The following is a 71,540-nucleotide window of genomic DNA, read 5'->3' as shown; positions in this document are numbered from 1 at the left end:
AAAATGGGTAGTAAATAAATAAATAAAAAACACTACGGATTACACACACACCATTGTTAATTATATTTAGTTTACTTTATTTAATAAATATACTTTGTTGTTCCTTGGCTCCACATTGTCTCCATTTTGTTACGAACTTCGAGCTGGTTCGTGACAAACTCGAGAAGAATATGAAATGTCTTGTCTTATGATTCTGCTAGCAGCCAGTCAACCTCTAGACCAGTATCTACCTGCCCGAGGGCAGGCCTAATTGCACAGATTATGTCTCAGGGTGTGGTCTTTGGTGACACAGGAATGCCTTGTTCCCCCTAATGAGAGCAATTATTCTGTGAGGGCTAGGACAAGACAGCTGCTGGCTGGCTCCAAATGTTGCTCACTCTGCTGTTGCTCCGCTCCCACCAATGTTCCTTCTGTTATCGAGGTGTCTAACACGGGGCCCCCTGGGATGTGGATACAGCTTAAGAGAGAACTTGGGCAGACCCCTGCCCAAAGATATTCCCTGGTTGTAGATGCAAACAGCCTATCTGCTGGAGATTAGGTGAACGTGTTATTTTGCAATAAGTGCATTGGAAGGACTGAAAGAATGTCCTCCAGTTTATGGGAGGCTTAATTTTACTCAACATTAGAGTAGATATTTTCACGGGAGATATTTCATACAAGAGGTTGACGAGACTGACCCATGTTTCTGTTATTGGTTGATATTCTGTATGTATGGTTTGGCACTGCCATTCTTACACACTTCATATCATGCCATACAGATGTAGGATCTTAATTTGATCACTTTTGTTGCTGAGAATTTTCCTGTACAGCAGGAATTGCAAACTTGTGGTGTATTCAAGGTTTAAAAGTTTTCTAAAGTTTGTAATTCCCACTTTAAAATGTCAGACTTGATTTGCCCTAATTGAAAATGTATCAACCCCTACAATAAATACAATTAATTGTAAACCACATAATTCACATTTCCTTTTGCTGCAGGATTATTTTCCTGCTGTAGCAAACTAGCTAAAATTAAGATCCTACATCTGTACGTATATTGAATAGGGCAATGATGACCCAAGAGGGACCTCTGTGAACAAAGCAAAATAAATCCACAAGTTCAAGGTGTTTGGTCTTTAGTTTAGACACAGGTGCCAAAGGGTATTAGCTTACTGCCATCTTGTGTAGCATGTGAAGATCATGATTTTTCTTAGCAATGAAGCAGTGAAGCAAACCAGGGTCACTGGCGTGGAAGGCAAACACCCTACACATTGTGCCAATAGGGTAAACACACTTGATGGGAATTGTAACTTAGCTCATATAACATGGATTGCTACACTGCCTCCTTTCGAACAGGAAGGCACGACCCGGTGCTTCGACTTTCTTTCAATCCCCTTCATACGTCTGCCCGTGCGTTCCGATAGCCTAATGACGCCATCCCACTTCTGACACCAGTGTAGTGAATGGCAGGGAAGCAAACCTGGGTCACTGGCGTGAAAGGAAAACATTTTACACATCACGCAAATAGGTTTAACCAACTAGGTGGGAATTGTAACGTGGCTCATATAGCAAGTATTGCTACAATATATTTATAGGATGAAATGCATGATATAAGTGGAAGTATTTAGTGTTTTCTTGAAAATTACATTATGTTTTTTGAATTCCTATTCAGGTTACTACATTATCAGGTGCTATTAGTTCAAACTCAGAGCAATGTTTGCATGGTGTGGTCTACATTGGTGATGAGATGACAGTAATGCATGACATCTCTGTGTATGTTATCAGGCAGGCCTGATAAAAACTCTGCTACACTCCTGTCAGTGCCCCCCTTAACCAGCATGTCAATGTTGCACATGTAGCCTCCCTCTGCTTCCTTATCACTGGATGCAGAGAAACATACTACACTGAACAAAAATATAAACACATGTAAAGTGTTGTTTCCATAGGCTGTCATTGTAAAAAAAATTGTTCTTAACTGACTTGCCTATTTAAATAAAGGTTAAATAAAAAATATATATATATTTTTAATGAGCTGAAATAAAAGATCCCATAAATTTTCCATAAGCACAAAAATGTTGGGCACAAATTTGTTTTACATCCCTGTTAGTGAGTATTTCTCCTTTGCCAAGATAATCCATGTGCAGTTTTGTCATACAACACAATGCCACAGATGTTTCAAGTTTTGAGGGAGAATGCAATTAGCATGCTGACTACAGGAACGCCCACCAGAGCTGTTGCTAGAGAATTTATTGTTCATTTATCTAACATAAGCATCCAATGTCGTTTTAGAGAATTTGGCAATACGTCCAATCGGCCTCACAACCGCAGACCACATGTAACCACGCCAGCCCAGGACCTCCACATCCGGCTTCTTCACCTGCAGGATCGTCTGAGATCAGCCACCCGGACAGCTGATGAAACTGTGAGTTTGCACAGAATGTCTGCACAAATTGTCAGAAACCGTCTCAGGGAAGTTCATATGCGTGCTTGTCGTCCTTACCATTGTCGTGCCATTCGTCCGCAGCAATCGCCTCATGTTTCAGCATAATAGTGGACAGCCCAATTTCACAAGGATCTGTACAAAATTCCTGGAAACTGAAAATGTCCCAGTTCTTCCATGGCCTGTATACTCACCAGACATGTCACTCATTGAGCCTGTTTGGGTTGCTCTGGATCAATGTATATGACAGCTGGTTCCAGTTTCCGCCAATATCCAGCAACTTTGCACAGCCATTGAAGAGGAGTGGGACAACATTCCACAGGCCACAATCAACAGCCTGATTAAGTGTATGCAAAGGATTTCTGATCAACACCCCTATTTTTGTACATTTTTTATGTATTTTTTTACCAACAGATGCATGCTGTATGTATTCCCAGTCATGAGAAATCCATGGATTAGGGACTAATGAATGTATTTCCATTTACTGATTTCCTTATATGAACTGAAACTCAGTCAAATCTTAGAAATGGTTTCATGTTGTGTTTATACTTTTGTTCAGTGTACATAGACATCACTTCAGTGGGTGAGGTTGGAAGTGTAACCTACTCAAAAACAACACTACTGACAGTATGCAGGATGGAATTGCATTGATCATTAGCCAAATGCAATGACATTTCAAAGGAGCAATAAAACTGATTTGATATGTGAGTAATGTAAAATACTTGATTTATCTCTTCCATGAACATGCTAATTGACGAGGTCTCATGATCATCTAAAGGTCACCTGTGATTGGTTACAATTCTACAATGTTGCCTTTCATTGGTTACTTGTCTAAAAGCCCATACATGTTCATTGGAAGGTGACACCGGAATGAAATCATTGGTTCTTTCCGCACGTCTGCTGATGTAACGATATGCCGGTTGCAAAGGGGAAACTCGGGCTTATGCATTGCTAAGGCAGTCCACATTGGCTACACGAACCTTCATGCTGTCTTAAACTCTACAGCATACGATTCAACGTTGGATAATCAAAGTGTAACTGAGGGACTTAGCTAGCTAGGCAAATAGTGTTAAAATAGATCATGGGCGAGGAAATGAACGAGAACACGATCAACACAAATGGTGCTGCTAACAGCATGGGGGATGTGAATCACACCGCAGAAAAGACAACAGATAGCGATGTGATATACTACACATTGGAAGAAATAAAAGCTCATAATATGAGCAAGGACACATGGCTTATCATCCACGATAAAGTGTATAACATCACCAGTTTCCTGGCGGAGGTATGATCAAAATAGCACCCGTGCTAACGTTAGCTGAATAGCATTAGCTACGACACTGACGTTACTAGTTAACGTCAGCTGGAATATTGGTCTCCGTTGCCTGGTTTCAAATTAATTTAGGTTCTCTACGTAACATACGTAACAAATGCACATATTTGAAGGTCTGGGTCTTTCTAGCTAGCTACCATATCCGAACGTTATTTATCTAACGCTCAGTCAACACATGCTGATGGAGGCGGCTTGCCAGCATTTGCTATTTTGGCTAGTGTGTGTTTTGCCAGTTTAACTAGCTAGTTAATGTGGCTAATTTAACTGTGTATGATATCTGTGTCTACCTGCATATTCCCAATAATATTAACAGAGACGGTGTAATGTTGCACCTGGCCTGGATATGCATTATTATGGAACATACCTAGTGTAGCGTTAGCTAGCTCACGTAACGAGTTTGCTAGCTTAATTGGCCCAAAATAATTTTGTAACATTTTGTCACGTCCACTCATTGTTCGATAGGTAGTTCACACTTGCCTGGTCCTCTTACTGTAGCTATAACTACCACAGTGGGACTTTAGTCCACTTGGCAAAGGTTACAAAAGTAGCTAGGGCGAGGACAGTCGCCTAAAGTTGCGCAACCAACCATCTATTAAAGGTATAATGAGAAAATAAGTCGAAATACAATGCCAATGGCACAGCATGACCACAATGAAAGTAGCATGGGGTACCAGTCTGTTTAGCTATCGTTCCACTCCATGTCATGCTAAACCATTTTTGCTAATAGTACAGGTTCTGGATTTCAGGTTAAGATTAAAGGGGTTAGTTACAAGTATCTTTGGCATGACCTCTTTCATGTGTTATTATCAGGGCTGTATTTGTGAAGAAACACCACACTCTTAAGATATGTTCACCTTCAAAGAGTGAGCCTGCCAACAAAAAAAGTTGACATTGGAGCTTTAACCATTTTTAATGAAGAAATCTATCCCTATAATATGCCAATACATAATCATTTCAGGATATCAGATAATTAAGAGGCCAGAGCTTTATTTAACACATTTATCATATTGACATTTAGGTTGACATAAGCCAGCCATCCATGTCATGTAGGACATTATACTGTAATTGTGTAGTCTGTGATTACATTCAAATCAAATTTTATTTGTCACATACACATGGTTAGCAGATGTGTAGCGAAATACTTCTAGTTCCGACCATGCAGTAACTGTCGGTAGTGACAGATCATGATGAAATTAAGTCTACCACTTGTTTCTGTGTTTCCAGCATCCAGGAGGAGAGGAGGTTCTGGTGGAGCAGGCAGGTGCAGATGCCACAGAGAGCTTCGAGGATGTTGGTCACTCTACAGATGCCAGAGAGTTGCTTATCCAGTACTACATTGGGGAGCTCCATATGGTACAGAGATTGCTTTCTCTCAACTGTTGAACTCTCAATCATTGAAACATAGTTTTCCATTAATGATGGAACAAAATAATAATATGTGCCATGATTTATTCTGATCGTAAAAGTGTGTAAATGATTATTTCACCCTGTCTTTTAGGATGACCGGAAGAAGGGCGGCACAAAGGTAAAGTATTCAAGTAAATGTTCTGTAAAAATGTTTTATAATAATCTAACACCTATTTTACTAATGCTAACTCTTGAACTTTGTTTTATCAACAACAACAAAAATTCTCCCACAGGAAGAATTCATTACAACAGGAGATGGCTCGAGGTCAGTCATAAGCGATAAGAATTTGATTATTCCATTTGCATTGACGGAGTATTCTGTCTCCTAATCATTCTTCACTGAGCTGTGTTTGTTTCCTGGCTGAATGTTTAAGTGCTCTCTGTCTTTCTCCAGCTCGTGGACAACATGGTTGATACCTGCCATAGCTGCAGTTGTTGTGGGTATCATGTATCGATACTACATGCTGGAGCGCAAGTCTTCCTGAGCCCTGACGCTGTCGTCGCTTCTCATTCTTTCTGTCTGGAGGCCTTGACATGTTTGACCAAACCCCCCCCTTGCATTGAACGTACACAACTTTTCAGAGGTGCGTCCCACTCAACTCACACAGTGCCCTCACCTTGAAGGAAAGGGAGGGAAAGGATCAAACAATCCCCTTGCCCCTCGGCTTTCTTTTCTAGACCTCACCCAACAGGCTGTGGGGTGAGATGCATCTGGAAACTTTCTGCCCTCAGTCTCGCTAAATTGTTTTCTAATCTATTCATATTGTTTACCCACTCTGCCTTTTGATACTTATTGTGTGGTGTCTTAAGTTAGTTATTCATATGCAAGTGATCTCAACTGTAATGTATATCTGCAAACTCTTGTCGCTATCTGCTTTGTGGGACTTTTACAGTGAGCACCAAAAGTATTGGGACAGTGATTTTTGTTGTTTTGGCTCTACTCCAGCACTTTAAGATTTTAGATGATACAATGAGTATGTGGTTAAGGTGCAGACTGTCAGGGTATTTTCATCCATATCGGGTGAACTGTTTAGAAATTAAAACACTTTTTGTACATAGTCCCCCCATTTTAGGAGACCAAATGGGACAAATTCACTTGTGTATTAAAGTTGCAAAAAGTGAAGTATTTGGTCCCATATTCATAGCACGCAATGACTACATTAAGCTTGTGATTCTACAAATTTGTTGGATGCATTTGTTTGTTTTGGTTGTGTATCAGATTATTTTGTACCCAATAGGGATGAATGGTATATAGTGTATTATTGTGCAATTTCAGAGTCACTTTTATTGTAAATAAGAAATTAATATGTTTCTAAACACTTCTACATTAATCTGAATGCTACCATGATTACGGATAATTCTCATTGAATCGTGAATGAGTGAGAAATACACATTTTATCCCCAAGACATGCTAACCTCTCACCATTAGAATAACAGGAGGTTAGCATTTTGGGGGGCGATATATTTGTGCATCTAACTTTCTCATCATTATTCACAATTCATTCAGGATTATCCATAGTCATGATAGCATCCACATTAATGGATGCTACCATGGGCAAAAAATAATCTGAAACACAACCAAAACAAACAGCAAATGCATCCAACACATTTGTCCCCTAAAATGGGGGGGGGGAGACTATGTATAACAAAAGTCTACACTTTAACCTCATAGTCCTTAGCATTTCAAAAGAACAGAAAAATTGGGACTCTGCTGTCCCAAAACTTTTAGAGCTCTCTGTATTTCTCTCTGTTTGTTCAGACATGTTTAGTGGCTAACCCCACCATCTCTATGCTCTAGGTCTAGGAAGTATACATATATTTGTGTGTAGTAGAGCATGGCAACCTATGGGGTTATGGGGTCATATCTATAAGAATGAATGCTGTTTTCTTACACTGAGAAATCTGATTAGCATGTTTTTTTAGTTTAGGTTAAGTTGCATACTCCTCGTGAGTCTTCAGACTGCTGCCTAGTATTTCATATCTGGTGACTGAATAACATAGGAAAAGCTATCTGTTTGCTTGAGAATAGATTGTCATGCAATTTGTCATTTCAAACTTTAAAATGATAATTGATTTGAACCAATGACTTGATTGAACAGTATGCCTCAGTTAAAGTACATCATTTATGTTCAGCCATTAATTGCATTGCATGCATGCATCGACTGAGTAGGCCTCGTTCTCGGAATATCTATATTTTGTCTTAAGGCTCCACGCCATGTATATTCTCTTGATGTGGTATTGATAAGTTAAATTGATATTATTTAAAAGTGAAATGTTCTTATCCCCAACTCCCCCTTTTCTAGTTACCTTTAAGCATTTATTTAAGCATTTATTTTGGTGATACTATGCTTTAAAAAACATTAAGTATGAGATCATTGGTGTGTGTTATATATATTATAACCTGGATTAATTCTATTGCATTACACACATTGTGCAGGATATATTTTTGTCTTTTCCTATGCACATCCATTAGCAATTAAAAAATACTGCCCTATGTTGTGAGTGTTGTTGAATTCTAATGATTGGACTCAAATTGTACTCTTGAAGGCATAAAATACTTTTATATTCGTATTGTGTTAGCTGTCTGTTTATTAGTGTTGATGCCACTGTGACATTTTTAAGTGTAAATCTGTATCTGGGAATTGTGGATAAACAGCCGTACTTGAAAGCATATGGTATATGTCAACCATATATTTAATATTTCAGTCATATGTTTCCTTTAAATGTTGCTATTCACAACTTGTGGAGCACCTGAAAACAACCTGCCCAAGACATAATACTGATTTGTACATATGATAACCAACAAATTCCATTCAGACACTTTCAAATTCATTATACTTCAAAGACCAGTCTCGGTTGAAATAAAAATTCCCGTTGAGTCCAACATAAACTTTTGTTATTGACCAAATACTTATTTTCCACAATTTGCAAATACATTTATTAAAAATCCTACAATGTGATTTTCTGGATTTTTTTCTCATTTTGTCTGTCATAGTTGAAGTGTACCTATGATGAAAATTACAGGCCACTCTCATCTTTTTAAGTGGGAGAACTTGCACAATTGGTGGCTGACTAAATACTTTTTTAGTCCCACAGTACATCTCCAAATTACAGACCAAGTAGTCTTACTTATAGGTCTTCATGCTTTCTTGAGAACTTTGATGATCTCAAAATGGAGTCAGTAAGCAGAGGTGAGCTCCGATGTTGTGTCAGTCCAGCACAGGAGGTTGGTGGCACCTTAACTGGGGGGAACAGGCTCGTGGTAATGGCTGGAGCAGAATAAGTGCTATGGTTTCCATGTGTTTGATGCCATTCCATTTGCCCATCCGGCCAATATTTGGAGCAGCCTTCTGTGCAGTCCGGGATGTAGTGGGCCTACCTGCTGCGACTGGTGTGGTAGAGTCTTCCAACGTTCACCTTGAGAATTCTACCAGAGATGATTTTGGACCGCTAGGAGTGAGATTTTTGGAAAGTGGATTCCTCCCAGAGGAAGCGGGCGCTTCGAGTCATGCGGTTTGGGCTCAACCTGTGTGTGCTTTGCTCTCCGGTGCAGAGTGCAGTTAAAAGGGGTGATCAATGGGGTAGCATTGAGTGTAGAGGTCAATAAAATTGAAAGGAATATTCCTTGTGTTTGTGACGCCTGCCGTTTGGTGAGAGGTAGACCCAGATGGCAATGGCGAGACTGAGAATACCCTGTCTGTTGTTGAGCTATGACACAGAGCTTCTACCTGATAAGGTCAGGTTAGGTGATATTTGCATTCTGTGAAGGCCTATCTTTCAAACCTGCTTCGGTGCTTTAGGTGCCAAGGATTCAGACATGTTGCAGCAGTGTGTAGAAGGGAGATCCCAAGATGTGAGAAATGTGCAGAAGGGTATAGTCAGAGGGAGTGTACAGTTGTAATAAAGAAAGCACTATGTGTCAACTGTGGGGGTGTCCATTCAGCTGGAGATCCTACATGCCCTGTGAGAGACCGGTTGAGATTGCCAGAGTTTGAGTGGGGTAGAACGATTCTTATGCTGAGGCAGTGAAGAGAGTAGAGGATAGCCCAAGGGTCAGTGAGTTGACTGGGAGGCCCCCAGTGAGGTAGCCCGAAGAAAGAGAACTAGAAAGGAATAGTTTTTTAGTATGGTTGAATTTCTTGCGTTTATAGCCAACTGCACTGCAATGATGGAGTAGAAATCTCAGAAGATAGATAGTTGCAGTGGAATATTTGGGTGTGAGAGATTTTAGTGCAGAAGAGTTACAAGAAGTTTTGAGAAAAGGGGTTCCATCCTTCCAGGCCGACGGCCTGGTGTAGGATCATTTAGGGCCAAAGTAGTAGGATTGGGTGGGGGATAAAATAAAATTGTATTTGTCACATGCGCCGAATACTACAGTGAAATGCTTACTTACAAGCCCTTAACCAACAGGGCGTTAAGAAGGTTTAAGAAAAATAACTGTTAAATAGAAAATAAAAGTAACAAATAATTAAACAGCAGCAGTAAAATAACACTAGCAGGGGTTAAGGGAGAGTGTTTTCAATACTGATGTTAACCTTTCTGGTTATAACCTTTTTCGGGCAAGACAGATCTTCCAAAGGTGGAGGAGTGCGGACCTGGCATCCTTTCACTCCCTCCTCTCTACATTTTCCTCCTCTGTCTCTGCTGCTAAAGCCACTTTCTACCACTCTAAATTCCAAGCATCTGCCTCTAACCCTAAGAAGCTCTTTGCCACCTTCTCCTCCCTCCTGAATCCTCCCCCCCCCCCTCCTCCCTCTCTGCAGATGACTTCGTCAACCATTTTGAAAAGAAGGTCCACGACATCCAATCCTCGTTTGCTAAGTCAAACGACACCGCTGGTTCTGCTCACACTGCCCTACCCTGTGCTCTGACCTCTTTCTCCCCTCTCTCTCCAGATGAAATCTTGCGTCTTGTGACGGCCGGCCGCCCAACAACCTGCCCGCTCGACCCTATCCCCTCCTCTCTTCTCCAGACCATTTCCGGAGACCTTCTCCCTTACCTCACCTCGCTCATCAACTTATCCCTGACCGCTGGCTACGTCCCTTCCGTCTTCAAGAGAGCGAGAGTTGCACCCCTTCTGAAAAAACCTACACTCGATCCCTCCGATGTCAACAACTACAGACCAGTATCCCTTCTTTCTTTTCTCTCCAAAACTCTTGAACGTGCCGTCCTTGGTCAGCTCTCCCGCTATCTCTCTCAGAATGACCTTCTTGATCCAAATCAGTCAGGTTTCAAGACTAGTCATTCAACTGAGACTGCTCTTCTCTGTATCACGGAGGCGCTCCGCACCTCTAAAGCTAACTCTCTCTCCTCTGCTCTCATCCTTCTAGACCTATCGGCTGCCTTCGATACTGTGAACCATCAGATCCTCCTCTCCACCCTCTCCGAGTTGGGCATCTCCGGCGTGGCCCACGCTTGGATTGCGTCCTACCTGACAGGTCGCTCCTACCAGGTGGCGTGGCGAGAATCTGTCTCCTCACCACGCGCTCTCACCACTGGTGTCCCCCAGGGCTCTGTTCTAGGCCCTCTCCTATTCTCGCTATACACCAAGTCACTTGGCTCTGTCATAACCTCACATGGTCTCTCCTATCATTGCTATGCAGACGACACACAATTAATCTTCTCCTTTCCCCCTTCTGATGACCAGGTGGCGAATCGCATCTCTGCATGTCTGGCAGACATATCAGTGTGGATGACGGATCACCACCTCAAGCTGAACTTCGGCAAGACGGAGCTGCTCTTCCTCCCGGGAAGGACTGCCCGTTCCATGATCTCGCCATCACGGTTGACAACTCCATTGTGTCCTCCTCCCAGAGCGCTAAGAATCTTGGCGTGATCCTGGACAACACCCTGTCGTTCTCAACTAACATCAAGGCGGTGGCCCGTTCCTGTAGGTTCATGCTCTACAACATCCGCAGAGTACGACCCTGCCTCACACAGGAAGCGGCGCAGGTCCTAATCCAGGCACTTGTCATCTCCCGTCTGGATTACTGCAACTCGCTGTTGGCTGGGCTCCCTGCCTGTGCCATTAAACCCCTACAACTCATCCAGAACGCCGCAGCCCGTCTAGTGTTCAACCTTCCCAAGTTCTCTCACGTCACCCCGCTCCTCCGCTCTCTCCACTGGCTTCCAGTTGAAGCTCGCATCCGCTACAAGACCATGGTGCTTGCCTACGGAGCTGTGAGGGGAACGGCACCTCAGTACCTCCAGGCTCTGATCAGGCCCTACACCCAAATAAGGGCACTGCGTTCATCCACCTCTGGCCTGCTCGCCTCCCTACCACTGAGGAAGTACAGTTCCCGCTCAGCCCAGTCAAAACTGTTCGCTGCTCTGGCTCCCCAATGGTGGAACAAACTCCCTCACGACGCCAGGACAGTGGAGTCAATCACCACCTTCCGGAGACACCTGAAACCCCACCTCTTTAAGGAATACCTAGGATAGGATAAAGTAATCCTTCTCACCCACCCCCCCCTTAAAATATTTAGATGCACTATTGTAAAATGGCTGTTCCACTGGATGTCATAAGGTGAATGCACCAATTTGTAAGTCGCTCTGGATAAGAGCGTCTGCTAAATGACTTAAATGTAAATGTTAAATGAGGAGTGGCAATCTTTACCAAGGATCAACTTCAGTGCTCGGTTGTTTCCACCAAGTCTGTTCCCAAACAATTTGATTTGCTGGTTTTAAGCATTACACTTTTCAATGGCTCTTTGTTGACTGTTGCTGGGTGCTATCGTCCTCCATCAGCACCGGCCTGTACCCTACCTGCCCTAAGATCTCTCCTGGCTCCTTACACTAAGTCTGAATTTGAGTGCAGTATATAAAGTCAGAAAATCTGCTGTCTCAGCCACTGCCTGTCACCAAGGGAGTAAGGCTCAATCGTAGGCCCCATGCTCTTTTCAATGTACATCAACAACATAGCTCATAGCTTGTCCATCTGTCAAGACATATCAAAGCTGCAGGCTAAAGCTAGATTTAGGCTTGGTTTCCTCTATTGTAATCGCTCCTCTTTCACCACAGCTGCCAAACTAACCCTGATTCAGATGACCATCCTACCCATGCTAGATTACGGAGACATAATTTATAGATCGGAAGGCACGGGTGCCCTCAAGCGGCTAGATGTTCTTTACCATTCGGCCATCAGATTTGCCACCAATGCTCCTTATGGGACACATCACTGCACTCTATACTCCTCTGTAAACTGGTATTCTGTATACCCGTCGCAAGACCCACTAGTTAGTGCTTATTTATAAAACCTTCTCAGGCTTCACTCCGCCCTATCGGAGATATCTACTACAGCCCTCATCCTCCACATACAACACCCATTCTGCCAGTCACTTTCTTGTAAATGTCCCCAAAGCACACACAACCCTGGGTCGCTCCTCTTTTCAGTTCACTGCAGCTGCAACTGAAACAAACTGCAACAAACACTCAAACTGGACAGTACATTTTTTTATTTCACCTTTATTTAACCAGGTAGGCTAGTTGAGAACACGTTCTCATTTACAACTGCGACCTGGCCAAGATAAAGCAAAGCAGTGTGACACAGACAACAACACAGAGTTACACATGGAGTAAACAATAAACAAGCCAATAACACAATAAACAAGTCAATGACACAGTAGAAAAAAGAAAGTCTATATAAATTGTGTGCAAAAGGCATGAGGAGGTAGGCAATAAATAGGCCATAGGAGCGAATAATTACAATTTAGCAGATTAACACTGGAGTGATAATTGAGCAAATGATGATGTGCAAGTAGCGATACTGGTGTGAAAAAGAGCAGAAAAGTAAATAAAATATAAATAGTATGGGGATGAGGAAGGTAGATTGGGTGGGCTATTTACAGATGGACTATGTACAGCTGCAGCGATCAGTTAGCTGCTGATAGTTGATGTTTAAAGTTGGTGACGGAAATAAAAGTCTCCAACGTCAGCTATTTTTGCAATTCGTTCCAGTCACTGGCAGCAGAGAACTGGAAGGAAAGGCGGCCAAATGAGGTGTTGGCTTTGGAGATGATCAGTGAGATATACCTGCTGGAACGCGTGCTACGGGTGGGTGTTGTTATCGTGACCAGTGAACTGAGATAAGGTCGGAGCTTTACCTATCATAGATTTATAGATGACCTTTTATCTCAATCTCTTCATTCAAAGACTCGTTCATGGACACTCTGACAGTTGTGGCTGCTTTGCGTGATGTATTGTTGTCTCTACTTTCTTGCCCTTTGTGTTGTTGTCTGTGCCCAATAATGTTTGTACCATGTTTTGCGCTGCTACCCTGTTGTATTGTCACGTGTTGCTGCCTTGATATGTTGTTGTCTTAGGTCTGTCTTTTTGTAGTGTTGTGTCTTGTCGTGATGTGTGTTTTGTCTGTCCCCGCAGGAGGCATGTTTGCCTTTTGGTCAACCGTCATTGTAAATAAGAATTTGTTCTTAACTGACTTGCATAGTTAAATAAAGGTTAAATACATCAAATAAAGCCTTCGTGTTCTTGGGCACAGGGACTATGGTGGTCTGCTTGAAACATGTTGGTATTACAGACTCAGTCTGTAATAGGGACAGGTTGAAAATGTCAGTGAAGACACTTGCCATTTGATCAGCTCATGCTCGGAGTACACGTCCTGGTAATACAGAGTTACACAAGGCCCTGCGGCCTTGTGAATGTTGACCTGTTTAAAGGTCTTACTCACATCGACTACGGAGAGAGTGATCACACAGCCGTCCGGATCAGCTGATGCTCTCATGCATGTTTCAGTGTTACTTGCCTCGAAGCGTATGGTAGGCTCGTGTCACTGGGCAGCTCGCGGCTGTGCTTCCCTTTATAGTCTGTAATAGTTTGCATACCTTGCCACATCCAACAAGCGTCAAAGCCAGTGTAGTACGATTTAAGTGTATAGGTGCAGGGTTAGATGGAGATCCTAATCTCCTTTTCCCTTTTTTTTTTGGTGACCAAAATGTGCAATTCGCACTCCAACCTGCGAAACGCAGCAATATGCAACTAGTCTGCCGGAAAAAGCCACACAAAGAAGAAACTCGATTGTCCAGTGTTCTGGTACATAATTTTAATAAAGTTTTTTTAGGAATATCCCGTGGAATTGTGGGATAGCAATGGCGGCTTCTGTCTTTGTAAACAAAAAACGCACAATTTACAAAAGATAATAGCTAATGGTTTGAATCATTTCAAGTGGGTGGCACAGTTTTCGTACTTACATGAATGTTATTTTCCCAATAACTCGGGTTGTTAATGTTATTTAAGATCGTTTTTTGATTTACAATAAATACATGTGGCAGGTTTAGCTAGCTCGCTAAAAAAAGACTAGCTATTGTAAGCGTCTTGATAGACTCACCACCTATTGTTAAAGGTAAGCAAGCCCGTGTTTTATTAAATGGGATTTTACAATTGTACTGTAATATCGGGTGTATAGTCGTACCTATTAGTTTCATTTCCTTTTTGTAACGTAATAGCTAGCTCGCTATTTAATTCATTGGCTGAGCGATATCCAGTTATCTAGCTATGTAACGTTATCTACTTTAACGTGTTTTATTTGAAGTCACGTCTGTCACTAAATTATAATCGGTCGTTCATTGGCGTTAATGTAGTAGTAACATAATATAAGTAGCTAGTGTAGCTACAGTACTGACTAAATAGCTACGTAGCTAGCTACTGTAACAATATATAATACATTCCGTGAATTATTCAAGCGATTTTATACTTTTGATCGATTAGTTTAATGTATTAATCTCAAGTCGGTCAAATTTCCGTATGCAAAGTGCTTTTGGTTAAGTGTTTCGGTCTAAATTATCTGACACATCCTTAACGTTACGTAATTAGTAGTTGGCTAATCTCCCCAAAAATGTGGTATCCAATCCAGACAGTTGTTTGAGACCATGGATGATGATGCGTCACTGCATCGACTGGAGGGCAGTGACCCCACTGCGCAGGTTGGCGGGCTGATTGTGAAGAAGAAGAGTGCAGCAGTAGAGCCTCATGTCTTTCGTGCACCCACTCCACGCACCTCTCTCCTGGGCCTGGATCTGCTGGCAGCTCAAAAGAGAAAAGAGCGTGAGGGCAAGGAGCAGGCTGAGGCTGACAGTGATGACAGGAATAACAAGAAATCCAAGGTATCCTCCTACAAGGATTGGGAGGAAGGGAAGAGTGATTCTGGGTCTGATGAAGAAGACAAAGACGAGGAGGATCAAGGTGGTAAAAAAGAGAGGTATGTTATGTGATTTGTGATTTGGTTTGAGTTACTGTAGCCTCTTTTCGTACTGGCACAGAATACAAACTCTACCTATCAAGAGATCTAAACTGATGCATGCAGTGTTGTCTTATTGACACTTTATTCTATGTTTCATAAAGTAGCAGGAAGTACCGTGTGACTGGCTCAGAGACACCCTCTAACCCCGGAGGGGTCAGTGAAGAGTTCCGTCGCAAACACCAGCAGAGGGAGAAAGACCGGCGTGAGCATGGAATGTACGCCTCCTCCAAAGAGGACAAGAACAGAGAGAGGGAGAAGGACAGAGAGAGGATCAGAGATACGGACAGAGATCGAAGGGGTGAAAGAGGTGAGCAAAAAATGTATACATCTGCATGCACATTGTTAATATTCTGGCAATAGCGATCTTTTCTATCTATTGTGTATTTCTGACTGAAGTAATTACTAACTGTTTTGATGGCAGATGAGCGGGAACGCAGTCACAGCCGCGGTGGCGGCAGCTGTCGGTCGGAGCGTGGAGACCGCAGTGAGCGCTCACAAAGAGAAGGCTGGTCCTCCGAGCGCATCAGCCGGGGGAGCAAGAGAGAGGAGCCTTCAACGCCCCAGGCACGCCCCAAAGGTCAGTAACCCTGCCACACCCCCGGACAGGCAGTTCTTTAAGGTCCTTAGGTCACGCTTACAATACACAAACCACTCTCTCTCCCTTCATTCCTCATACCCTTTGAATCAGATGGCACTCCCTCGCGCACCAGCTGGGATGAGGATGACAGCGGCTATGCCAGCTCACGCCGTTCCCACTGGGAATCTCCCTCTCCTGCCCCTTCACACAAGGATTCTGACAAGTCTGAACGGTCGGAGCGCAGCCCCCGCTCTGGAAGGGAGAGTGAGAGGAAGGACAAGTAAGCAACTGCAGCTCAACACTTGTATGTTAATTTAACTGGGTTTAATAGTATTATTAAAAGACTCCTTTTCAGTGGTTATTAGAAATGTTATTTTCAGCTTTTAAATGAACTTTTGTTGTTTCTGTTCCCAGGTCAGTCAGAGGCCGGTATCCTGATGACACGCCCCTTCCCACCCCATCATACAAGTACAACGAATGGGCCAATGACAGGAAGCACTTGGGCTCCACTCCTCGTCTGTCCCGTGGGAAAGGTAAGCCCCTCTTTTCCCTCTCCCTCTTCCCCCAGTCACATTTGAGCTCTTATTAATGCTCTGATAAGGCTTGCTGATGTTTGTGGATTGTGTCTCTGTGCCCCAGGTAAGAATGAAGGAGAGGATGGCATCGCCTTTGATAATGATGATGAGAAGCAGCAGTGGGAGGAGGACCAGAAGGTCAGTGGACATGTGGAGTCTTGGCAGTAACACAAATGAATAGCTTTCCCAACTTTCATAAATGCACATTTCTATGTATTGACTATTGCCCTGTGGTGTTGCAGCAAGCGGACAGAGACTGGTACATGATGGACGAAGGCTATGATGAGTTCCACAACCCACTGACCTCCACCTCTGAGGATTATGTGAAGAAAAGAGAGCAGATCCTGCAGAAGCAGACACAGAAACGCATCTCTGCCCAGAGACGACAGATCAATGAGGTATGGCACTGTGTTGCTACTCTATAACCACCTCCAGCCCTGGGTGTATGTAGCCCGTTTAGTTATCGTTAATACCACCCATGGATTTTAATTTTGTGTGTGTGTGTGTGTGTTGACTGTGTTTAACGATGCGTGTTGTGTTCCTCCTGCCAGGATAATGAGCGCTGGGAGACTAACCGTATGCTGACCAGTGGAGTGGTCCAGAGGCTGGAGGTGGATGATGACTTTGAGGAGGACAACGCTGCCAAGGTCCACCTGCTGGTTCACAACCTGGTCCCACCCTTCCTGGACGGGAGGATAGTCTTCACCAAGCAGGTAATAAATCATTACAGCACATTATGGGCCAATTAAATTACCAACACTCCGCCGCTACCTGTTTATTTGGACAAGGAAGCTAAAACTTTTAATTTGTCTCTCTTCTCCAGAATTTTGGATTTGAGATCAAATGTTTTGTGAGGCGACACTTGGGTTCTGACCATACCAGGGTCGCAATATTATTTTCCATGGCAAAAATGAAAACGCAAAGCAGACCACTCTCTTTGGTCCTTTAAAAACCTGCTGTATGTAAAATATTCTGTACTATAGTTTGGAATTTTTTGGGGACTCTAGGTGACAGCATAACGATGTTTGTTTCCAACATTAGGGCAGTTTTCCTAAAGAAGTTAAATGTGCTTCGGGTTTTGTTTCCATTACCAATAACAGGGGAGGGTAGCATTTTTGGGGGGTATGATATTTATGCCTCTAACTTTCTCACTCATAATTATTCATGATTATCTGTAATCATGCTAGCATCCACATTAAAGTAGAAGTGTTCAGAAACATATTCTATTCTTATTTCCAATGAAAGTCCAAAATGACACAATTTACCATTCATTTCTATTGGGCACAACAACATCTGAAACACAACCAAAACAAACTGCACATGCATCCAATACATTTCTAGGCTCAAAAGCTTAATGTAGTCATTGCTTGCTAGGAATATGGGACCCAATACTAAACTTTCACAGAATTGAATACATTATTAGTGAATTTGTCCAAATACAGTGTCTTCAGAAAGTATTCACACCCCTTTACTTTTCCACATTTTGTTGTTGCACCTTGAATTAAATCTAATCTGAGATTTTAGGTCACTGGCCTATACACAATAATACCCCTTAATGTAAAAGTGGAATTATCCTTTTAGAAAGGTTTACAAATGAATTAAAAATAGATATCTGAAATGTCTTGAGTCTATAAGTATTCAACCCCTTTGTTATGGCAAGCCTAAATAAGTTCAGGAGTAAACATGTGCTTAATAAGTTGCATGGACTCACTCACTGTGTGCAATAGTAGTGTTCTACAGGATCTTTTTATGAATACCTCTGTACCTCACACACACACACAATTATTTCGGTAAGGTCCCTCAGTCGAGCAGTGAAATTCAAACACAGATTCAACTACAAAGACCAGGGAGGTATTCCAATGCCTTGTAAAGTAGGGCACCTATTGGTAGACTGGTAATTGTTTTTCAAAGGAAGACATTGAATATCCCTTTGAGCAAGGTAAAGCTATTAATTACACTTTGGATGGCATGTCAATACACCCAGGCAATACCAAGGTACAGGCGTCCTAACTCAGTTGCCAGTGAGGAAGGAAACCACTCAGGGATTTCACGATGAGGCCAATGGTAACTTTAAAACAGTTACAGAGTTCAATGGCTATGATGGGAGAATACTGAGGATGGATCAATATTGTCAATTAAGTTAGTATTGTGGAGTAACTACAGAGTGAAAAGCAGGAAGTCTGTGCACAATAAAACATATTCCAAAACATGCATCCTGTTTGCAGTAAGGCACTAAAGTAAAACTGCAAAAAATGTGGCAAAGAAATATTTGGGGAAAATTCAACACAACACATCATTTTCAAGCATGGTGGTGGCTGCATCATGTTATGGGTCATGGTGAGGAATAGGATGTTTTTTTTAGGATAAAAAGAAAAGGAATTGAGTTAAGAGCAGACAAAATCCTAGAATGAAACCTGGTTGTCTGCTTTCCACCAGACACTGGGAGATAAATTCACCTTTCAGCAGCACAACAAGGCCAAATATACAGTGCATTCAGAAAGTATTCAGACCCCTTGACTTTTTCCACATTTTGTTATGTTACAGCCTTGTTCTAAAATTGATTCGATCGCCCCCCCCCACAATCTACACACAATACCCCATAATGACAAAGCAAAAACAGGTTTTTAGAAATGTTTGCAAATTTATTCCAAATAACAAATGAAATCACATTTACATAACTATTTAGACTCTTTTGAAGCATCTTTGGCAACGATTACAGCCTCGAGTCTTCTTGGGTATGACGCTACAAGCTTGGCACACTTGTATTTGGGGAGTTTCTCCCATTCTTCTCTGCAGATCCTCTCAAGCTCTGTCAGGTTGGATGGGGAGCGTCACTGTACAACTTTTTTCAGGTCTCCCCAGAGATATTCGATTGGGTTCAACTCCGGGATCTGGCTGGGCCACTCAAGGACATTCGGAAACTTGTCCCGAAGCCACTCCTGCGTTGTCCCTTGGCTGTGTGCTTACGTGTCTTGGCTGTGTCCTCACCTTCCAACAGGTCGTTGTCCTGTTGGAAGGTGAACCTTAGCCCCAGTCTCAGGTCCTGAGCGCTCTGGAACAGGTTTTCATCAAATATCTCTCTGTACTTTGCTCTGATCATCTTTCCCTTGATCCTGACTATTCTCCCAGTCCCTGCCGCTGAAAAACATCCCCAAAGCATGATGCTGCCACCACCATGCTTCAGCGTAGGGATGGTGCCAGGTTTCCTCCATACGTGACGCTTGGCAGTCAGGCCAAAGAGATCAATCTGGTTTCATCAGACCAAAGAATCTTGTTTCTCATGGTCTGTGAGTCCTGTCATGTGCCTTTTACTGAGGAGTGGCTTCCGTCTGGCCACTCTACAATGGCCTGATTTGGTGGAGTGCTTCAGAGATGGTTGTCCTTCTGGATGGTTATCCCATCTCCACAGAGGAACCCTGGAGCTTTGTCAGAGTAACCATCGGGTTCTTAGTCACCTCCCTGACGAAGGCCCTTCTCCCCCGATTGTTCAGTTTGGCCGGGTAGCCAGCTCTTGGAAGAGTCTTGGTGGTTCCAATCTTCTTCCATTTAAGAATAATGGAGGCCACTGTGTTCTTGGGGACCTTCAATGCTGCAGACATTTTGTGGACCCTTCTCCAAATCGTTTTGCTCTGATGTGCGCTGTTAACTGTGGGAAGTCGGAAGTTTACATACACCTTAGCCAAATACATGTAAACTCAGTTTTTCACAATTTCTGACATTTAATCATAGTAAAACTGTCCTGTCAGGTCAGTTAGGATCACCACTTTATTTTAATAATGTGAAATGTCAGAATAATAGTAGAGAATGATTTATTTCAGCTTTTATTTATTTTTTACATTCCCAGTGGGTCAGACGTTTACATACACAGAATTAGTATTTGGTAGCATTGCCGTTAAATTGTTTAACATGGGTCAAACGTTTTGGGTAGCCTTTCACAAGCTTCCCACAATACGTTGGGTGAATTTTGGCCCATTCTTCCTGACAGAGCTGGTGTAACTGAGTCAGGTATGTAAGGCCTCCTTGCTCGCATACACTTTTTCAGTTCTTCCCAAATTTTCTATGGAATTCAGGTCAGGGCTTTGTGATGGCCACTCCAATGCCTTGATTTTGTTGTCCTTAAGCCATTTTGCCACAACTTTGGAAGTATGCTTGGGGTCATTGTCCATTTGGAAGACTCATTTGCAACCAAGCTTTAACTTCCTGACTTATGTCTTGAGATGTTGCTTCAATATATCCACATAATTTTCCTTCCACATGATGCCACTATTTTGTGAAGTTCACCAGTCCCTCCTGCAGCAAAGCACCCCCACAACATGATGCTGCCATCCCTGTGCTTCACAGTTGGGATGGTGTTCTTGGGCTTGCAAGCCACCCCCCTTTTCCCTCCAAACATAACGATGGTCATTATGGCCAAACAGTTCTATTTTTGTTTCATCAGACCAGAGGACATTTCTCCAAAAAGTACGATCTTTGTCCCCATGTGCAGTTGCAAACTGTAGGCTGGCTTTTTTTATAGTGGTTTTGGGGCAGTGGCTTCTTCCTTGCTGAGCGGCCTTTCAGGTTATGCTGATATAGGACTCGTTTTTACTGTGGATATAGATACTTCTGTACCTGTTTCCTCCAGCATCTTCAAGGTCCTTTGCTGTTGTTCTGGGATTGATTTGCACTTTCCACACCAAAGTACGTTCAGAGACAGAACGTGTCTCCTTCCTGAGCGGTATGATGGCTGCGTGGTCCCATGGTGTTTATACTTGCGTACTATTGTTTGTACAGACCTGGTACCTTCAGGCGTTTGGAAATTGCTCCCAAGGATGAACCAGACTTGTGGAGGTCTAAAATTTTTGAGGTATTGGCTGATTTCTTTTGATTTTCCCATGATGTCAAGCAAAGAGGCACTGGGTTATATCCACAGGTACAACTCCAATTGACTCAAATGATGTCAATTAGCCTATCAGAAGCTTCTAAAGCCATGAAATCCTTTTCTGGAATTTTCCAAGATGTTTCAAGGCACAGTCAACTTAGTGTATGTAAACTTCTGACCAACTGGAATACAGTGAATTATAAGTGAAATAATCCGTCTGTAAACATTTGTTGGAAAAATGACTTGTGTCATGCACAAAGTAGATATCCTAACCTACTTGCCAAAACTATAGTTTGTTAACAAGAAATTTGTGGAGGGGTTGAGGTGGACACCAAGTTGTATCTCAAGGATGATCAATGGAAACAGGATGCACCTGAGTTCAATTTTGAGGCGTCGGAATACTTATGAAAATAAGGTGACATTCTGTTCTGTCGCCTCGTATAAAACATTTGATCTCAAATTCAAAATGCTGGAGTATAGAGACAAATATGATTTTTTTCTTCACTTTCCAAATATTTTGGGGAGTGTATATACTTTTAAGGTCTGAGCCATTGGTGGAGAGCTGTTGCAGGCTTGTTGAGGGATTGTGACAGTCTGCTGATAAGTATTTGGAACTGACTGAGTAATAACTAGTGGACTTACTATCAGAGTTGCTGTGTACTGAATGCGTACGGTTGCTGATGGTTCTCTGTGCTCTAGCCGGAGCCTGTCATCCCTGTGAAAGATGCCACCTCTGACATGGCCATCATCTCCCGCAAGGGCAGCCAGCTGGTCCGCAAGCACCGCGAGCAGAAGGAACGCAAGAAGGTAGGCGATGTTTAATTAAAACAGCTATACAGTACTTGATGGTATGGTTACTGGCTGAATATCTGACCGTCATTTTGATTGTTTCTCCAGGCTCAACAGAAACACTGGGAGCTGGCAGGCACCAAGCTGGGTGACATTATGGGCATCAAGAAGACCGAGGACGGGGATAGCTCTGGGGGCAAGCCAGTGGGCGAGGATGGCAGGGTGGACTACAGGTAACAAGCCTTTTACTAAAGGCTTATTTCTTTTTCCCATTCTGAATGTTTATTAAACATCTGCTGTGACAAGAATGTGCGACAAGAACAACCTCATTAATTGCCTCCCTCTCCTCTCCTTCCTCCCTCCAGAACGGATCAGAAGTTTGCAGACCACATGAAAGATAAGAGTGAGGCCAGCAGTGAGTTTGCTAAGAAGAAGACCCTGCTGGAGCAGAGGCAGTATCTGCCCATCTTCGCTGTGAGGCAGCAGCTGCTCAACATCATCAGGTAGCTACTCTACTGGACCCGGCCTGGTTATCCTGGGACCACGTATCACCCCCGGTCTTACCCCAGATGCAGGCTTTCATTCAGGATGTATGATAAAGACATGTATGGCAATGAAGGGGGGAGTTGGGGGCTGTGAAGTCAGAATGTTCATATGTGATTTACCTTTGGTTAGAGAATGACCACATCAAAGGTGACTTAGGTAATGTTAAACAGCGTTTGTAAATCATTGACAAATACACTTCCAGATCTGTTTTTGTAAGCCGTTATTCAAGTTTCCACAGTTTCGTAAGGTTGAAAGTCCCATCAGGATTGTAATGTTATTGGTTGTGATGTGATTCTGTCCAGGGACAACAGCATTGTGATCGTGGTGGGGGAGACGGGCAGTGGGAAGACCACCCAGCTGACCCAGTACCTTCACGAGGACGGCTACACCAGTTACGGCATGGTGGGCTGCACCCAGCCCCGCAGAGTGGCAGCCATGAGCGTGGCCAAGAGAGTCAGCGAGGAGCTGGGCAGCAACCTGGGAGAGGAGGTGAGCATTCAGCTGGCTTATGGAGGAGCCACTAGACAAACATTAACTAGATCTTAGAAACAGTGATCTATGGATCAGTCAAAGCAGTAGATAACTAGTCTTATCAGTTAACCCAGTGTAACAGACCTGGCAAGAGTTTAGGAACTGCAATGAACTTGTTTATAGAGAAACGGAACTACCCCAGAACAGAATAAGTGTGTGTGTGTCCCACCAGATATCAATGTTCACTGTGTGTAGAGGTCATCTGTTAATTGATGTTGAGTCATGGTGCTGTCTTGGTTTTCCTTATGGATTTGACGCTTTTATTCATATGTTGTGCAACACTGCCATCTAGTGGTGATTCAGAGATTGTACACCACTTCCATTCTACAACTTGTCATGGAACTCTCCTCGCCAGCTCGTTTCTTTGGTTGACCCGTAGCACTGTCGTTTGAAGGCCGTAATTCATACGTGGAATGTAAATGTACGTAGTTCACTACTAAACCATTCATTTACATTTTTGTTGCTTTGCAGGTGGGTTATGCGATCCGTTTTGAGGACTGTACGTCGGAGAAGACTGTGATAAAGTACATGACAGACGGTATCCTGCTGAGAGAGTCTCTCAGAGAGTCCGATCTGGACCACTACAGTGCTGTCATCATGGACGAGGCCCACGAACGCTCCCTCAACACAGACGTGCTGTTCGGCCTGCTACGAGAGGTGAGGGAGACACCTTTTCTTTCTTTTTCTCCAGGTCGTTTGTATGTTTAGTGGATAGAGTGGTATAGAGGTGCAGGTGGGATCGAGAGTGCTGAAAGAGCAGTGGGCCGGCTTAGACTGCCAGTCCAGGGAGACACTTTTACAACTCCCTGGATGTTATTCAATTGTGAATCTTTTGCATATGTTTTATTCTGAGGCTTTGTTTGTTTTGTAAGCAGTAGTAGAACTCTCTGTCCTTTTCTTCCAGGTTGTATCGAGGCGTTCTGACCTCAAGCTGATAGTCACCTCAGCCACCATGGACTCTGACAAATTTGCTGCATTTTTCGGCAACGTTCCCATATTCCACATTCCAGGAAGAACATTCCCTGTAGACATCTTATTCAGCAAGGTATTGTGTCCAACTCTCCATTCAACATCTCTTCCTTATTACAGATATGTTTTTACAGGGAGTCAACACAGCCATTTAATTTGCATAATGACTTATACCCTGACTAGACCGGCCACATTTTGTGCGCGAGGGTTGCAAAATAAATGTACACATGCATGTTTTTCAATCATTTCATCCACACTACTTGGTTGTATTTCAGATGCTCGATGCAATGCAAGTCCCGCCTCTTCCATCTCCTTATTGGTTTTCACGAAGATACAAACCCATGTGGGTGCTTTTAAAGACTAACAAGGAGAGATGAATCAAAGATAACTAAGAACTAACTTGGTTTCACTTTTGTCTGTGGGTTAATCATCATAGTAGAGAAATGCACACATTTGTCAAATTGACAAAGAACCAGCTAAAAAGAGGACCATTTACATGTCTGGTAAAATAACATCCCTGGAGAAACTGCGAGCAACAGCTATCTAGCTGAATGTCCATGAACGTTTCATGTGTTTCCACCTTTCCTGAAATGAATAGAATTGATTCACAGTTGGGTTTGGTATTTTAACCTGCGTGTAATGGTCGCGCCAGGTGGGGATAGAGAAAATGATCACGCGCACAATGGACTCAGCCACGGGGACCGGTTAAGTCATGGAGTAAGACTACTGTTATTTGTACCAAGGTAGTGTGTGGTTGCTGTGTATTCTAACAGTGTTGTGTGTTTGGGCAGACTCCCCAGGAAGACTATGTGGAGGCAGCAGTGAAGCAGGCCCTACAGATCCACCTTAGTGGTATGGGGGGAGACATCCTCATCTTCATGCCTGGCCAGGAGGACATCGAGGTGACGTCAGACCAGATTGTGGAGCGTCTGGAGGATCTGGAGAGCGCCCCTCCTCTGACTGTACTGCCCATCTACTCCCAGCTGCCCTCTGACCTCCAGGCCAAGATCTTCCAGAAGGTAACCAATAACACCCAGTTACTGTTACACTAACATGTACAGTTGGAACTCTTAACATACTGCAGTATCCTTTGTACACAAGCATACTTGCTGTTAGGTAGTCGGAATGCATATACAGTGCATTCGGAAAGTATTCAGATCCCTTGACTTTTTCCACATTTTGTTAGGTTACAGCTTTATTCTAAGATGAAATAAAACATTTCGTCATCAATCTACACATAATACCCCATAATGACAAAGCAAAACCAGTAAAAAAAAATATTTAAACAATTATTTGGTCTGATGAAACCAAGATTGAACTCTTTGGCCGGAATGCCAAGCGTCACGTCTGGAGGAAACCTGGCACCATCCCTACGTTGAAGCATGGTGGTGGCAGCATCATGCTGTGGGGATGTTTTTCAGCGGCAGGGACTGGGAGACTAGTCAGGATCGAGGGAAAGATGAACGGAGCAAAGTACAGAGAGATCCTTGATGAAAACCTCCTCCAGAGCACTCAGGACCTGACTGGGGTGAAGGTTCACCGTCAAACAGGAAAACGATCCTAAGCACACAGCCAAGACAATGCAGTAGTGGCTTCGGGAGAAGTTTACAAATGTCCTTGAGTGGCCCAGACAAAGCCTGGACTTGAAACCGATCTCTAACATATCTGGAGAGGCCTGAAAATAGCTATACAGTGACCATCCCCATCCAACTTGACAGTTTGAGAGGATCTGCAGAGAAGAATGGGAGAAAATCCCCAAATACAGGTGTGCCAAGCTTGTATCTTCATACCCAAGAAGACTAGAGGCTGTAATCGCTTCAACAAAGTACTGAGCTCGTGGTGCTTCAACAAAGTACTGAGTAAAGGGTCTGAATACTTATGTAAAACATTATTTATTTTTGTCATTATGGGGTATTGTGTGTAGATTGATGAGGGGGAAACAGCCATTTATTCCATTTTAGAATTAGGCTGTAACGTGAAAGTCAAGGGGTTTGAATACTTTCCGAAGGCACTGTATATTACACAAAAAGGAACACGTCCTTCTTACTGGTAAAGTGACGTGTAGCTAATGTCTTTGTTATGTTCTCTAACCGCCAGGCTCCAGATGGTGTGAGGAAGTGCATCGTTGCCACCAACATTGCCGAGACCTCCCTGACTGTGGATGGTATCATGTTTGTTGTGGATGCTGGATACTGCAAACTCAAGGTACCCTGTCACCCTCACTATCTTCCCCAGACTATCAAATGATATAGACAAGCCATGTTAGGATAGTATTTCTCTGTGTTTTGATGCTGATGTGTTCTCTTTGACAGGTGTTCAACCCTCGCATTGGTATGGATGCCCTGCAGGTGTACCCCATCAGCCAGGCTAACGCCAATCAGCGTGCGGGCAGAGCAGGACGTACAGGGCCGGGCCAGTGTTACAGGTAAGTCACTGTCTACACACACTTACTCACACTCACGTAGTCTCACACTCCAATGTGCAGTCCTCCCACCTTCCTCAGTTTCCAGAGGGCTGCCCTTGTCCTCCAGTTGTGGTAGAGAAGTATGTGATGTTTGAGAGTTCCAGTCAGGGCTAGCAGGAAGGGAGTATTCACATGTCAAGACTGTCCTGGCTTCTAGAAAGATACTTCAATACTCCTCTACATCTGACTGAAGCAGTCTGGAACTAAAATATTAGATCAGCCATATCTTCCCCTTTTCATGTCTATCTGGGCCTAGATACAGGAATAAACAGGCTGAATTACACAATTCTCCTCACTCTGCCTGCTATCTCATTCCAACCGCTCCTATCCACCAAAAAGGTAGAACACCAGCTAACAACATTAGCATCCATTTGTATGGTGAGCCGTGCTGAAACGGGTGTCTATCTGAAGCGCGATTGTGTGTGTGTTGTTGTTGTGTGTAATGCCGCCGCCGGTGTTTCATCCTCTGGCTGATGCACATCAGAGCTCCCCTCAGATGGGCTGTCCAGGCCTCGGATCTGCAAGGCGGACGGGCTGCTTTCAAAGCCATCAGAGGCTGGGAGGGAGAGAAGGAGGGAGAATCCTAATCTCCACAGGATTTCATGCAGTTTAACTCTGTTTACAGCAGGGAGAATGTGACACAAAAGCCTGTTCTCTCTGAGATTTCGCATGACCTTTCACCTATCTGTCATACTACACCAAGTTGAGGGAGATGGTGACACGCACACTAGACAAAAGATTGTTTTGCCTTGTAAATGAGCTTGGAATTTTATAAAAGCCCCCCCCAAGATTACACCCTGTGAATAATCAATTTGGGAGTTGAGCTTTAGAGTGGGTGGGGCCTAGGCGTTTGGAGGGGCGGGAGGTGACGTGTGTGTGCCATGCTGGGTGACTCGACTTGTGTGGCGAATCTGCTACTCAAAGCACCTCTTAGCTGTGACTGCACCCAACACACACACACAGTACATCTCCAGCCCTGAGGACATTCACATAACCCGGCATAAAAAACCACAGATCATTCCCTCATAATGCACACACTTCAGAGGGATTAGCCACTATCTGAAATGGTTGAGAGATGCTTTGTTAGGCCAGACCTATCAGTCTGAAGCAGCGATGGGAGCTGCTCTAAATAGTTTGGTTAGTAAATACCTCATAAGTAGCTTGGTTAAATGTTTATAATGTGCAGTAGGCCTGTCTCTTTGCCCTTCTCTAAATGTCAGTTGGGGAGCGTTCAGCTTTCATGGAAACGGAGGCTTCTCAATCACAGTGCCATTGTTACAGGGTTAGAGCACTGTGCCGTTGTTACAGGGTTAGAGCACGGTGCCGTTGTTACAGGGTTAGAGCACGGTGCCGTTGTTACAGGGTTAGAGCACGGTGCCGTTGTTACAGGGTTAGAGCACGGTGCCGTTGTTACAGGGTTAGAGCACGGTGCCGTTGTTACAGGGTTAGAGCACGGTGCCGTTGTTACAGGGTTAGAGCACGGTGCCGGTGTTACAGGGTTAGAGCACGGTGCCGTTGTTACAGGGTTAGAGCACGGTGCCGTTGTTACAGGGTTAGAGCACGGTGCCGTTGTTACAGGGTTAGAGCACGGTGCCGTTGTTACAGGGTTAGAGCACGGTGCCGTTGTTACAGGGTTAGAGCACGGTGCCGTTGTTACAGGGTTAGAGCACGGTGCCGTTGTTACAGGGTTAGAGCACGGTGCCGTTGTTACAGGGTTAGAGCACGGTGCCGTTGTTACAGGGTTAGAGCACGGTGCCGTTGTTACAGGGTTAGAGCACTGTGCCGTTGTTACAGGGTTAGAGCACGGTGCCGTTGTTACAGGGTTAGAGCACGGTGCCGTTGTTACAGGGTTAGAGCACGGTGCCGTTGTTACAGGGTTAGAGCACGGTGCCGTTGTTACAGGGTTAGAGCACGGTGCCGTTGTTACAGGGTTAGAGCACGGTGCCGTTGTTACAGGGTTAGAGCACGGTGTGAAGTCATCAGTGCCATGCCGAGCGGGTTTAACCAGATGGTGAAGACAGCATCTCCAGACCTGTCACTCCATGGAGCATTTGTGCATTTACAAAAAAATGTGTCTGCTAGATTATTCAATAACCTCCCCCGTTGGTGTCGCTCTCACTCCATCTTTCCTTCTCCTCCTCTCCTCTGTCCATCCAGGCTGTACACCCAGAGCGCCTTCAAGAATGAGATGTTGACCACCACCATCCCAGAGATTCAGCGGACCAACCTGGCCAACGTGGTGCTGCTGCTCAAATCCCTGGGGGTCCAGGACCTGCTGCTCTTCCACTTCATGGACCCCCCGCCTGAGGACAACATGCTGAACTCCATGTACCAGCTGTGGATCCTGGGGGCCCTGGACAACACAGGTGGGTCTCTGGCCTGGCCTGGACCACATCACTCAAGATTAGGCCACTAAATGTACAAATTGATCAAATATAATATTTGATCTCAGAAAACAAGGTTAAAATAGGGTGGGATAAGTATGTGTTCCCCACCAGCAATACAGCCAACAGATTAACAATAACTACAGATTAACAATAACTACATGTGCGAGGAGAGATTTGGATGATGGAACTAGTCAATAGGTTGCTGTAATGGTATGTACATGCACTGCACACCGTAATGTATAGAGCTAGGTAGCACTGTGGTGTAGGTAGTGGAGTAATTGCATAGTGCTTTATCCTCTGTTAGATTTGACTGGCTGAGTCTCATCTCTGTCTCATCTGAGCCAGATCCCTGGGGATTAGGGGATTTGGTGTCTGTGGAGGACTTTTGACGTTTGCCTGTGTGGTGTGTTAACAGCAGATTATCTCTGATTTAAGGTTTACCTGGCCAATACAGCCTGTTCTGCCTCTGAACTTTCCCTCTAAGCTCCTTTATAGTCTGTCATGTAATCATTTAAATCAGAGCTGCCAAAGTTAGATTTAAATATGATTTTGTAACCATCATCCTATGTCAGCACTCTCTCTCTCTCAGGGCTATAGACAGGAAGGTGTCACCTGTATTGTGTTCCCCCTCTCCTCTGTCTGTAGACAGGAAGTGTTAATATTTGTGTCCCCCTCAGGTTCCCTGACGCCCACTGGGAGGCTGATGGTGGAGTTCCCTCTGGACCCGGCTCTGTCCAAGATGCTGATCGTATCATGTGACATGGGCTGCAGTGCTGACATCCTCATCATCGTCTCCATGCTGTCTGTACCGGCCATCTTCTACAGGCCTAAGGTAGATGTCATTGAGATCACCAACGGATTCATGTCTTAATGTGTTGCTAATGTTTGTTTATCTTACTGTTAAGAAAAATGACCCCTGTATTTCCTCTGTGTCCCGACCTTTCCAGGGTCGTGAGGAGGAGAGTGACCAGGTGAGGGAGAAGTTCTCTGTCCCAGAGAGTGACCACCTGACCTACCTGAACGTCTACCTGCAGTGGAAGAACAACAACTATTCCAGCATCTGGTGCAACGAACACTTCATCCACACCAAGGCCATGCGAAAGGTCAGACCACGCCCTTGTCCTTTACCCTCTCTGACCAGTCTCCCTGGTTTAGGATCGAAATGCACTTGATTACCACTTTGCATCACAATAGTCACACACTGAGCAATGTGTATTGAATGTCCTCTTGTGTTGGTTCTCCGGTAGCTAACGTGTCTCTGTGTGTGGTGGGTGTTTCAGGTGCGCGAGGTGCGCTCGCAGCTCAAAGACATCATGGTGCAGCAGAGGATGAACCTGGTGTCCTGTGGCTCAGACTGGGACATCATCAGGAAGTGTATCTGTGCTGCCTACTTCCACCAGGCAGCCAAGCTGAAAGGCATAGGGGAGTATGTGAATGTGAGGACAGGCATGCCCTGCCACCTCCACCCCACCAGCTCTCTGTTTGGCATGGGCTACACCCCAGACTACATCACCTACCACGAGCTGGTCATGACCACCAAGGTAACAGACCCAGCCTCCACACAGCTACGCTATGATCTGGACTGTTCAGAGATGATGTTCTACACCTTGACTACACCAGAAAGAGCTGTCATATATATCAGCCTTTTAGCTCTGTTACTGTGTTCTAATGTGTTGTAACCTGTGTTGTTTGATGTCCCTCCTGTAGGAGTACATGCAGTGTGTGACTGCGGTGGATGGGGAGTGGCTGGCTGAGCTGGGGCCCATGTTCTACAGCGTTAAACAGGCAGGGAAGAGCAGGATGGTAAGCTCTTCGGCCCTACTTCCTCCCTCCCTACGTCTCATGGTTAGTTCCTCCTCCCTCTGTCCTTTTCTCTCCTCTCACCCCTCTGTTCCTCTCTCTCTCTCTGTGCAGGAGAACCGGCGGCGGGCCAAGGAGGAGATCACTAACATGGAGGAGGAGATGTCTCTGGCGGAGCAGCAACTGAGGAGCAGGAGAGAGGATCAGGACAGGAAGAGTAACGTGGGCAGCGTCAGGTATACACTCATCTACCTTCATCTATTCTTCAGAGAGGTTTCACTCTGACAATAGTCCCAGTCGCTATCAAATAGACCGCCGCGGCCTCACCCGCCTGTGGTTACCTTGGTTACCCAATTGGCTCACAGCAACATCTTTACCTTTTTCAAACGCAAGTTTCTTACAAAGCTACATTTAAGAAAAGTACATGTCTAAAGATTACTTTTCCACATTGCCGAGCGTTCCCGCTACCTAGAAAAATGTAATATTGAAAGGCTTCCCTCATGCCCCTTTTCATGACGCCGCTAACTTAAGCCATGTGAGTGCTAGCTAGCTACCAACCAGAACATTAAGCTAGCCAAGACCAACAACACACTATAAAGCTACAAGTAGTGAGTGGAATTACAACCAGACTGTACTTAACAAGTTAAATGTCTTACATGTGATTAAATGTTTTTTACACACATTGCTACGTGTAGCCTACTTGGACACCACGTCCCCACATTTCCCACTGTCCCACACCGAATAGCCTGAAGCCACAGGGCTCTTCTCACAGGCTCCATTTCCCTACGTGGGAACATTGTGAACCCTAGGTCGGGATTTTTGACCTGGTTAAATGTACATCGAACAACATTGCAGCTTTTCTGTATGTTTTGTTATTTCTGTATAACAGAAAAATTGACGCAAAGTTTGCTCTTTTACAATGGGGGTCAATGGGAAATGTTCGTTTTCCAGAATGGGCCCCTTCCGAGTCGTAGAAACTGGTTAATTTTGCTGCTTCTCTACCCATCTCTCTCTAATTATCTCTGCCTCTCCTTCTCTCTTATCCTCTTTGTCTTCTCTACCATCTCTCTCTCTAATTATCTTTGTCTCTCCTTCTCTCTTATCCTCTTTGTCTTCTCTACCATCTCTCTCTCTAATTATCTTTGTCTCTCCTTCTCTCTTATCCTCTTTGTCTTCTCTACCATCTCTCTCTCTAATTATCTTTGTCTCTCCTTCTCTCTTATCCTCTTTGTCTTCTCTACCATCTCTCTCTCTAATTATCTTTGTCTCTCCTTCTCTCTTATCCTCTTTGTCTTCTCTACCATCTCTCTCTCTAATTATCTTTGTCTCTCCTTCTCTCTTATCCTCTTTGTCTTCTCTACCATCTCTCTCTCTAATTATCTTTGTCTCTCCTTCTCTCTTATCCTCTTTGTCTTCTCTACCATCTCTCTCTCTAATTATCTTTGTCCTCTCCTTTCTCCCTTATCCTCTTTGTCTTCTCTACCTCTCTCATTTTCCATGATGAGCTTTTCTCACCTCCAGTCCTTCCAGACGAGACAAAAATAAATAATATTGACTCCTGGCTGACCCCCATTACTGCTGCAATTTAAATGGTGCCACAGCAGAGGGGAGAAAGAAGACAGCGTTTATTTTCAAATTAGAAGGGACACCTTTTTAGTTTGCACCTGTTCCATAAGGCTCACAAAAGAGATGTGTTTGGGAGGGTAAAAAATAACACTTTGATATAGCAATAAATCTGCTGATTAATTAACAATAAGAGTGTGTGTCTGTCAGTCTCCAAAATGATCACATTAAAACGCAGAGGATTAAGGAATAGATTAGAGAACGAGCGCCTCAGAATTATGATAATAAACATGGCTGGCTCTCGTGGGCTGTCAGCTGCTTTTGTCCGCCTCTGCCTGTGAACACAAGCATCCCTTCACCGTGCCGGGGCCCCATGAAACACTTCTACGACACATTTTGATCTGGTTCCTGTCTGTCATTCAGCAACCCCCACCCTTACTCAGATAAGTGGGCTCAAAGCTTTAAGTCAGTGATTTTATGGGAGCTTTTATTCAATGTAAATGCAGGGCAATGAGAAGTGTTCTGTCGTTGTATGTGAAAGTGGTGGTAGGAATGAGGGTGCCGTCTTCCCTCTGCTGTGTTCACCAAACACCTGTGTGTGGAAAGAAGAGTGGCCCTCAGACAGAGAGCTCTTAAAGCACTTGACAACAATATATCTGTCTACTAGACCTAGAATGATCCATCCTGCTTCCAAACTCTGCTTTTACTGAGGATTATGTAAAGGGAGGCACATTAGTTAGGATTTGGCTTTAATCTCAGCCAGGCTATCCTCCTCACTTCTCCATATCCTCCTACCAGCAGGCCTCTCAGGACGTGTGTGTGTGTGTGTGTGTGTGTGTGTGTGTGTGTGTGTGTGTGTGTGTGTGTGTGTGTGTGTGTGTGTGTGTGTGTGTGTGTGTGTGTGTGTGTGTGTGTGTGTGTGTGTGTGTGTGTGTGTGTGTGTGTGTGTGTGAGACATTGGAAAATAAAGGTGAAAGACTTTCTTGGCCTCTAGAAATCACCTTGTTAAATTAAAGTTTAATTTAATAAATAAATACATTTTGAAGGCCTGAGGACATTGTTGTGACTTTAGCTGGGGGTGAGGTGGGGTGGACAGAACTGAGGGATGGAGGGAAGGACTGGGTTATGACCTGATGGCTGTAACTGCTGGTGTGTGTGAGGACTGAGGAGGGAGGGAATGCTGGGTAGTGTCAGAGTGTCACGCTGCTGTAATTAAAGATGATAGATTTGCTGTCAGCAGCGTCCGCTTATCCCCCTGTTAGCCTGTCCCCCCCCCCCGTTAGCCTGTCTCCCTCCCGTTAGCCTGCCCCCCACCTGTTAGCCTGTCCTGTCCACCCACCTGCTAGCCTGTCTGTCTCTCCCGTTAGCCTGCCCCCCCCCTGTTAGCCTGTCTCCCACCTGCTAGCCTGTCTCCCCCCTGCTAGCCTGTCCCATTATGTCTGACATGGCAAGTGTAAAAAAAAAAGTGCCTTCTGTTATTGCCAATTGTCTATTCTTTTGTCTCGATAGGGCTGTGAAAATCTGCACCCCGGGAAGGAAGGAAGAGGCACCCATGACCCCAAAGCGCACCCCAGCTCGTTTTGGGCTCTAGATCTTCTGTTAAGACTTAAACACTTGAACTCACCACTAAATATCACCTGTATGTGTACCATACCATCACTGGATGAGCTTTGCTGAGAGGGCTTGGATAACTGTCCCTCCTATTGTTTGGTACTAGCTGCAGTTCAGACAGAGGCCAGCAGAGGTAGAACTTGTATAAGACATGAGGCTCCCGTAACAGACCTTTTCTGTCAGCAAATCCACATAGTGTCCCTCCATTTTTACGTGCAGAGAGATGCAGTATACGGCTGTTAGAATGCAGTATTTTCTATTTCTGTGATAGTAAAAAAACGAACAAAAAAAACAATGATGAAACATAATTGAAAAGGTATAGTCTTTAAAGGGTATTTCATATACTTTGAAAATCTGCCAAAGCCTTTATCATAATCCTTCACAGGCTACAGTGTCCAAGCAGGAAACCTTTAGTTGTTCCATCTCATGCTGTACCCTACAAGGGGCTGTTTTCTTGATGGTAGTCTCTCCCGATCAATATAAACTATGTTCAATAAGGCTGGGAATTGCCAGGGACCTCACCATATTAGCATGATACTTTGGTGCTGATACGATATGTATTGCAATTCGATACTGTGATTTTATTGTGAGTCGATGTTCCCGAACATATTGCTCACCATGTATCTGCTGCAGAGGGACAAGAGAGAGCTCCATGAGAAACGAGTTTTGATCAGTCATGGAAATAAAAGTTCTGAATACAAAAGATGGAGAACAAGCAATGGAAGGAAAATACTGGCGTTTTGGTACAGGCAACTAGCGCAAAAATAATATTGTGATATTGTCAAAACAATGAAATATCGTCAAATAATATCCCGATATGTAACTGTATAGACCCCCCCCCCCCCCCTACTAGTGTTTAAGTAGTGCTGCATTGTGCTGTCAGTCATAAGTGGGCGGCTGGTCCAAACTAGTCTGATCCCGTAGTGTGTTCATTGGGCTGTATGACATTCAGTGTGAGTAGAGAGAGGAGGCAGAAGTAGTACTGTCGTGTGTCCATGAATTCTGCCTGATTTATTTTTCAATTTCATCATGTCCCTCTCAAATCTCCTTCAAGAGATCATTTTCACCTTGTACAACTGGCTGACCTCTGTATCCTTTTGTATGTCGTGTGTAGCAAATGGCCTGTGCCATGGTGAAGTGCCCCTTCACTGACTGAAGCATTATCCAAACTGTGCTTGTGGCATGAGTGTCTCAGACCTTATATCTGGAGCTATCTTAACAACACCCTTCATGCAAACTGTTTGGAGGACAAGCTTTAGCAATTGAGCTTTTCCTAACCCCATTAGCCCTCCACAGCACTGTAATATTCCTCAGCTTCTCTCCGTTTACACATGAATGTCAGAACCTGGATGAAACTCATGATGGCCTCAGCCTCTCATGGTCCTTGTGTTGAAAATGGCCACCAATTTTATCTTGAGATTCCCCTCCAAGTCAAGTGGGTGAATGATCCCAGAAATGTATTTTGCAGGGCCCATGGTTGGAGTTGATATGTGTGTGTAACTGTGGCACGTCTCTTAGATCAGGGTTTCCCAAACTCAGTCCCAGGGGCATGTTTTGGTCCTTGCACTACACAGCTGATTCAAATAATCAAAGCATAATGATTAGTTGGTTATTTGATTCAGCTGTGTAGTCCTAGGGCAAAAACCAAAACGTGCACCTGGGGGGCCCCAGGACTGAGTTTCGGAGACCCTGTCTTACATCATGTCTCTTCACCAGACTGATATGTCCTGCACTTGAGTAGTCAGATTTAGCAAGGTGTTTCAGCAAGTTCCAAGCGGTGGACTTGATTCTGAAGTCATTCATTCTGTGTACTAGATTGACTTTGTATAGTTTTGTACAGACCAGTATCTTGTCTTGTGGTGGTCAGTGATTCTGTTTTGTGATGTGAAATTAGGCTCTGGTAACACCAGCCCATGGTTTGCGAATATAATTTTTAACTTGACTACAGTTTGGGAACTGAAAATAAATGGTCTTATTTTTTACTCTGTTGGTTTATGTGTCCTTGATTCCCTCACCACAGGTAAAACAAAGTAAACACCATCTCAGTCAGAGCCTAAGGGCTCGATTGAATTTGCATTGCGGAAGTGCTGTAGTAAAGCGCAATTGAAATGTAAAGGTCATTTCTGATTGAGCCGACATGCAGCGTTTACTGTGAATGCAGTCTCGTGAACGTGGGAGCATTGCCTTTAAGGGCTGTAATCAATCTGTACTGCCGAAGATCCGCATTATGGCGTGATTGGAAATTTGAAGGCAATGTATCCGCAGACTGCATGTCTAAATCAAATGATTTTACCATTTCTACCGCGCTACAACGCCAATCTTCAGTGCTACGGATTGAATCCAGCCCTACATTTCAATGCTATACCGCGGACTCTTCAGCGATTACGGATTGAATCCATCTCCTAAACCTCATGTCTGAGCTAATGATCAATGCTTGAAGGGCTGGATTCAATCCGTATCACGGAAGATCTGCGTTTTATAGCCCAAATGACATTTTAAAGGCCCTGTTCGCAGAGACTGCATTCACGGTAAACACTGCATAAGCCATGTCGGCTCAATTGGAAATAACCCTTACATTTCATCACGGATCTTCTGTGATACAGATTTTATCCAGCCCATAGTCCATGTTTATGTAGTCCAGTCTTTTACCTGTATGTAATCACCTGCTAATGATTGACAGGTGGATAAATTTTAATGTATATAACCTGCTAATGTCTGACGAGTGACTACAGTTCCAACAGCTTTTCTGCCAGAGAATGGTGAACCTTGCCCAACAACCCAATGTGAATAAATATGCAGCTAATCATGGCTCGCTCATTAGCGGCGGCAGACCTGTCCGTAATTAATTTTGCTTTTCCCAGCAGCCCTTGGGTTTTACACACATGCTCGCACATACACACACACAATTCAATTATTGGCCGCAGCCAGAGAATATTTAATCAGCCGCTGATCTGGCAGAAAGGTGAGGTGACACTTTCTAATTCTAATTATGATGGATGACCCTCCTTGGCCAAACAAAGCAGTGTCTTTTTTACTCTCTGTTTCTCCCAGCCAGCTAGCATGGATTTGTGGTATTTTGTACTTTTTTTTCTCGTATGTTTGACCATAGGGGTGGAGTGCAAAGGTCATGATGACTGATGTCACTGTGTAGTAGAGTAGAAATGGCTCAACACCTAGTTCTGACAAGATCAAATTGCGGTGACGTTCTATTGATATAGGAGAGAGTGAACACAACTTGAGTTTAGATGAGTAAACCTGTCAGATAAAACCAAATAAATCAGTGCATCCCCCTCACACAAACACGGGTAGGTAGCCTGTCGGTTAACCGTGTTGGGCCAGTAACCGTAAGGTTGCTGGTTAGAATCCCCAAGCTGGCACGGTGGAAAAATCTGCTGTTCTGCCCTTGAGCAAAGTAATTAACCCCAGACAACAACAACTGCTCTGTGGACATCGATTTAAGGCAGCCCACCGCACCTCTCTGATTCAGAGGGGTTGGGTTAAATGCATTCAGTTGTGCAACTGACTAGCTATCCCCTTTCCCTTCAGATATGCAGTGGTTAAATTGAGCTGGACTATGCAGAGCCAGACTCCTGCACCTTGTTAGAGAGCGTGCCATGCTGAGCTTCAGCACCTTATGGGTCCAAAAAGAAAAGTAGGATAAAAGTATGATAAACCACGGTTATGGTTAAGCCAAAATTAGAGTTGCAGGCAACTAGGGTTAGGATAAATAGGGTTGTGGTTGAGGCTAGGGTAAGAGATGAACCGTGATTGGGACTTGAAGCTAGGGTTTGGGGTTAGTTATTATTACTTTTCATTTCACCTTTATTTAACCAGGTAGGCCAGTTGAGAACAAGTTCTCATTTACAACTGCGACCTGGCTAAGATAAAGCAAAGCAGTGTGACACAGACAACAACACAGAGTTACACATGGAGTAAACAATAAACAAGCCAATAACACAATAAACAAGTCAATGACACAGTAGAAAAAATAGCCTAGATACAGTGTGTAAATCAACACAATTACACATAAACAAACATACAGTCAATAACACAATAGAAAAATCTATGTACATCGTGTGCAAATGTAGAAGAGTAGGGGAGTAAGTTAATAAATAGGCTATAGAGGCCAAATAATTACAATTTAGCATTAACACTGGAGTGAAAGATGTGCAGATGATGATGTGCACGTAGAGATACTGGTGTGCAAAACAGCAAGCGGATAAGTAACAGTATGGGGATGAGGTAGTTGGGTGTGCTGTGTACAGGTACAGTGATCAGTAAGCTGCTTTGACAGCTGATGCTTAAAATTAGAGAGGGAGACTCCAGCTTCAGTGATTTTTGCAATTCGTTCTAGTCATTGGCAGTAGAGAACTGGAAGAAAGGCGACCAAAGGAAGTGTTGGCTTTGGGGATGACTAATGAAATATACCTGCTGGAGCACATGCTACAGTGGTTGTTGCTATGGTGACCAGTGAGCTGAGATAAGGCGGGGCTTTACATAGCAAAGACTTATAGATGACCTGGAGCCAGTGGGTTTGGTGATGAATATGTAGTGCGGGCCAGCCAACGAGAGCATACAGGTCACAGTGGTGTTTAGTATATGGGGCTTTGGTAACAAAACGGATGGCACTGTGATCGACTACATCCAGTTTGCTGAGGCTATTTTGTAAATGACATCGCCGAAGTCAAGGATCGGTAGGATAGTCAGTTTTATGAGGGTATGTTTGGCAGCATGAGTGAAGGAGGCTTTGTTGCGAAATAGGAAGCCGATTCTAGATTTCATTTAGGATTGGAGATGCTTAATGTGAGTCTGGAAGGAGAGTTTACAGTCTAACCAGACACCTAGGTATTTGTAGATGTCCACATATTCTAAGTCAGAACCGTACAGAGTAGTGATGCTAGTTGGGCGGGAGGGTACGGGCTGCTATTGGTCGAAGAGCATGCACTTAGTTTTACTTGCATTTAAAAGCAGTTGGAGGCCACGGAAGGAGTGTTGTATGGCATTGAAGCTCGTTTGGAGGTTTGGTAGCACAGTGTCCAAAGAAGGGCCAGATGTATACAGCATGGTGTCGTCTGCGTAGAGTTGGATCAGTGAATCACCAGCTGCAAGAGTTGTTGCAGGGGGTGCTGAGATGTTGGACGGGGTAAGGGTAGTCAGGTGGAAAGCATGGCCAGCCGTAGAAAAATGCTTATTGAAATGATTATCGTAGATTTATCGGTGGTGACAGTGTTTCCTGGCCTCAGTGCTGTGGGCAGCTGGGAGGAGGTGCTCTTAATCTCCATGGACTTCACAGTGTCCCAAAACATTAGGAATTAGTGCTACAGGATGCACAGTTCTGTTTGAAAAAGCTAGCCTTAGCTTTCCTAACTGACCGAGTATATTGGTTCCTGACTTCCCTGAAAAGTCGCGGGGGCTATTCGATGTTAACACAGAACGCCACAGGATGTTTTTGTGCTGGTCAAAGGCAGTCAAGTCTGGGGTGAACCAAGGGATATATCTGTTCTTAGTTCTACATTTTTTGAATGGGGCATGCTTATTTAAGTTGGTGAGGAAAGCACTTTTAAAGTGCAACCAGGCATCCTCTACTGACGGGATGAGGTCAATATCCTTCCAGGATACCCGGGCCAGGTCGATTAGAAAGGCCTGCTCTCTGAAGTGTTTTAGGGAACGTTTGACATTGATGAGGGGTGGTTGTTTGACCGCGGACCCATTACGCACGCAGGCAATTACGCAGTGGTCGCTGAGATCCTGGTTGAAGACAGTAGAGGTGTATTAAGAGGGCAAGTTGGTCAAGATGATATCTAAGAGGGTGCCCGTGGTTATGGATTTAGAGATCAAATTTTATTTGTCACATACACATGGTTAGCAGATGTTAATGCGAGTGTAGCGAAATGCTTGTGCTTCTAGTTCCGACAATGCAGTGATAACCAACAAGTAATCTAACTAACAATTCCAAAACTACTGTCTTATACACAGTGTAAGGGGATAAGGAATATGTACATAAGGATATATGAATGAGTGATGGTACAGAGCAGCATACAGTAGATGGTATCGAGTACAGTATATACATATGAGATGAGTGTGTAGACAAAGTAAACAAAGTGGCATAGTTAAAGTGGCTAGTGATACATGTATTACATAAGGATGCAGTCGATGATGTAGAGTACAGTATATACATATGCATATGAGATGAATAATGTAGGGTAAGTAACATTATATAAGGTAGCATTGTTTAAAGTGGCTAGTGATATATTTACATCATTTCCCATCAATTCCCATTATTAAAGTGGCTGGAGTTGGGTCAGTGTCAATGACAGTGTGTTGGCAGCAGCCACTCAATGTTAGTGGTGGCTGTTTAACAGTCTGATGGCCTTGAGATAGAAGCTGTTTTTCAGTCTCTCGGTCCCAGCTTTGATGCACCTGTACTGACCTCGCCTTCTGGATGATAGCGGGGTGAACAGGCAGTGGTTCAGGTGGTTGATGTCCTTGATGATCTTTATGGCCTTCCTGTAACATCGGGTGGTGTAGGTGTCCTGGAGGGCAGGTAGTTTGCCCCCGGTGATGCGTTGTGCAGTCCTCACTACCCTCTGGAGAGCCTTACGGTTGAGGGCGGAGCAGTTGCCATACCAGGCGGTGATACAGCCCGCCAGGATGCTCTCGATTGTGCATCTGTAGAAGTTTGTGAGTGCTTTTGCTGACAAGTCGAATTTCTTCAGCCTCCTGAGGTTGAAGAGGCGCTGCTGCGCCTTCTTCACGATGCTGTCTGTGTGAGTGGACCAATTCAGTTTGTCTGTGATGTGTATGCAGAGGAACTTAAAACTTGCTACCCTCTCCACTACTGTTCCATCGATGTGGATAGGGGGGTGTTCCCTCTGCTGTTTCCTGAAGTCCACAATCATCTCCTTACTTTTGTTGAGGTTGAGTGTGAGGTTATTTTCCTGACACCACACTCCGAGGGCCCTCACCTCCTCCCTGTAGGCCGTCTCTTCGTTGTTGGTAATCAAGCCTACCACTGCTGTGTCGTCCGCAAACTTGATGATTGAGTTGGAGGCGTGCGTGGCCACGCAGTCGTGGGTGAACAGGGAGTACAGGAGAGGGCTCAGAACGCACCCTTGTGGGGCCCCCGTGTTGAGGATCAGCGGGGAGGAGATGTTGTTGCCTACCCTCACCACCTGGGGGCGGCCCGTCAGGAAGTCCAGTACCCAGTTGCATAGGGCGGGGTCGAGACCCAGGGTCTCGAGCTTGATGACGAGCTTGGAGGGTACTATGGTGTTGAATGCCGAGCTGTAGTCGATGAACAGCATTCTCACATAGGTATTCCTCTTGTCCAGGTGGGTTAGGGCAGTGTGCAGTGTGGTTGAGATTGCATCGTCTGTGGACCTATTTGGGCGGTAAGCAAATTGGAGTGGGTCTAGGGTGTCAGGTAGGGTGGAGGTGATATGGTCCTTGACTAGTCTCTCAAAGCACTTCATGATGACGGAAGTGAGTGCTACGGGGCGGTAGTCGTTTAGCTCAGTTACCTTAGCTTTCTTGGGAACAGGAACAATGGTGGCCCTCTTGAAGCATGTGGGAACAGCAGACTGGTATTGATTGAATATGTCCGTAAACACACCGGCCAGCTGGTCTGCGCATGCTCTTGAGGGCGCGGCTGGGGATGCCGTCTGGGCCTGCAGCCTTGCGAGGGTTAACACGTTTAAATGTCTTACTCACCTCGGCTGCAGTGAAGGAGAGACCGCATGTTTTCGTTGCAGGCCGTGTCAGTGGCACTGTATTGTCCTCAAAGCGGGCAAAAAGTTATTTTGTCTGCCTGGGAGCAAGACATCCTGGTCCGTGACTGGGCTGGGTTCCTTCTTGTAGTCCGTGATTGACTGTAGACCCTGCCACATGCCTCTTGTGTCTGAGCCATTGAATTGAGATTCCACTTTGTCTCTGTACTGACGCTTAGCTTGTTTAATAGCCTTGCGTAGGGAATAGCTGCATTGTTTATATTTGGACATGTTACCAGTCACCTTGCCCTGATTAAAAGCAGTGGTTCGCGCTTTCAGTTTCACGCGAATGCTGCCATCAATCCACGGTTTCTGGTTTGGGAATGTTTTTATCGTTGCTATGGGAACGACATATTCGACGCACGTTCTAATGATCTCGCACACCGAATCAGCGTATTCGTCAATATTTCCATCTGACGCAATACGAAACATGTCCCAGTCCACGTGATGGAAGCAGTCTTGGAGTGTAGAGTCAGCTTGGTCTGACCAGCGTTGGACAGACCTCAGCGTGGGGGCCTCTTGTTTTAGCTTCTGCCTGTAGGCAGGGATCAGCAAAATGGAGTCGTGGTCAGCTTTCCCGAAAGGGGGGCGGGGCAGGGCCTTATATGCGTCGCGGAAGTTAGAGTAACAATGATCCAAGGTTTTACCACCCCTGGTTGCGCAATCGATATGCTGATAAAATTTAGGGAGTCTTGTTTTCAGATTAGCTTTGTTAAAATCCCCAGCTACAATGAATGCAGCCTCCGGATAAATGGTTTCCAGTTTGCAAAGAGTTAAATAAAGTTCGTTCAGAGCCATCGATGTGTCTGCTTGGGGGGGATATATACGGCTGTGATTATAATCGAAGAGAATTCTCTTGGAAGATAATGCGGTCTACATTTGATTGTGAGGAATTCTAAATCAGGTGAACAGAAGGATTTGAGTTCCTGTATGTTTCCTTCATCACACCATGTCCCGTTAGTCATGAGGCATACGCCCCCGCCACTCTTCTTACCAGAGAGATGTATGTTTCTGTCGGCGCGATGCGTGGAGAAACCCGTTGGCTGCACCGCCCTGGATAGCGTCTTCCCAGTAAGCCATGTTTCCGTGAAGCAGAGAACGTTGCAGTCTCTGAAGTCCCTCTGGAATGCCACCCTTGCTCGGATTTCGTCAACCTTGTTGTCGAGAGACTGGACATTGGCAAGAAGAATGCTGGGAAGTGGTGCGCGATGTGCTCTTTTTCGGAGTCTGACCAGAACACCGCCTCGTTTCCCTCTTTTTCGGAGTCGTTTCCTTGGGTCGCTGCATGCGATCCATTCCGTTGTCCTGTTTGTAAGGCAGAACACAGGATCCGCATCACGGAAAACATATTCTTGGTCGTACTGATGGTGAGTTGACGCTGATCTTATATTCAGTAGTTCTTCTCGACTGTATGTAATGAAACCTAAGATGACCTGGGGTACTAATGTAAGAAATAACACGTAAAAAAACTAAAAACTGCATAGTTTCCTAGGAACGCGAAGCGAGGCGGCCATCTCAGTCGGCGCCAGAAGTATATTGTACCTAATAGGTTCCTTGATAATTTGTGTGAGATTGAGGACATCTAGCTTAGATTGTAGGACATCCGGGGTGTTAAGCATGTCCCAGTTTAGGTCACCTAACAGTATGAACTTTGAAGATAGATGGGGGGCAATCAATTCACATCTTGGGGCTGAATGGGGTCTGTAACAAGCGTCAACGGTGAGAGACTTGTTTCTGGAAAGGTGGATAAAAAAAAATAGATGCTTGAATTGTTTGGGCACAGACCTGAATAGTATGACAGAACTCTGCAGGCTATCTCTGCAGTAGATTGCAACTCCGCCCCCTTTGGCAGTTTTATCTTGTCGGAAAATGTTATAGTTAGGGATGGACATTTCAAGATTTTTTTGAGGCTAGGTTTAGGGTTGAAACGTGATGTCGACTTGAAGCTAGGGTTAGGGTTGTGGTTGAAGCTAGGGTTGAACCGTGATGTGGACTTGAAGCTAGGGTTAGGGTTGAACCGTGATGTGTACTTGAAGCTAGGGTTAGGGTTGTGTTGAGCTAGGAATAGGGATTGGGCTAGTGTTGTCCCAAGCCTTATCTTTGAATGTTAGCTTAACCCTAACCCTAGCTCCAACCGTGACCCTAACCATAGTTTTATGTCCACATGCAGGTTCAAGCCTAACCCTAGCCACAACCACAACCCTAACCTTAGCTTCAATTCAATCCGTATTCCGGAAGTTCAGTGCTTTAGCTCAATTTAAAGGTCAAATGTAAAGGTAATTTACAATTGAGCTGACATATGCGCAGCGTATACCGTGAATGCAGTCTGCGAAAATGTAGGAACATTGCCTTTAAATTTCAAGTGCCCTATAGTGCTGAACTTCCGCAATACGGATTGAATCGAGTCCTACCCCTAATCTTGGCATAACTCCCCAACCTCTGAATTCCCATTTAAACCCCAGCACATAGGGTCCAATTCAGACATAAGAAATGTATGCCTTTTTATGCATTTTGATTTAAGAACTCCAGTATTTGGTTTTCAGACTTACCCTATGCATGTGTGTAACAAGGTTTGCAGGTGTGGCTCCCTTCCACGCACTGAATACATTTGTATTAAATCCCAGAAAACACACCCACTGGGTGGCCTACCAATTTGGTCAGGGAGTTGTTCTTCAATTTGTTTTTCTCTTCATTTATCTAAAGCAATCCCTTTAAATATTGTGTACCTTTTTAATTTGAATTTGATCAGCACAACAGTATAATGTAGCCTATGGAGCACAAAAAAAATCATTCTGAAAATGGCCACATTCAGTTCTTCAACCCATGGTAATGTTGGAATATGAATGTACATATAATTATAATAGGGAGAACAGTATACCCTGGCCTATTGCCCACACTGACCATGGAACAGTGTGATGACACACCAAGTTTTGCACCATGCATCAGTTTCAATGCAGCATTTTTTATCTCAGTGTCAAATATTTCTGGGTAACAATTAAGTACCTTACTGAAATGGTTTTAAATAAAAATAAAAATAGCTTCTTAGCAAAGAGCACTTTCTCAAGTAAGAACTTTGCTAGGACTGTCTGGGAGTGGTCTGAGTGGGGAGGGTGGAACTAGCTGTTATTGGGAGAGGTTTGTAACTCTTTTTATTAGTCTATTAACTAATTCATCGCCTGGTGATGTCACCAGGTAAGCCAAAACATGCAGAAATTTCAGGCGGCCTTTTCAACTAACACTAAAAGGGCATTATGATCATTTCTACAATTTCACAGTATTATTCCAACCAAATTGGCAGTTAAATATGTGTGGTTATTACTGACAGTCAATACTGATAGAGGCTAATATTTGACATGAATAAATAGTAGGACACAGAGAAAGTCAGGGCATATAATTAAAACATTTGACAGTGCCCAAAGGTTAAATATGGTGTGACTGTCATTGCACAATGCTTGCATCATCATCACATGCTCCAGGCCTACCCATTTGGCTTGCATCATCATCACATGCTCCAGGCCTACCCATTTGGCTTGCAATCATCATCACATGCTCCAGGCCTACCCATTTGGCTTGCATCATCATCACATGCTCCAGGCCTACCCATTTGGCTTGCATCATCATCACATGCTCCAGGCCTACCCATTTGGCTTGCATCATCATCACATGCTCCAGGCCTACCCATTTGGCTTGCATCATCATCACATGCTCCAGGCCTACCCATTTGGCTTGCATCATCATCACATGCTCCAGGCATACCCATTTGGCTTGCATCATCATCACATGCTCCAGGCCTACCCATTTGGCTTGCATCATCATCACATGCTCCAGGCCTACCCATTTGGCTTGCATCATCATCACATGCTCCAGGCCTACCCATTTGGCTTGCATCATCATCACATGCTCCAGGCCTACCCATTTGGCTTGCATCATCATCACATGCTCCAGGCCTACCCATTTGGCTTGCATCATCATCACATGCTCCAGGCCTACCCATTTGGCTTGCATCATCATCACATGCTCCAGGCCTACCCATTTGGCTTGCATCATCATCACATGCTCCAGGCCTACCCATTTGGCTTGCATCATCATCACATGCTCCAGGCCTACCCATTTGGCTTGCATCTCCAAGTTTCTTCAAATGTCATACAATAAAAATGATGCATAAGGTCACTTCATTTTATACTTCACTGTGGAAAGGGGCGGGAATGCTTGTCACTTTGTGTCCATGACATTCATCTCCAGCGATCAGAATGAATTAAATTATCTAAAACAACTGCTAATTGTATTTAAAATCCCTTTCTCCAAACGGATGACTCATTTAATTAGCGCTTATTAATAGCTCTTATCGATTTATAAATGACAGTGCATGGAGAAAGGTGTTATTTCTTCAAACCGAGAGGTTTGCCCGACCTTATTCATGGTTTCCTTGTGCGTAAAAGTGGTGGTATTGTGAGAGAATTAAGTCAAGGTCAGAATACGGCATATCTGTAGACACTCAGTGGTGTGTATTCATAGATACCAAGGGAAGCCATGCAAAGAAAATTACTAAGGAAAAAATATATACCAAATAATATTTATTTTGTCTCTGTGTTTCATAAAATTCCTTCAATTCACATGAGGCTGAATGTATCTCACTGGAGAAAGCATCCAAGCAAACGAAACAGCTCTCCTCTATCTCTGCATGTGTATCCCATCTATGCTGTCTGGTCAAAAAGAGTATGACAGGGCCTCCCGAGTGGCACAGTGATCTAAAGCACTGCATTGCAGTTGCTAGCTGTGCCACTAGAGATCCTGGTTCGGCCGGGAGACCCATGGGGAGGGTTTGGCCGTGCTCTAGCGATTCCTGTGGCTGGCCGGGTGCATGCACGTTGACACGGTCGCCAGGTGTACAGTGTTTCCTCTGACACATCCGGGTTAAGTGTCAAGAAGCAGTACGGGTTGTTTGAGTGTTTTGGGGGACGCATGGCTCTCGACCTTCGCCTCTCCCGAGTCCATACGGGTGTTGCAGTGATGAGACAAGACTGTAACTACCAATTGGATACCATGAAATTGGGGAGAAAAAGGGGTAAAAGTTTTTAAAAAAAGAGTATGACATTGTTGCCACTTGTAGCATTGAATACAAGGGAAGCCAGCGAGCATTTGGCCTCTTTGATATTTTTGTAAATTAAATCATATTTGAGCTAAACAGAGTGAGCTCAGCTGTGAATGGTCCTGGTGCCCCCAAAGAAGTCTTAAGGGAAGCCAGTTTTGATTTTTCTTCACACCAATCACATCACATTAGAAGCCAAACGTCAAACAAGATTTGAATTGTTCCATCTCCTTGTGTCATTGACCTCCAGTGGCTAGCTAGCTAGCTAAAATTGTTCCCTTTTGTTCCTTTTTTCTAAATTAGCCATGGATGGAGATAGGGATTTGGACTTTTATAAAACTGAATTCTCTGTACTGGCCAATGATTATAACGGTGATTCTGATCCAACCATAAATTCATACACTTGCTCCTGGCCTGAGAGGATGGAAGTTAAACATGCAGCTAGATGTAGTAACGTTAGGCTAATGTTCACGAGCTGGACGCGGCTCATCGTTGCCCATGAAAGGAATCTAAGCTAGCGAGCAAGCATTTTAGCCAGGTAGCCTAGGTAGAACAACAAAACTAAAAGTGTATATGACAGTCATAGACCGCTTAGGCAACCTGAAAGAGGAGGATGGCATTGGCATTTCTCTAAGTAGGGTGAGTAAAAAAATATATAATGTACTTACACACACACACACACACACATCAGTACCATGGACAGCCACATCATATTCAGCTTACGTTAATTGGACTAAATCATTTTTGGTATCTTTTAGTTTTCATTGTATTAGACTAAGCATAGATGATTGTTAAACAGCCACAGAGAGGCGGCTGCCTACCTACAGACTTGATATAATTGGCCACTTTAATAAATGGAACACTAGTCACTTTAATAATGCCACTTTAAGAATGTTTACATATCTCGCATTACTCATCTCATATATATCTACTGTATCCTTCACTATCTATTTACTGTCTATTGTATCATAGCCACTGTCACTGATAATCTATATATTTGATACTTATATATTCTCATCTAATTTCTTGAGGTCCTTCTGTAGCTCAGTTGGTAGAGCATGGCGCTTGTAACGCCAGGGTAGTGGGTTCGATCCCCGGGACCACCCATACGTAGAATGTATGCACACATGACTGTAAGTCGCTTTGGATAAAAGCGTCTGCTAAATGGCATATATTATTATTATTATTTACTAGATTGTGTGTATTAGGTTTTGTTGTGGAATTGTTAGATATTACCTGTTAGATACTGCTGCACTGTTGGATATAGAAGCATAAGCATTTAGCTACACTCGCAATAACACCTGCTAACCATGTTTGATTTGATTTGCTGTTGAAATGGTGCTGGAATAATAGTGGAGGCAGCTCTCCATGGTTCTAAATCAATAGTTGTTCAGTAGTCCAAAAATGTTGGAAACATTAACTTGCTTGACCGTGCTGTAGGTCATGTAACTGTTTGTTGCATGCAATATGTTCTGTGGACTTCACCGGACAGATGTTGCTCTCGGGTTTTGTGATGAAACAAAGGTGTGGTTGAATTTATCCTGCCACTGTGTCTTCTTATTGTCTCTGCCATAGGCCTATATATCACGGTGTCAAGGCATATGAACTAGGTTATAGAGCAAACGACCCAATTATCACAACACAGGTTAAAATATGCCTTTTTTCCCCCTGGTGATTTTACCCACACGCCACTACTGTTAGAGTAGACACACCTCTGACACCCCAAACAAATACCTGTCTGGCACATGCGTTTCCCCAAGGTCAGAATATGTGTCTCGAGAGAGAGTGTATAAAAAGGGAAATAAGTTCCATTTACGTGCACGTAACTCAGGTCTGAATTCCTCCCATAATGCAGCAACAGCTCTACATGAATGATTCCAGTGCTTTGGATTTTCTCAGCTGTGAGATGTTGAGTGTAAAGAGAGGAGCTAAGTCGATGTGTCTCGCATCTCATATGTAAATCCTCTGAGGTCATACCCAGTATGAAACAAACAGCCTTAATGATGTGCCAGTGTCATCATCGTGTTTCTGGTGACATGTCTTGATGTCCTTGTTTTCTAGTTGAAACCTTATATTCTCCTTGGCAACCATTTGGAGGACTAGATGAAAAATAGATGCTTTGTTGTGAATTATTCCTTCTTGAGTGGTGTGCAACAACTTGCTGCCTGTTCCCCTGTGCTGTGTGGAGGCAGCCTCCCTCTTGAATTTTAATTTCTACTTGGGTCAATTTAGTTCTCTCTCCCAGTAACCCTTATGCAAATGCAGATAATTGTGAACATTTCCTTCAACCTCTCAATTCCCCAAGTCTGCTTGATTGAGAGTAGGCTAATGAAGGAGAGGGAGGCTATAATGGACTCCACCAATTTTAATGAGACTATAGACTGACATTTTGAAATAGTCCTTGTGTGTTAGTGTCAGCAGTCACCGCTTAAAAAAAATTGATTTGCCAATTTAAAATACAAACAATTAACACCCAGCAAAAGACATACTGTACACCCCAACATTCTATTCAATCACAACTACTACTACCATTCCCCTGTTCAAAGGCACTTAAATACAATCAATTTCTCAATTGTCTCAAGGCTTAAAAATCCTTCTTTAACCCGTCTCCTCTCCTTCATCTACACTGATTGAAGTGGATTTAACAAGTGACATCAATAAGGGATCATAGCTTTCACCTGGATTCACCTGGTCAGTCTATGTCCTGGAAAGAGCATGAATTCCTAATGTTTTGTACACTCATTGTAGACAAAAAGTCAAATATACACGCATAGAGAATCCCTCCAATAGAGCAGGGTGGTTTACATTATTAACCAAGCCCTGCAGGGGTGATTGAACCTATGACTGTCAGGAACTGTTTTCATCGAAGCCGGGATTTTGTTCCACACTACCAATGCCATATATATATATATATATATAAAAACATGTTTTCCCCAGTACAGCTCTTAAAATAACATCACATTTTATTTGTCACATGAGCCAAATACAACAGGTGTAGACCTTTCTGTGAAATGCTTACTTCAAGCCCTTAACCAACAATGCAGTTCAAGAAATAGAGTTAAGAAAATATTTACTAAATAAACAAAAGTAAAAAATATGGCACAAAGTCTGTGGCACTGCCTCATGGCATAAGAGTGTGAGTCCCTCACTGAAGTAAAATAGCTTTTTAGATACCGGGGACTGTGCCATACAGGATTTTGTGAGTCAATCCCAACAATTCCCTTTTATCAACTGTTAGACACTGGAGTTCTCTGAGTTGAGAAGGGCCAACCTGAGAACGAGAGCTAAGATTCAGTATCACCCGTACCACTTTATTCTGTGCCGTTTGCAATTTGTTTTTAAAACCTTTGGTGAGCTACTGTACCAGTAGTACAAGCATAATCATAGTGAGGCTGCACTAATGCTGTTGAAAGTACTTTCATGGTACCCTTATCCAGAAATGTGGCTTTTCTGGCAAGAAATGTGACTTTCTGGTTCACCTTGGCAATAACGTTCTGTCCACTGCCCTCCTTGGTCAAAAACCTGTCAAGTTCACAGCCTAAGTACCTAACACAGTTCTTAGCTGTCACCAACCATGACTCTGAAGCGTGGTGATCTACCTAGCCTAATCTAGAGACAATAACATTGACTCAGTTTCCCCCAAATTGATAGGCAATTTGTTATCTGACAGCTAGTTACTGATACCCTCCAGTTCTGCAAAAGCTGGCTCCCTAGTTGCTACCATACTCTTGTCTTTGTGTGAGACCAAAATAGCTAAATTGTTTGCATACAAAAAAGCTGACAGGAACAAGATGATTTCATATAGTTGATATATAACAGGAAGAGGGGCTCTAAAACACTCCCTTGTGGAACTCCACAGCTGATTAACCTGGCAATAGACAAAAGTGCTATTGACATCAACCCTCTGATAACTTCCTGAAAGATGTGATCTGAGCCAGTCTACTGCCATGCTGTTAAAACCTAGGGCCATTAGCTTGTAGAGTAGAATAGGGTGGTCTACTGTATCTAAGGCTTTCTGGAGGTCCAGAAACACCATGCCACAGATATTTCCATCATTATTTACCAGAGATTGCCAGAAGTTTCAAGGGAAAGTCTGTGTAATGATGAAAGGAATTAAAATGGTCTTCAAGGGAGTTGCAGGATTAGGGGGTAAAGACTGGTCCTCAACCTCAACACCTCTGAATGAAGAAGAGGTCTGTCGTCCTCTCACAGCGCTGCAGTATCTACACCCACCCCCCACCTACATCCTCAACAGATGTTGTTGACCGCTGAGAGATTTGTTGAAATATCTGTCCCTCATACCTCGTACCCACTCTCTTCCCCCTCTCCCCTGCTGTGTGGCAGACCAGGACAAGCCCCATTGTCATTACAAACGTAATATGAGCACAAGTGAGATTGATGAGGAAAACAGTGGCATCAAATGGTCTTTTAATTAACTCCAATCCCACAATGGCGCTGGGACAGAGCGGAGGGCACAGAGTGGAGCGAGGCATTTATTTCCTTTCCACCCCTGTTTTGTTGCCTCAATAATGAACAGCCACGATAATGAACAGCCTTCTGGGACCCAATTACATCCAAGGCCGCATTAGGAGCCCAGCAGGCCCAGTGGAAACTTAAGTTGAGTTTTCCCTCATCTCCCTCTACCGTCCCCTCGCTCTCTCTGTGTCCCTGCCTGCCGGGGACGGCCTTCGCATGACTGAATTTAGAACCCCCCCCCTCACTTGTGGTTTTCAATGGAAAGAGGAGGTAGGGAATGTATGCTTGGAGTTTACTGTCCTTCACTTTCCACTACTAGAGCAGTTGTTGTGTCGTGTGGAGTGGTGGTGCTTGAGTGAAATAAAAGCAATTCCGAGGGCCCCTCTCCCTGAAGCAGTCCTACTCTTTCTGCTGCAGCCCACCCAATGGGAGATCTTGTCCTTGTAACACCTATGTACAGTATGTATTTAGGCCTTGTGAAATGACAATGGCTTACATTTAAAACCTGTGAACTCTGACCCTGTGCTTTCAGAATGAATTAACACACAATTGGATGGAATTCCAGAATCAATACAGGACAGCCCACGTCCATGCTGGAGTAGATACTCATGGCAAAGTCAATTCTGAAGTTGTATTCTTTGTTACTTCCTGGAATCTTAACAGGCAGTAGATGAAAAAAGGACTTCAGGAGATAGGGTTGATGGGAGAAAGGTCAAATTGACATATTTCAATGTATGTAATGCGATCTTATTCATATGGCAGGCAATGCCTAGAATTCTATTTTTTTTATCTTCCTGACAGAGCAGCTTCAAAGTGGCAGAGGTATAATTATGATCCTTGAGCAATCAGACAAAATAATCAAGGCCTTTCTTTGGCTCTCAGAAAAAATCCTCTTGATCTTAGAGGCAAGGAGAAAGGCATTACAATGTGCTATTTCTTTAATGTCTGTCATCATGTTTCATAACACTCCACAATCAACACAAATCCATTCCTCAGCACGTGGCCGGAATAACACCTGCTATTAAAGACACACACACACACACACACACAATGTTCAACATTTTATTAAATGCCATTATAATCCGGGCAGTTTGGGTCCTGGATGCTGATTGGCTGAAACAGCATTCCATCCGTGCATATATCAGACATACCACAGGTATAACGCAAAACTACTTGTTAACTGTTATATTTATGTTGTTAACTGGTTTATAACAGCAATAAAGAATCTCTGGGTTTGTGGTATATGGACAATATACAATGGCTAAGGGCTGTTCTAACGCACAATGCATTGCGGAGTGCCTGGATACAGCCTTTTGTCATGGTATATCGGCCATATACTACAAACCCCCGAGGTGCCTTATTGCTATTATAAACTGGTTACCAATGTAATTAGAGCAGTAAAAATAAATGTTTTGTCCTTCCCGTAGTATACGGTCTGATATACCACCGCTGTCAGCCAATCAGCATTCAGGGCTCGAACCACCCAGGGCTGTATCCAGGCACTCCACATTGCATTGTGTCTAAGAATATCTCTTAGCCATGGTATATTGGCCATATACCACACCCACTTGTGCCTTATATATCACACCTCAAGCCATATTGATTAATATACCAAAGGCACATCAGGCATACTGAATAAACTAGCACCGTGGACAAATTATTGGATTTCAGTGTGACCAATTTCTCCATAAGGCCTGAATGGGCCAAGGTTTTACCCAGAGCATGGTGCAGTAGCTCACTACTCAGTACCATTATAGTATCGGACTCAAAAGAGCAATACCATTTCTAAATCAGGTTACAAACACAATACTTATTTGAAAAAAGGATGCACTTACATTTTGTAGATTTTTTTCCCCATCTTTGTATTTGTGTATAGGTTTCTTAATGTATACACTACGTCTCCGGAGGGCATTGGTGTTGTGTGTGTGTGATGTTGGTTGAATGTCTGTTACACTGGAATTACCCTATAAATGCAGTACTTGGGGAAATCCTAGGCATTAATAACAATTATTGGCATTCTTTAGTTTCCACAGACACCTTAAGTGTTGGGTATTGACTGCTGTGCTGGAGAGAATGTTGCCTATTGATCTGACCAAGGCAGAAAAAGATGGTGTCTTCCTGTAAAGGCTGGGATTAATCCTAGCAGGCTGCCAGTGAACAACAGCCACTGCTCGATTCCATTGGCTGACTAGGGCCTCTTTAGGACACATACCTTCCCTGTGAACACACCTCTAAAGTTCGCCCTGCATGCTGGTGTGGATCATTACAATGATGGTCATGGTTTATTACTGTAATTGGGGGGCACTATAGTTTGGATATCTTTAATATCGGCAAACAATAGTATTACATTTCGCTTTGTTTCGCCTTCACCACTGCACTATGTATAGTATGCTGCCATGTCTCTCTCCCAGTGGACTGTGTGCTTACTAACAGCTCATCTACTATTGCTTAGGGCTCTTATTTTCTTCTAGTCAGAAAAAATACTTTCTACTGTCAAGCTCCGACATCCCCAGTTATTGAAAGCTGGTGGGCATGGAACTCAGAGTTGCTCTCAAAGCTGCAGCAATGCCTGGATTCACACAGCCGACTCATGATGAATAGAGTAGTGCTAGAACAAAGGGACACTTGTTATGGGTTTAGATGCCTTTACCAGACTTTTATTTGGCCACAAAGACTTCTCTGCCTACACAATTCATTAGGACTTACATGAACTCAAGGATGTTTTGCTCTAGGTGACTGAAACCATGAAACCCCCGCCCCCCCAATAAATTTTTAGTACTTTGATCTAGACATCAATTAATAATTTGACAACCTCAGGAATAAGCAGGACTATTTCTCAAACCACAATAAAAGGCTGGACACTTTTTTTTCTAATTCTTTCTAGGTTTCTATAAAAATGTATATCAAAAACCTGAATGGGTAGATACAAATATTTGTCAGATGGGTCGTTCCACGAAGAGTGCCTTTTGATATTAAGTAGCAATTATTAATTTTAAAAGCCCGTTCTACTCAATGAAGTGCCCTTTAATATAGACGGCATGGAGAATTCAATGAATCAGATTTTTAATATGAATAAAGGCTTGCTAAATTCATCATTTTGACATGTCCCTCTGCCAACCCTGTGTCACTTCTAGGAAGACTTCAACCCATGTAATCCAAACATTTCTCCATTGTACATACCTAGTTATTTTACGTCAGTTCTGAAGATTATATTTATTTCATTTGATTAGTGATTCATTCACATCTGTCCCTCATTTTAAGGTCAACCCTCTAGTTTTAATATGGTGAAACTATTCATTTAAAATGTATTTTTCAAAAGAAACATTGAACATCAAATAATAGTGTAAAAACTTGTTGGGCCGTTTTCTGTTTTGTGATAGAAAACGAACGGGTTTCAATTGCCACTCCCTGTTGCACACAAGCTTCCATTCCCCCTGTCACGAGAGGATTTATGGCTGATTTAAAAATGACCGTCAACCCTGATACCGTCAACCCTGATACTTTATTTGGCATTTAATAGGCACTAACTATAGAATTTTTAAAAATGTAACCTATTGGAATGGCAACATGTGTTTTTTATGAAGTTGAACATGTGCTCTTTAGGACAGAATGTCAACATTTTGTGAAATCACAAGTTACACTTCTAAAAAGGCACCGAACTGGTGGAAGGACCCAGATACTGTAGAGGTAAGATTGTAATTGTCTACTGATTCACAACACAGAATCTGTGTTCAACAGAACCTGTTGTAAATAAGTAGACAATCATAATGTAGAACTGGTCTGAAGGAGTAATGGTAAGAGATTACAATATTGTGCCACAACGATTCGATTTTGAAAAAATTTATACTGAAAATACCAAAGAAATAAAATTATTCAAGTTTAGTATTGTCATTAAATAATCTTAAATATAATACAATAATTTATTCATATCTATCAAGCTACAAAATCATAAATATTTGTGTGCTGTATTCTCTTGAGTCATAACTACCTGTACTTCCCTTCTCACTGGTTCATACTAGCCCCCACCAGTGTCCCTCCCTGAGATGTGTAGGGCATGGCCTGTCCCAGCTGAGAGAGCGGGTCTGCTCCAGTGGTGGTGGCCACATGGCAGGGGTCTGCGCTCCAGGGTCCTAAGGGCCACCTCAGCAGCAAACGTGGCCCCCCTCCCTGCCAGGCAGACACAGGCTGAGTCTGGGGCTAGCGCAGATGCAGGTTGGCAGCCAGAGCTCCTCCTCCACAGGTTGTCTCTCTGGCCACTCAAGGCTCCTGTTGCAGTCAGAGCAGATCTGAGACAGAGCAGAGGCAGACAGAAACAGATTATTCAAATAAGATACCTACGATAGTCAGCCTCAGAGCTCAGTGTTACTATTGGTATGTTGGCATCACCATGGACCTTAAGTTTGCATATTTGTCATCATGAATATTATCCATATAATTACTGTTAATAAATGACTCATGAGGTATCATTCACCTCCCGCTGCAGAAATACTGCCAATCATTCCCCTACCTAATACTATCCCACTGTGTCCTCTGTTGGTGAGTTGGTACACTACTGAACAGCTCTCCTGCTGCTAGCTTGTCTCTGCTCTGATACTGGCTCTGTTCTCTAAACTGCTGGGTCTCTCTAGAACTCTCCTCTTGGTGTGGGGCAGGGAGGGTCTCCCCACTGTAGGGGAGGAGAGGGCTGATGGTGGTCAATGGGTCAGAGTGGAGAGGATCTGCACTACCCACCTTAACCATGACCTCTATTGACTACAAATAGTTTAGCTCCATCTCGCTGCATATATCCACATCCTGTCTCATTACCTGATGGACCAAATGTTGATGGCTCTGTTCGTCAACAGCCCTCTAACCAAATGCAAATTCAGTCTGCTTATTTTGGTAAACCTTCCACGATGTCCCAATCCCTGTTAAGCTTCTTGTTGACCGCGTCTGCCAGCTTTGTGTACACAACTGGCTCCTCAGATATTCCAGTCGCATCGTTAATGTGTGCCCTTTTGTGCCGTTTCAGTCCTCTGGGATAAAGAGGCTCACAGATGCTAAATTATTCCAACACAGATAATTAGACGAAGAAACAATCACAAGTATGAATAATAATCTGCATTGGGAACATTAGAACTTTTAAAACATGGGAACAGGGGGGGATTTTGGGCACCAAGGGAAATGAGCTTATCAAATAAAGCTTGGCAAATGTGCAGTGAATGAAATAAGTCAATAATTTTAATGTGAGAGAGGAGCCCTGAGGAGAATAAATAAGCAATCGCCACATCATGCAGGGAGAACAAATGAGCATGGCGCACAATTAGGCAAGGTCACATTCTGCTGGAGCTGTGAGCACGGGGTGCGCTAATGAGCTCCCTCTCTGTGTGTGTGTGTGTGTGTGTGTGTGTGTGTGTGTGTGTGTGTGTGTGTGTGTGTGTGTGGTGTGTGTGTGTGTGTCTTTAGGGAGGAAGGAAGAGTAAGCAATCCAAACCCCTTTCCATCAAAATTCTGATAATGTACAGGCTCCTTTAAGAAAGACAGATAAGCTAGGTGGTAATTCAGGCGAGGGACAGGCTTGAAAGTGAGAGGGCTTGTAGAAGAGAGAGGTGGGCTATCAGACAATCTGGCATCTGGGCCAAGTAGACATGTAGGCAGGCAGTCAGTCAGTCAGACAGACAGAGCAATAGGCAGGTGTGTCAGCCAGACAACAGGCTGTTCAGTAGGAGCCACGTCACAGGCTTTCAAAGGAAAGTCAAAGTTATTAACTATTCAATCACATGAAGGGGAGGTGAAGGTGTGAAAGGTTGCAGACCAAAGCACTTTCTCTCCCGCGCATTAAGCGCCTGGTCCAGCGCTCCGGTGCTCTGAGTGGAAGAGAAATAGATTGCCTCCCAGGAAGACGACTGCTCACACAGTCTCTTTTCACCTTTTTCTCCTGTAATAACTGCAATCTGCTGTGAAAATCTAATCCCAAGTACCATTTACGCTGCATCTAGATAACTTCTGCTTGGGAAAGCGTACGACATGAATATTTCATTCGCTGATATCCAAATAAACAGCACAAGCCATCAATCAGCCGGCCTTCTAACAGGAAGTGAACTGGAAAGGGACATTGATAATGAACACCTTGCGTAGAAGGAAATGCACATCTCACATCAGCTGCATGCCTTTATTTCTGCTACTGGCCATTAGGGCTGGGAATGGCCCGGCATCTCACAACACAATATTATTGTGATACTTAGGTGCCGATTACGATATATACTGCGATTCTATATGTGTTGTGATTCGGTATTTGTGATTTTATTGTGATTTGATGTTCCAATCATATTGCTCACCATATGTCTGCTGCAGTGACAAGAGTCACGAGAAAATGAAGTTTGATCATTCATGGAAATAAAAAGTGCTGAATTTGTCTTGGCTCCCACATTAAAAAGATGAAGGAAATAAACTGCGTTTTGGTGCAGGTACAGTCAACTAGAATATCCTGATATGTAACTGTATCGATATGCATCCTAGTCATCCTGATCTACAACACACTGCAGTGTACATAGCCCGTACAATCACCAGTGTACAAACACTTTAAATGTGGATAACCTGACCCGTATGGCATATTCATGACAACCAATCAGGCATGAATACTGTCCTCCATTTAAGTAATAGCTATATTCTGGCCATTAAAGTCAGATACGGCTGCATCCCCCTTTCCTCTCCTCTCCTCTCCTCTCCTCTCCTCTCCTCTCCTCTCCTCTCCTCTCCTCTCCTCTCCTCTCCTCTCCTCTCCTCTCCTCTCCTCTCCTCTCCTCTCCTCTCCCTGGCCTAATTCTCCCTCCTCAGTGGCGGATAAGAAGGATCAGCAGTCCATCCATATGCACACATATCTATGGAGTGGATGTCAGGTCTCAGCTTGGCTCTAGCGCTGAGAGCCCTGGTAATGACACTTAATGAAAGCTGGGGAGCAGAGCCAGGCATGCGTAAGGAAGGAGAGGCCCAGTGTCCTCCCCCAGCACCCTCCTCCTCCCCCCACCAGCCCTGCTCAGGCCCTCAGACACCATAAATAAACAAAGGCGGTGCGTACACGAGAATGGACGACTGTTCCCTCGGCTCCTCTCATGCCATTCACTTATTTATCTATTTATTTGTATTTACTCTCTCTGGCTGCTTTTAGAGCTCCTCTGTGTTCTCCCAGCTCCCTACAGGCTTCCTGGATGTCCTGGAACATTAGCTGAGTGAAGTCGCAGTCATCCAGTGGGCCTTTATGGGCTGAGTTGGCATCTGCCCTCCATTGGTATCAGGCAAGGCAACACGCACAACGCACGCACACACTTATTAGGGTACGGTACTCTCTCCAGAGCAATGTCCATCCTCAATGCCTCAGTGCTCCTCAACTACATATTGCAACTTTTTAAATGTTTTTTAACACTCAGCCAACCAGTGAATTTTTTCCAAAGCATGCCAACTATTCTTTCAAAACAGGTTTAAAGTTCTAAAGGGCCTTTTGGTACATTACCCACCTTGCATAAGACATTTGAGAGAGATCAGTGTGGTGTGCTGTAAGTGACAGGATGAGGTTAGGGACATGATGAGTGTTGAGGTTCCGTTATCAGAGCAAACAGGGAATGATGGGATAGAATGGATCCCACTCACTACAAGCCTCTAATCAGCACAGTCAACACAGGGCTCTGATTGGGTTCACAACCAGTCTAGTCTCTTTCTCTCTCCCTCCTATCTCACACTCACCAAAAGTAATCCCTCCAATCAGTCCTAACTTTACCGCATTGCAATTTAGGAGGAAATCAGACGGGAACGCATTACAGGGAAATGCCAGTGAGCACAGGACTGGCTTACTTTAAAGCGAGGAGGTATAGGCAGGGTGAAATGAGACGGCTTCAACTGTCAAACAACCATATGGAACACAATTTCACCAATAAATCATCTTTTCTCAGCATCACATATAAAATGCAAGTTCAATTTTAAAAAGATATAGTCGGTCCCATGGCAATGTGTGGGTGATGTCTGTCTGAGTGTCTGAAAACGGATACGACTAGGACATGTCTGGCCCAGAGGAGAGGAGACCGTGTCCTTGGATGGCTCTGTCTGTCCGTCCGTCTGTTGGGATGATCGGCCATGATAGGAGGCCAGACTAGAGGTCATCTCTAAGCCCTCCTCCAGTCCTCAGTGTCAGAGCACCTGGCCTTTGATTACCACCGTCCATAGCCACCTCTAGGATTTCCTGCCTGACTGCACAAATGTATCTTCGGTGTTAACAAGCTGCAGTGGTCCTGTGGGGCAGGAAGGGCTGGTGGCGTCTGGGCCCAGGCGTGGGGAGACTGCAGTGGGGGGGGGGGGGGGGTCACCCAGGGTGAGGAGGGGGAACTCGGGAAAAGCGAAACTGTTCTACTCTGGGAGATGGGGAGTGGCTGAGACAGGCTGTGCTGCATTAGAGGGGTGTGGGGATTTGAAACACCAATCTGCAGGCTTCTCAGAGGCTCTCAGGCCACTGATTTCACAGCCGGACGACACGGACCATTAGCCCCCAGAAACACAGATGCTAATCCCAGAACAACAGAAATCAACATGGCTGCCAATAGCTCTTATGAGTTAGACGGGCTCCTGCTCTTAACCAATACTGTCTGAGATGTGTTGGTGATTGTTGCTATTGACCCATGTCTCAGCTCTACTCTAGAAACACACAGAGAGGAATTCACTCAGTCCGGGAAGTCACTGCTTTGTCACTGATGCTGTCTCTAGAGCCCCAGCAAAGAAACTAGTGAAGAGTTAGAGGACATGTAGTCATTTGCCTCGTATGGACCTGCTGCAGCTTGTTCCTGGAGAACTGGGAAGTTGCCAAGCCCACAGATCCAGTGTCTCAGGTCAGTGCCAGTAGTACAGTACTCACTCTGTGTGGAGCAGCTGGACGGGAGGTCTGGTCAGGGCACTGCGCTGGCCACTCATACTGACTTGAGGCCTGATACAAAAACAAGTGACATTACTCAATAGAAAGGAACAATGCTCTTCAATTGGTGTTGTTTTTTATAGTATATCAGGGTTGTAAATGTGTGGAGGTCTAACAGTGTTATCCAGTGTGTGTAACTGTGTATGGTACGTACTCTGAACCTCTCGGCTTCCATCCTGCTCTCTTCCAGCTCAGCCTTCAACCTCTTCATCTCCTCCTGCAGACCCTTGCCTGTCGACAGGGTGAAGACGGGGTTAATGCTGCGTAGTGAATGTAGAGTAGAATGTGACTGGGAATCAGTGTGTGTGTGGAGTTAGGTATGCTCTTACTTCTGCTCCTTCACCCACTGGTTGACGGTGGTTATCACCAGCTCACTCTCCCTGTGTAGAAGAGAACTGTCTGAATGAGCATTACCCAGAGACTGGCGCAACACGAGATGGGGGGGGGGGAAGAGAGAAGGGAGGTAATGAGAGTCTACAACTCTAACAGTGTCTATCTGACATACCTGGAGGTTTAAGGGTTCACTACCTCATTAGCTGCTGTGCTGTACTTGTGCTCCATGGAATCGTGCTGTGAGTGTAAGGCCTCCACCTGAACAGAGACACATGAACAAACCCCTGCTGCACATCCTAATGGCTATACAGCTCATTTTTCATTGAGAGGTGATTACTAACTATGCTGTTTGGCCTTTCTGTGCCAGTGCAAAGTGTGAGGATATGTGTCATAACTAGAGCCAAGAGGTTTTCATGAGCACATCAATTGACCAGGAAAACTTTGGGCCTAGTTACACAGTTAGGCAGTAAGGCTTCCGGGTATTATAACGGCCCAGAGTTTTTCCTGATCAGGTCACATGGTCAGCAAAACCTCCTATCCTTAGTCATAAACCCTACCAGAATGTCCCCAGAACCCATTGTGTAAGTGTGTGTCTGACCTGGGCCACCTTGGCATGCTAGTTCTCCCTGAGAGAAGCCATCTCCACCTTAATCAGCACCACCTCCTTCTCCAGGGCTACCAGCTGCTCCTGGCCCCAGCACCGAGACCTCCCCATCTGGGCACTCAGCTCTGCCAGCCTGCCCTCACAGGATCGAGTCTAGGTGGGAGAGGGATGATACCTGTCATTGGCATTTCCTAATATCATTTTTGTTCTCATTTCTGAAAACTGATGAACCTTTTAAATGAATGGTGAACAGCAACATATTCATGAGGGTTTCCTATAACCCTGCCCATGTAGGAAACTGGGAAACGATAGTTCATTACATTGTAGTGAACTCCTCCATAAACATCTCCTTCTAGTAACATTGTCCTGTCAGTCACATTCATTTGACTCTAAATCACTCTGAACAATGCTTGCGTATGCTAACATGCATGTACATGTTGAGCCACTACATCAAAGAACTGGTCACCATAAAAATACATGTTTTTCTTTATAGGAACAATGTGAAGGACAGCAGTAACCAGTCCTCCCTAGCCACATCCCCCGCTCTATACTCTGCCTGCTTGGCTGGGACACACTGAGGCCGTGCAGTGTTCACATCCCCACTACAATGACCTTTCCACAAGCCCAGGGAACACGCAATGCAGAGGAGAGGCAATACATGTAATGAAAGAAGCAAAGGCAATTAAAGTGGTGTGTGTGTGTGGGGACTGGAGGCTCCAAACTGCAGTACTGCAGCTCTGTATTCCCCCTAACCCCTGTGTGACAGTATGGCAACCCCAGTCTGGTCATCCTCTTGCTGCGTTCACCTGCTAATCCGTGCAAAAGGACAGCCGTGCACACACACGCATAGAGTATGTAGATACACATCAAGCACATACACCAAACAGGTTACATGCTGTACAAACACACTAATGTTAACACATTCACACACACACACACTCACATTTAGGTGTGTGAAATAAGTTGCTCTCCCCCAGCCCTCCCCAGAACCCAGCCATACCACACAGCCAGAGACAATCATTATACCCTTCCTCTGATCCCATCGAGCAACCAGCAATTATTTCTAAAAGTGGAAAGTAAAAACTGACAAACACACACACACAGCTGCACATATTCATTTTGTGGGATGGGTTGTGTGGGGAGGGTGCAACTCACACATCATTTTCTCTGGCGGAGTTTGCTGACCGCAAAATGACAAGGATGCTCTTCCTAAACCAATTAAGAGGGCAGAGCGCCGCTGTTACCATGCAACATTGACAGCACTTAAGAAGGATGACGTGAGACCACAGCGATGAGCCACAGAGATGTGCCCTCGGCTAAACACACATACAAACACATTGTAGAGGTTTGGCACTGCAGAGCAAGCACACACAGCTCTTATGTGCCTGTGTACACAAACAAAGTGCTTCGGATTTGTCACAATACAAACACAATGCTTAGACTATTTGAACCATAACACCTCAGACATTTTCACTTGAAAACCTGTTACTACATTTCTGCACTGTATGAGTATCTCAGTTAAACTGTTAAACTGACTATTATGTGAGGCAGTTCCTCTAAGCAAAACTGTGTGTTTAAATATCTGCGTCTTTGCAAACTCTTTCTGTATGTACAGTTGAAATCAGAAGTTTACATACACTTAGGTTGGAGTCACTCCACAAATTTCTTGTAAACAAACTATAGTTCTGGCAAGTCGGTAAGGACATCTACTTTGTGCATGACACAAGTCATTTTTCCAACAATTGTTTACAGATTATTTCAATAATAATTCACTAGATCACAATTCCAGTGGGTCAGAAGTTTACATACACTAAGTTGACTGCCTTTCAACAGCTTGGAAAATTCCAGAAAATCATGACATGGCTTTAGAGGCTTCTGATAGGGGCGGCAGGGTAGCCTAGTGGTTAGAGCGTTGAACTAGTAACTGGAAGGTTACAAGTTCAAATCCCCGAGCTGACAAGGTACAAATCTGTCGTTCTGCCCCTGAACAGGCAGTTAACCCACTGTTCCTAGGCCGTCATTGAAAAGAAGAATTTGTTCTTAACTGACTTGCCTAGTTAAATAAAGGTAAAATAAATAAATAAATAAAAGGTTTCTGATAGGCTAATTGACATAATTTGAGTCAATTGGAGGTGTACCTGTGTATGTATTTCAAGGCCTACCTTCAAACTCAGTGCCTCTTTGCTTGACATCATGGGAAAATCAAAAGAAATCAGCAAAGACCTCAGATTTTTCTATTTTAGACCTCCACAAGTCTGGTTCATCCTTGGGAGCAATTTCCAAACTCCTGAAGGTACCAAGTTCATCTGTACTAACAATAGTACGCAAGTATAAACACCATGGGACCACGCAGCCGTCATACAAATCAATAGTACGCGTTCTGTCTCATGAAGATGAACGTACTTTGGTGCGAAAAGTGCAAATCAATCCCAGAACAACAGCAAATGGCCTTGTGAAGATGCTGGAGGAAACAGGTACAAAAGTATCTATATCCACAGTAACACGAGTCCTATATCAACATAAACTGAAAGGCTGCTCAGCAAGGAAGAAAAGGAGGAAGAAAACTGCTCCAAAACCGCCATTAAAAAAACAGACTACGTTCTGCAACTGCACATGGGGACAAAGATCATACTTTTTGGAGAAATGTCCTCTGGTCTGATGAAACAAAAATAGAACTGTTTGGCCATAATGACCATCGTTATGTTTGGAGGAATAAGGGGGATTCTTGCAAGCCGAAGAACACCATCCCAACCATGAAGCGCGGGGGTGGCAGCATCATGTTGTGGGGGTGCTTTGCTGCAGGACGGACTGGTGCACTTCACAAAATAGATGGCATCTTGAGGAAGGAAAATGATGTGGGTATATTGAAGCAACTGCTAAAGACATCAGTCAAGAAGTTAAAGCTTGGTTCTTCCAAATGACCCCAAGCATACTTCCAAAGTTGTGGCAAAATGGCTTAAGGACAACAAAGTCAAGGTATTGGAGTGGCCATCACAAAGCCCTGACCTCAATCTTACAGAACAGAAAAAGTGTGTACGAGCAAGGTCTACAAACCTGACTCAGTTACACCAACTCTGTTAGGAGGAATGGGCAAAAATTCACCCAACTTATTGTGGAAGGCTACCCGAAATGTTTGACCCAAGTTAAATCATTTAAAGGCAATGCTACCAAATACTAATTCCCACTGGGAATGTGATGAAAGAAATCAAAGCTGAAATACGTCATTCTCTACTATTATTCTGACATTTCACATTCTGAAAATAAAGTGGTGATCCTAACTGACCTAAAACAGGGAATTTGTACTTGGATTAAATGTCAGGAATTGTGAAAAACTGAGTTTAAATGTATTTGGCTAAGGTGTATGTAAACTTCCGACTTCAACTGTGTGTGTGTGTGTGTTGTACATGCAGAATCTATGGGGGTCTGAGAGAGAGCTCTCATTATCCAATCAGCTTTAGGAATATAGCCCCGCACACACAGAAAGGGCACTGCTACAAGTCACACCTCTTTTGTCTACAACAGAACCTGCTCTCTCCTGTAGTGGTCAATTAGTGTACAGCGCAACCTGTGGAGGTTAAGTCTCTACTTCAGAGGGGCTGTGTGCTCCACACTAATGACCAGGCACAGTGTTCATTTCCAGCCCTGGGTATATATTACACTAGATAACCCCCTTTGCTATTATACAACACATAAGGTTGAAAGATTGAGCCATCACACTTGTAATCATGTGATGGTGTAAGTGGTTGGCTACAGGCTGTAACAGTCTGGGATTTAATGTGAGGCTATCTGGTCCATGACCTAATGGTTGGCAGTTGGCAGTGTCAGATCTAGAACCAGATCAGTGGTTATTGGATATTGACAATGAAATGAATGGTTATTGGTTAATTGCCATGAGGATGAATGGAAATGTTGATGTGTAGATCCTTCTCTCTCACCTCGTCCAGTGTCTGCTGGCAGGGCGTAGTCTGTGGAGCTCTGCAGCCAGCTGCCTGGTCCTCTCCTCCTGGCCCCCTCTCTCCTCTGACAGCTGGGAGCTCCTCTGCTGCAGGCGGGACAGTTCACTACGTAGACCTGCAGCCTCACCACTCTGCTCAGCCAGCTGAACAGTACCACCACACGCACAGCCGCACACCACAAAACAAACATCCACACAAAATATACATTGTTAGTCCCACTACACATTATTTCCTCCACAGTCATTAACCTAAAACAAGTTGAGAGTTAATGTCATTGTTTTAACGTCAGTATTTTCAATACATGCCTGACAGAGTACCTGTGTGTAAGCAGGGCACGCACCAGCTCCAGGCTCTCTCTATGGGAAGCCTGGGTGAAGGCCAGCTCCAGTCTCAGCTCTCTGAGGCTGTGTTGTGCTGCTGCTGTGTCCCTGGTCCCCTGCCTGCTGCTGGCCTGGGCCTTCTCTACACACTCCCTCAGCCTGGACACTGTCTCCTGAAAGACGCTCATCTGGAGAGAACACACACGGAACATGGGCCCCAAACTACACACATAATACACTCAAAATATGGACAGTATGTGATTGTGACCTCTGACCTCTTGGCTGTGTCTCTAGGCCCTCCCTGCTCTCCAGCTCCCTCCTTCACTGCTGCAGCTGAGCCTGGCAGGCTGTCTGTTCCTCCTGCAGCCTCTGGGTGGTGCTCTGCAGCTCTACCACACGCTCCTGCAGGCACCCCACAGTCCTCTCCCGCTCCTTCAGCTGTAGGACAGACAGCAGACACACCCCTATCAGAGCTCCCATCAGGTGTGTGTGTCACTGTGTGTATATCAGGCTCAAAGATAGATGGGACTAAATCTGACAATCGCAGCGCCATTTTAGCTCTCTGTTCCAGGATTAAGTCACATGGATGGGCAAATAGATGAGAGATCTGCACTTATATGCATGACAGATTTAAAATTGGGATTAAGGAGATTCATTTCAGGCCGTAATTGAGTGGGAAACTTTTTGATCAGATTGATTTAACTTTCTAAAGATATGAATTATGTGCTTCAATTTAATTTCCTAGCAGCTGAACAAATTAGCAGCAAATTGCCGCGCTTCAGGCTTGTATCCCTTTGGCTGGTGGAAAACTATTATTTCAAAAAATTCATGACGTGTGTAGATCTGACTCGTTTCTCTTGCTTCCTTTGGGGTTAAAAAATAATTACTATTTTTGAAACACAAATTCAGAGACGGAAACTAATTCAATTTGCGAGCATGGCTGGAGGGGGAATCTGAGTGGATTGTAGATGTGTAGCCAGGCTTCAGTCAGACACTATGTGAGGAGAAGACGCACTCCTGATGAATGGAAAAACACGCAAAGCCAAAAAATGCCTCTTGAAACTTTTAACTGTCAGCAAGCACAGGTTAAATTCATGACGTTCACTGACACTAAATTATTTGTGTTGGAATATTGCCTTTAGTCATAAATCAACAGACAAACACTACAGTATAATTAACATTTGTTGGTTGTGTGAGTGTGACATGCATTTGCAATATGTGTGAATTTATTGACCGCATATTTGTAGTTGAGCGCTAGCTTTTGGATACATTAGTATGTGTGTGAAAGCACCTGGTTGAGTGCTGAGTTGTTGACTGCACATGTCTAGTTGAGTGCTAGTTTTATATACATTATAAACTGGTTGGTTCAAGCCTGAATGGAGATTGTCTGACAGCAGCGGTATATCAGACCGTATACCACGGGTATAGCAAAACATTTAATTACATTGGTAACCAGTTTATAATAGCAATGAGGCACCTTTGGGGTTTGTGGTTTATGGCCAATATACCACGGCTTAGCCGTGGTATATTGGCCATATTCCACAAACTCCCGAGGTGCCTTAATGATTAATTATAGTGTTTGACTCTACCTGGCTGTGAGCTAATTCCATTCTGGTTCTGAGCTGGTTTCTCTCTGACTCCAGTCGACCCTCTCTCTCCCTGGCCCCCTGGTTCCTCTTCTGCAGCTACTGCTGCCTGGCCTGCTCCTGGGACAGCTCTGCCCGCAATGCCTGGCTGGCATCAGCCTGCTCCTGCAGCTAGAACACAGAGACAACCAGTCAACCAACCGACCACACGTTTACAGGCAATATTCTGAGGTTAGGCTACATTTACATTTTTAGTCATTTAGCACAGGGGTTCCCAAAAGTTTTCACTCGGGGGCCCCCCTTCCAGCTTTGGTTGAACATCCCGCTCCCCACCTGCGCATGTGCAACGTCTATTTCTATGGGCACAAGCACTGTTCATGACAAACGATTCACACCCCTCTTGTTGGTGGAGAGAACTTTGCAGGTGTAAAGGCGAGACACAGATGCAGAAACAGGAGGCAGATGGTTGGAGTTTAAGATGTTTAATAAATCCAAAGGGTTTAGGCAAGAGAATGGTCGTGGACAGGCAAAACCAGTTCAGTGTTCAGGATGTTCCGAAGGGCAGGCAAGCTCGAGGTCAGGGCAGGCAGAATGGTCAAGCAGGCGCGTATGGAGTCCAGAAAACAAGCAAGGGTCAGAACCGGGAGGACTAGCAAAAGGTGAAAAAGGCCAAGCAGGAAACTGGGAAAACCGCTGGTAGGCTTGGACATACAAGACAAACTGGCACAGAGAGACAAGAAACACAGGGATAAATACACTGGCCCAGAGAGACAGGAAACACAGGGATAAATACACTGGGGAAAACAAGCGACACCTGGAGGGGGTGGAGACAATAACGAGGACAGGTGTAACAGATCAGGGTGTGACAAAGCTTATTTCATTCAATTCTACACATTTCGTAATGGGGTGTAAATTTTGCATTTTGCATTTAGTTTTCATGCTAGTGAGGGCCGAGAATCCACTCTCACATAGGTACGTGGTTGCAAAGGGCATCAGTGTCTTAACAGTGCGATTTGCCAAGGCAGGATACTCTGAGCGCAGCTCAATCCAGAAAGCTGGCAGTGGCTTCTGATTAAATAAAATCTTCACAGAACCTCTTGTTGCAATTCCGATGAGGCTCTCTTGTTCAGATATCGGTAAGTGGACTGGAGGCAGGGCATGGAAGGGATAACGAATCCAGTTGTTTGTGTCACCCGTTTTGGGAAAGTACCTGCGTAATTGCGCACCAAACTCACTCAGGTGCTTTGCTATATCACATTTGACATTGTCAGTAAGCTTGAGTTCATTTCCACACAAAAAAACTCATACAATGATAGAAAGACCTGTGTGTTGTCCTTGTTATGCAGACAGATAAGAGCTCCAACTTCTTAATCATAGCCTCAATTTTGTCCTGCACATTGAATATAGTTTTTTAATAAAAAATGTATTTCACCTTTAAGCTAGTTGAGAACAAGTTCTCATTTGCAACTGCGACCTGGCCAAGATAAAGCAAAGCAGTGTGACACAGACAACAACACAGAGTTACACATGGAGTAAACAATAAACAAGCCAATAAAACAATAAACAAGTCAATGACACAGTAGAAAAAAGAAAGTCTATATACAGTGTGTGCAAAAGGCATGAGGAGGTAGGCAATAAATAGGCCATAGTAGCGAATAATTACAATTTAGCAGATTAACACTGGAGTGATAAATGAGCAGATGAGGTGATAGTTGCGGAGAGTCCCTGTAATCCTAGATTCAGATCATTCAGGCAAGAAAAAACATCACCCTGATAGGTCAGTCGTGTGAGAAACGTCATCAAGCGGTCAGAGAAGTGAAAATGATGGTCAATAAAGAACACTTTAAGCTTGTCTCTCAGGTCAAAAAAACTTGTCAATACTTTGCCCTTTGATATCCAGCGCACTTCTGTATGTTGTAAAAGTGTTACATGGTCGCTGCCCAGATCATTGCACAGTGCAGAAAATACACGAGAGTTCAGGGGCCTTGCTTTAATAAAGTTAACCATTTTCACTGTAGTGTCCAAAACATCTTTCAAGTTGTCAGGCATTCCCTTGGCAGCAAGAGCCTCTCGGTGGATGCTGCAGTGTACCCAAGTGGTGTCGGGAGCAATTGCTTGCACGCGCATTACCACTCCACTATGTCTCCCTGTCATGTTTTTTGCTCCATCAGTACAGAGACTAACATGCGCAGCAGCTACGTTTGGCTACATACGGACAGTTAGTGAAATTCCCACAAGAGAGTAAGAGTTAATGTGATTGGATGTTAATTATTTGACGAGGTTACCTGTATTTGACATTGTGTTGTTATTTCGCTGAACACTAGATGGTTTAATTGTATTTTTGGCGAGAAAAACACCTCACCCAAATGTATAGCCCCGTTGTAAAATAAAAATGGACTGTTTTTTTTTGGGGGGGTGTACCCCACGACGGGGAACTTGTTGGTTGGTTTGCTGTATGTGTTAATGTTAGGTCTTACCTGTTTCCGTAGAGTCCTGAGTGTGTCATTGGTGTTGGTCAGCTCTGCCTCCAGCTGCTGAGCCCTCTGCTGGTGTGTGTTGGCCTCCTGCTGAGCACTGAGCTGGGCCTGCCTGCTCTCCCCTGCCTCCTTCTTCAGACTCTCCACCTGGGTCCTAATGCATGCACACGGCCACAGACACACCATCAGTCAGGGGCTCCCAGTCTTTAAACGACCACTACTTTCAAACTGGCATGTTTGATACCTCTCTCTGCCAACGCTACTCCCCACATGCTGTAAACTTTGTTTTCCCTCTTGTCTACATTTTCAAAATCAAAGGGAATTTCATTTATCTTGATGGAAAAAATGTGCTCATTTGAGAGTAATGCGTGTGTGTTTGTGTCTGCCAGATTTAATCTGAGCAGGCAAGCCTGAACATTTAATGAGAGGCCGTTGCACTAATTCTGGCTGTGCGGTGCTTTGCGGTGTGGCATGGTGTAGTGGGGTGAGCGTTGGGCTGATGGGGCGCTGGGGCTTGAGTGATGGGATCAGAGCTGAGTGTGTGAGGGGTGGCCATGGCCTGTTTACCGTCAGGTTAAGCAGCTAATCAAATCCCAGTTTGCGCCCTCTTTCCCTGAGACATTAACCCAGACCACAGTAAAGCGTCAAAGCCCTCGCCTGCCCAGGGAGGGACATACCCCGAGTTAGGGAGGGGGACAAGGGACACACCAGCAAAGTGTGAAGGAGAAACTTATACTGTACGTAGAGCAGAGTGTGAAGGAGAAACTTATACTGTACGTAGAGCAGAGTGTGAAGGAGAAACTTATACTGTACGTAGAGCAGAGTGTGAAGGAGAAACTTATACTGTACGTAGAGCAGAGTGTGAAGGAGAAACTTATACTGTACGTAGAGCAGAGTGTGAAGGAGAAACTTATACTGTACGTAGAGCAGAGTGTGAAGGAGAAACTTATACTGTACGTAGAGCAGAGTGTGAAGGAGAAACTTATACTGTACGTAGAGCAGAGTGTGAAGGAGAAACTTATACTGTACGTAGAGCAGAGTGTGAAGGAGAAACTTATACTGTACGTAGAGCAGAGTGTGAAGGAGAAACTTATACTGTACGTAGAGCAGAGTGTGAAGGAGAAACTTATACTGTACGTAGAGCAGAGTGTGAAGGAGAAACCTATACTGTACGTAGAGCAGAGTGTGAAGGAGAAACCTATACTGTACGTAGAGCAGAGTGTGAAGGAGAAACTTATACTGTACGTAGAGCAGAGTGTGAAGGAGAAACTTATACTGTACATAGAGCAGAGTGTGAAGGAGAAACTTATACTGTACGTAGAGCAGAGTGTGAAGGAGAAACTTATACTGTACGTAGAGCAGAGTGTGAAGGGGAAACTTATACTGTACGTAGAGCAGAGTGTGAAGGGGAAACTTATACTGTACGTAGAGCAGAGTGTGAAGGAGAAACTTATACTGTACATAGAGCAGAGTGTGAAGGAGAAACTTATACTGTACATAGAGCAGAGTGTGAAGGAGAAACTTATACTGTACGTAGAGCAGAGTGTGAAGGAGAAACCTATACTGTACGTAGAGCAGAGTGTGAAGGAGAACTATACTGTACGTAGAGCAGAGTGTGAAGGAGAACTATACTGTACGTAGAGCAGAGTGTGAAGGAGAAACTTATACTGTATGTAGAGCAGAGTGTGAAGAAGGCGTTCCCTAGGGACATGTTCTACCAAAGAGCTGCCCCTCCTCTCTGCCAATACCCATCCGATAAGCAACACCTTTAGACAGTCTAAGACAAAGAGAGAACGAGAGATATAGAGAGGAGGTGGGCGGGGGTTGAGGGGTAAAGCCCTTCCAGAAGGGAGTGAGTGTTTGAGAGTGTGTGTGTGGGGGGGGCTTCTCAGTGCTCACCTCCCTCTCCCATTG

General features: G+C 44.2%; 2 protein-coding genes and 1 long non-coding RNA gene across 8 annotated transcripts; 2 read left to right on the top strand and 1 right to left on the bottom strand.

The window, feature by feature from the left end:
- The first annotated feature begins 3,296 nt into the window (after positions 1-3,296).
- On the top strand, positions 3,297-7,725 carry LOC124033764 (cytochrome b5-like). The gene is made up of 5 exons (XM_046346013.1): positions 3,297-3,701; positions 4,974-5,102; positions 5,248-5,274; positions 5,390-5,421; positions 5,551-7,725. The coding sequence occupies exons 1-5, from the start codon at positions 3,498-3,500 to the stop codon at positions 5,639-5,641; spliced, it is 483 nt and encodes a 160-aa protein (XP_046201969.1). The 5' UTR covers positions 3,297-3,497; the 3' UTR covers positions 5,642-7,725.
- A 6,503-nt stretch (positions 7,726-14,228) lies between these two features.
- On the top strand, positions 14,229-36,066 carry LOC124033763 (pre-mRNA-splicing factor ATP-dependent RNA helicase PRP16-like). 3 transcript variants are annotated; one of them, XM_046346012.1, is made up of 25 exons: positions 14,229-14,514; positions 15,025-15,369; positions 15,516-15,718; positions 15,833-15,988; positions 16,100-16,268; positions 16,403-16,521; positions 16,628-16,701; positions 16,806-16,961; positions 17,115-17,276; positions 22,124-22,231; positions 22,322-22,446; positions 22,579-22,716; positions 23,062-23,248; positions 23,762-23,947; positions 24,195-24,335; positions 25,051-25,278; positions 26,357-26,464; positions 26,572-26,684; positions 28,881-29,089; positions 29,788-29,942; positions 30,058-30,213; positions 30,391-30,651; positions 30,818-30,913; positions 31,025-31,146; positions 33,983-36,066. In XM_046346012.1, the coding sequence occupies exons 2-25, from the start codon at positions 15,041-15,043 to the stop codon at positions 34,062-34,064; spliced, it is 3,783 nt and encodes a 1,260-aa protein (XP_046201968.1). In that variant the 5' UTR covers positions 14,229-14,514; positions 15,025-15,040; the 3' UTR covers positions 34,065-36,066. The 3 variants fall into 3 exon arrangements, with proteins under 3 accessions (XP_046201968.1, XP_046201966.1, XP_046201967.1); XM_046346010.1 differs by having other exon boundaries at positions 15,513-15,718; XM_046346011.1 differs by having other exon boundaries at positions 14,244-14,336; positions 15,513-15,718.
- Positions 36,067-55,008: 18,942 nt separating this feature from the next.
- LOC124033762 lies at positions 55,009-69,766 on the bottom strand. 4 transcript variants are annotated; one of them, XR_006838446.1, is made up of 11 exons: positions 69,627-69,766; positions 67,153-67,320; positions 65,839-66,001; positions 65,561-65,751; positions 65,223-65,386; positions 61,282-61,440; positions 60,856-60,941; positions 60,680-60,730; positions 60,505-60,581; positions 60,294-60,362; positions 55,009-55,701 (listed from the first exon to the last, which is right to left on the bottom strand). It is a non-coding gene; the product is annotated as an uncharacterized LOC124033762 (long non-coding RNA). The 4 variants fall into 4 exon arrangements; XR_006838448.1 differs by having other exon boundaries at positions 60,680-60,771; positions 60,879-60,941; XR_006838447.1 differs by having other exon boundaries at positions 60,879-60,941.
- Between the last annotated feature and the right edge of the window lie 1,774 nt (positions 69,767-71,540).

Source organism: Oncorhynchus gorbuscha, linkage group LG04, assembly GCF_021184085.1.
Source record: "Oncorhynchus gorbuscha isolate QuinsamMale2020 ecotype Even-year linkage group LG04, OgorEven_v1.0, whole genome shotgun sequence".
Taxonomy (NCBI): domain Eukaryota; kingdom Metazoa; phylum Chordata; class Actinopteri; order Salmoniformes; family Salmonidae; genus Oncorhynchus; species Oncorhynchus gorbuscha.
Note: the sequence above shows the minus strand (reverse complement) of the source record. Positions and strands in the feature narration are given on the sequence as shown.

Bases quoted from the DNA above. Each gene is read 5' to 3' on its own strand.
- LOC124033764 (XM_046346013.1), top strand. From the start codon at position 3,498: ATGGGCGAGGAAATGAACGAGAACACGATCAACACAAATGGTGCTGCT. The intron at 3,702-4,973 runs GTATGATCAAAA...CTGTGTTTCCAG, and splicing joins TCACCAGTTTCCTGGCGGAG to CATCCAGGAGGAGAGGAGGT. The intron at 5,275-5,389 runs GTAAAGTATTCA...ATTCTCCCACAG, and splicing joins GGAAGAAGGGCGGCACAAAG to GAAGAATTCATTACAACAGG.
- LOC124033763 (XM_046346010.1), top strand. From the start codon at position 15,041: ATGGATGATGATGCGTCACTGCATCGACTGGAGGGCAGTGACCCCACT. The intron at 15,719-15,832 runs GTGAGCAAAAAA...TTTTGATGGCAG, and splicing joins AGATCGAAGGGGTGAAAGAG to ATGAGCGGGAACGCAGTCAC. The intron at 23,948-24,194 runs GTGAGGGAGACA...CTTTTCTTCCAG, and splicing joins TGTTCGGCCTGCTACGAGAG to GTTGTATCGAGGCGTTCTGA.